Source organism: Pelmatolapia mariae, linkage group LG23 (genome assembly GCF_036321145.2).
Source record: "Pelmatolapia mariae isolate MD_Pm_ZW linkage group LG23, Pm_UMD_F_2, whole genome shotgun sequence".
Classification (NCBI taxonomy): Eukaryota; Metazoa; Chordata; class Actinopteri; order Cichliformes; family Cichlidae; genus Pelmatolapia; species Pelmatolapia mariae.
Genome location: NC_086246.1, coordinates 46,354,495 through 46,410,041, shown reverse-complemented (window position 1 = coordinate 46,410,041; position 55,547 = coordinate 46,354,495). Strand labels below are relative to the sequence as shown.

At 39.4% G+C, this 55,547-nt stretch overlaps 1 protein-coding gene across 1 annotated transcript; it reads left to right on the top strand.

Moving 5' to 3' along the window:
* Window positions 1–602: 602 nt before the first annotated feature.
* Window positions 603–51,587, top strand: polrmt (polymerase (RNA) mitochondrial (DNA directed)). Its single transcript, XM_063467270.1, has 21 exons — window positions 603–770; window positions 3,525–3,623; window positions 3,760–4,616; window positions 4,970–5,103; window positions 11,164–11,350; window positions 13,150–13,299; window positions 14,996–15,163; window positions 15,567–15,737; window positions 17,443–17,682; window positions 20,615–21,400; window positions 21,830–21,952; window positions 23,940–24,062; window positions 25,174–25,353; window positions 26,428–26,514; window positions 28,628–28,741; window positions 37,904–37,956; window positions 43,859–43,957; window positions 44,332–44,404; window positions 46,996–47,087; window positions 48,083–48,156; window positions 50,762–51,587. Exons 1-21 carry the CDS (start codon window positions 629–631, stop codon window positions 50,809–50,811), a joined length of 4,002 nt encoding a protein of 1,333 aa, XP_063323340.1. The 5' UTR covers window positions 603–628; the 3' UTR covers window positions 50,812–51,587.
* Window positions 51,588–55,547: the final 3,960 nt, after the last annotated feature.

The window sequence follows — 55,547 nt, the reverse complement described above, 5'->3', positions numbered from 1 at the left end:
AGCAACATGTGTTTGAGAGGAGGATGATGGTCAGTCAGCTAGATGCTGGGATCTTGACTTGCTTTAGATCATGGACAACTGCAGGCAAAAGCTTTTAAGATATTTCTTGTTCAATAGCGAACAGTCTCTCTTATATACAAGCCAGTGGTTTGAGATGCACAGTCCAAAAGTAAAGTTCTACTGCTATCTTGTACATGTATACCAACATGCCAGAAAAGTCACTCCTTTATGTTGACTGTAGGCAGTGTACATTTATCTTTGTATGGGCCTCTTTGCTCCACTGTTTGACAGTCAAAAGAGTCATGGTATCAGAACTCAACCGGCTAGTACTATAAAAAGTCCATCTATTAATCGTTAAACAGAAAGAAAAAAGTATAAATTTGAATAAAATTTTAAAATTCTAAAATATTCAAGGGAGAAATAAATGAATACACATCACCTGGGAAGAAGTTGTTGTTGTCTAATTAGTGTTGGTCATTCAAATACGTTAAACAAAAACGCTTAACTCGATTAGTCTGCACTCGACTCATCGAGCCTTTAACAGCGAATATCGCTCCTTGCGATTAGCTTGGTCTCATTTAAGATGGCTGCCTAGTGTTCTGAAGTAACGCGGTTATTACATGTCAACATGTCTCTTCTTAGAGTTTGTGCCTTTGCCAAACTTCTGAGTCGTCGGAGTTTAATTGAAAAGTGCGCTGTCCGCGTGTCTTTTGCGGACTGCTGTCAGCTGTGTGCGTCGGTGAGAGGTGGCACAGTTAGATGGATATCAGGTGAGAAAACAACAGTGTAACTGCAATGTGAGGCGCACATTTGGCGACTTTCTTTTGGGACTCTTTGTTGTATATCATTGCCTTTGTATGCTGACTGAACGCAGGGATTCCCTGTCGGATTTCGTGTTAGTAATTCAGATATTGCTGGTGATGTGTGGGCTCAGTCGGAAGCTTGGCAGTGCTTTGCTCTCCTCGTCCTTGAGGAAAACGTTGAACCTACTCCTCTGTGCAGTAATGGTAAAACTAAAGTAAACGAAATTTTAAGGTTTCACATATCAGGATATAATTATAAAGCATTTGATCCGTACCAGGTCTTAAAATGAGGTAAATGAAACTTGAAATGAGGCGCAACACATGACACACCACACGTGTCATTATTTATTTAACAGAAATCGAGCCAAAAGCAGCTTGTAGAACCTCTATTAGCAGCAGTAACTTGAAGCAATGTTTTTTATCCGACTTTACCAGCCTGTCACATCGTTGTAGAAGAATACTGCCCCCCTGTTCTTTGCAGCATTGCTTCAGTTCATTTGTGCTTTAAGATTTAGCATGCCATCTGAACAATCTAGGTACTGATATAGAGCTCTTTGTTTTTTTGTAATTTCTCTGAGAATTGCAGAGAGTGGAGTAGGATCAGTTCCTTTTAAGATCATTGCTGATTTCTCTCCTCATTGTCTTGGTGTCAGCACACACCTGACAGCCAAAACCTCTGTTTTCACGGAGGTGCTCACACTTGCTCATGATCAGTTAATAAGGTGCATTTAATTAATAGCAGCTGGCTGCTAGTTACCTTTTTAAATCCAATGGAAGCAAAGGTGTACGTAGATTTTCAACACACTGCTTCTGCATCTTGGCTTAGTTTCTGATAAATAAATAATGACACAGTGTAACGTGGCATTTGTTGTTGTTCATATGAGATTGTGTGTGCCTAATTGTAAGAGCTGGTAAGTGTCAGATGATTATTTATTACATCCTGATATGTAAAACCATAGAACTGAAAAAGCAAATACTTTCTTTATACCGTGTTTGCATGTGGAGGTAAAATACAGCCAGGGTCAATTCAATTCAATATTGCCAGGATTTTTGACGTTTTGACACGAGGGAATGGGGGCTGGTGGGAAGGTGGCGGGTTGGGGTATGACAAATTTCAACTTTCATCTCCTTCAGATTATCCCTTTAGCTAATTGGTCCGATCGGCTCTGCCATCCTGGCAGTCTGGCTCGGCCGACTGTTTATGAAGGAGTTTCACCACTGGGACAGCTTCTCTCAGGCTGACTCCTGTGAACCATGGTGCATAGAGAGCACTGGTAACACGGTGACATTGCTGACATTACGCTCCAGCTTTTCTGACTCAGGCGGTGCCTATGGGCACTGTGCAGCCTCCAAATGTGGTCACTACGGATCCAGGCCCGTCCGGTTCGGAGGGTGTTCACGAAGGGCAATCTGTGAGAGGTCTCTGATGCAGCACTCTCCAGCAATTGCACATAAACTATCTGGGGCCTCTGGCAATGTTTCTCGCTTTTGGGCGCTTCCTACCATTTCTACATATACATCACGTTCTTGTGAGGACAGACAATGCCATACCAGCCATGCCATACCAATACCAGCGTTTTATTTTCATGGGCAGGGCCTCATAAGGGCACGTCTATCACTAAGCAGCGGCTCTCACAATGGATTGTGTAGGTGATTGCTCTTGGGTACGTTTGGGGCAGCAGGCACCAGAGGGCCTGGAGGCTCACTCCACTTGTGGTCTGGCAGCGTTCGGGGCCCTTTTCAGAGAGGTGTCAATTCGGAACATATGAGCAGCAGCAAGCTGATCTTCACCTCTCACATCTTTCCGGTTTTACAGGCTTGATGTTTCCAGTGTAGCCTAAGCAGTGCTAGGCACTGGGTCCTCACTTTGGATAGTTGAGCTACTGGCTATTGCTGTGATTGCTTGAGATAAGCTTGTCTGGCAATACAGGAGTCTTCATTTCCCATAGTGAGACATGGAAACAAATGCTAGGAATGAAAACTTTAGGTTACTTGGGTAACCCCAGTTCTCAGAGTAACATGAGTGAGATGTCTCACCAGACAGCGTTTCTTGCTGGGGCAAAGTGAGAAGAGGTGCTTATCTTGAATAACGGCTACATAATAGTGAAAGCAATTTAAGGGCTCACGGTTCTATTCGACCTGGTCGTTGCACAGCCAATCAGGATTGGCAGAATAGAACAGAATAGAATAGCCCTTTATTGTCATTGTATATGTACAACAACATTGTGGGTCAACTGTGTGGAATAAAATATAAATAGTAGACTGCAGGAATAAAAAAGCAAATGGGAGAAATATATAAAATTAAGAGTGATATATACAAAACAAGAGAAATATATACAAAAATAAGAGAAAGGCACGCATTAGAGAACAAGTTGTAAAGTGGTTGGAAGTAGTGCAAAGAAAAGACTTGGTCTGAATTGAGTCTGTGTGTGAGTGGCCTAAGTGATGGGGGTTACTCAGACCATGGCTCAGATTAGTGAGGTGGGTGGGCAGGGGTGAGATGTGAGATAAATGCTTCTGAGGAATACGCAGGAAGGCATATTCCATAGTTAGACATCTCACTGATGCTGCTCTGAGAACCAGGGTTACACAAGTAACCTAAATGTTTGCATTGTAGTTGTCTGTATCCTTAAACAATAAACAAAATTCCTTCAAAAGTGAAAAGCCAGGCCTAAGATCCTAAATAATATCTCATCATTTGTTTGTTTGTTTGTTTTATAGGAACATCTTTGCAGCTTCAAAACATAAATGTTTCATCTAGAATTCCAAAGACCGATGAAGCAAAGAAACGCGCACTGGAACAGTTTCAGCTGTTAGACGGTATGTCACTGCAGATGGCAGTTATAGATCTTTGTGTTGTTTGTGATATGTTATTATAGTATTTTACAGGCTAATGTAGACTGTGGTGCTTTCTGTATTACTCCTTTAGTAAATTTTTTGTAATGTTCCCTCTCAGTGCTTGAGGCCAGAATCCAGCAACTGCAATCTGACGTCGTTCTAGATGTCCAACATGCAAAGGTGCAGTTTATGAAAGCGCCTTCTCATGGAAGAGGTACTTCATCTGGTAAGGGCCACAGAAGCACACCCCAGGAGAAAACTGATATTCCTAAATCTGGACAGACTGGCGATAAAGGCTCCTTTAAATCTCAGCCCCGCCGCTGGATAGAAAAACTAACTCAAGAGAAGAAGAACAAACTTAAAAAACAGCAGCACCTCCAGCAAAAAATGCAAATATGTGTCAAAGAGAAACTACCAACAACATCATCTAAAGGTACCAAAAGCAGCTTGATGTCCACCGGTACAACACATAAAACAATATCTACTGGAGTTAAAAAGAGCAGAGGTCATTCAAAACTGTCAGATGAAATACGAGCTGCAGTTTCTTCGACAGCTACAGCAGCTGCTGCCACTGCCATGGCAGGAGCAGCCACCGTGCCACAAAAAGCATCTAAAAAGAAACGAAAAGACTCTAAAACACGTGCTCTTGAAAAAGAGGGAACTGAACTGACTGGTACTGACCCTCAGGGCACAGCCGAGGAGCTGGCTGAGGTGGAGGAGCTGGAGAAGAGACTCAATCAACAAGTAAGCCATTGGACATTGTCAAGTAAACCAGAGTGCATGCATGAGGGCAGTGTGGGAAATGCGTGTCAGGACATCAGTCTTAGCATCTGCTCATACTTGGAGGCCTGTATATTTGCCGGGGACATCGAGCGGGCACATCATTTCCTGCTCAGTCAGCACAGAGTTATGAGTCGACGAAAACATCTCAACACAGGCGTTTACAACATCATGATGAGGGTGTGGGCCAAAAAGGTGAGTTCAGAAATAAAATTCAGGAGATGAGCAAAGCAGCTAAAGGAAATTCAGACATGACTTTTATTGCTTGTGCTTTTTTAAGTTTAATGCGTCAAAATATGTTCTGTGACAAAGATCCATGGGCCCACTGGTACTTAATTCTTTAGGGCCCTTTTCAAATATCTGTGGTCAAACATGCAGTTGAACATGCTCTTATTCTCTCTGCCCTTTAATAATGATCTGAAGAAACTAAACTAAGCCTCATCATTGGTCACTAATTCTGTTGACTTTAATTTTCACTTGTTTGCTTGGTATGATGGACTCAGGATAATTAGGCTCACTGCTCTCCCTTATATCTCTTTCATTTGTAGGGTACATTAAATCAGATTGGCCGCATGTTTATTCTTTTAGAAGAGGCTGGTCTGAAGCCAAATCTTGGTTCCTACTTTGCTGCTTTGGAGTGTATGGGTCGCAACCCAAACTGCTCCCCAAAGGTTGTTTCAAGGTATGTTGCAAAGATACACACGCACAGGGATCATAAAGAGGTGTGTTTATACCAACGTGTTTCACATTGCATCACATGTATTTCAGCATATGTGACATTTCAGAAGAGAGCTGACACTGTGCTGCTGTGGGATGGAGGTCTCGTAGCAACATAAAGATTTACCAGCAGGGGTCATAATCAGCTCAGGCTTTTTACTTTTGGGTGAAATTTCTGTCAGAGTGCATTCTGCTGATGTGATAGTAACATACTTGCTCATTTTAAGAGCATCAATTGAATGTTTTTTGTGTAGTGTTTAAGGAATCATTTTCCTTTAGCCTGCAGGGCTGAAAAAATTTGATTTCTAGCTGCATGTCCTATATTCTCTTAATATGTTTTTACAAAGGTGAGCTCCTTAATACCATGCACATCTAAGAACTGTGGTCTGTTATTGTTTTATAATTTTTTTTTGTAGTTTGGTCATCTTTTGTGTCACCGGAGAACAAAGGAATGCTTTATTTTGATAAAACTGTGTATTAAGCTGACACCTACCAGTATTCCTTCTACTTGCACTAATCACTTTTGTGGTTTCCATGGCAATCCAGCATGGCATTATTATAATTTCCTCAACTTTTTGTCAGTTGTAAATCTCTCTATTAATTAGTGCTGCTCTCACAAGGTCGCTTGAATTTGTTTTGGTTGTGGCAGCATTTTGACACAGTCTTAATGAGACTGGGTGAGGACTAATTAAATTTCTACAAGGCAGCTGAACCATACAGATAGTAACTGTAGTGTAGTTAATTTCTTCTTGGATTTTGCAAATGTATTAATCAAGGACAATCTTGACAGTGTGTAGCCCAGTTCCATCTCAGCAATAACTGGGTCATCCTGACAGATCGCTACAAGCTGGGTTTGGATGCTATTTAAAATATAAATAAAACCAATATGCAATTATTTGCAAATAATTTAAAACCTCTAACCCTAAAAAAATGTATTTTTTCAAAAATGCATGCCTTTTAAAAATTTTATGCAGCTAAATGCTAATATTGGAGGACACATCAGGACTTCAGGGAGGTCAGCTTAGCACCCGGACTCTTTTACTGCGGAGCCCTGGTGGAATATATTGATATTAGCCTGCAACCAGCCTTTCTTTAAAATGTCCTCTTGATGTCAGCATATGTCGCTTCTTCACAGATGTGCCTTATGCACTACTGCACACCTCTATACATTATCAAAGGTGGCTTTTGAAGGGTATGCTAATAACGAACCTGAGAATTGCTCTTTGTAGCAAAGAGAAAGTGGAATCCATGATTTCAAATAACATTTTATAATTTTGATTCATTACACTGTAGGAAGTTATTCCACTTCATCTTAAAAAAGTTTGGACCAAAAGTCAGCTGTTTTAACTACATTTGTGGATCCCGCTAAAAACTTTTTTCACTTAAGTGTTTCTGAGCCCATTCAATTTTTTTAAAATTAGATTTTATCTTTTAAATTGTGTCAATTTTAGCTGCTTTGAATCTTTTCAAAATATTTTACCTGGTAGATTATAAATGCACCATTTGTTTTCACAAGATTATTAAATTGTAGATTTTTAAGCAGTAATCCCCTGTTTAATTTTTCCTTTGTCATTCCTATCCCAAATATTTTAAAAGATGCTGCTGGCATCCCATTCAAAATGTCTGTATAAGTTTGAATAAGCAAGTTCCAACCTTTCATCATGTCTTTGTTATGTTCAAATAAAAATGTGGTTTCTAAAACACTTTAAAAAACTTTCTGGAAAGAGTTATATTAATTTAATTTCTTAATTGCATGAAACTCAGAAAATATAAACTTGCTAAGCAAAGCTCACAGTTTCAGGAGAAGACAATTTTTTGTCACAGCACCAGTGCCTGTTTGATAGCAACTAGGAGAAAATGCAGGCAGCTGGCCCGCTGCCGAGGCAGAGGCGGGGCTCATATTTAATTTTATTTTTTCCTTTCTGATAAACCTAACATTAGTCTTATAGCAGATGAAAAACTACAGAGCACAGGGGTTGTGTTTTTTTATTATCTCTCTTTTATAATATGCAGCCTCTGTTTGAACACAGCTACATAAATGCTGCGTCCTTGATGAGAATGCTGTCTGACTACAGAAGTTATTCTGACAGCAGCTGAGAAACATGGATGATAAATGAATACAGGTATCATTCCTTATACAGAAAAGATTGACTTTTAAAATGTCCTGCTCAAACTTCCTCTTAAGGCTTTTAAGAATTTTCCAAGGTCATTCTGTTCCAACCATGCAAACTTTGTTTTGTTTTGTTTTTGCCTGTCCCGTTCTGCACTGTAGCGATCAGAATTATTGTCTAAAGGCCAAGAAAAATGCCCAGAAAATTATTTTCCCAGGTGGATCATTACAGCTTTGTCATCCTGGTCCACTTGATTGATCTTTATTATTTATTTATTTTTTTTACTTTTAAGTTATTACAGTGGTAACAGACAGGACCGAGGGATAGGAAAGACAAGTACAGTTGGGAAAAAGCTCAAGAAAAGGAGAGGGAAAGAAAAACAGGGGGAAGAGAGACAGAGAGAAAAGAAACAAAAAATCTGCTTGATCACCTGCTGGGAAAAAAGAACAAGCAAAAAGAGAACAACACAGTAGGGAAACCACAGCAACAACCAACATAAGCATAACTAACAGTAAATAATGAATATTGAATGTTACTGAGCAGCACGCAAGACCGACAACCCTCATGTCACTTCTGGCTGTAATCAGTACTTTTCCAGATTTCATCTGCTTAGTCATGTCACGTGCTTTTGCTGAAAACGTGTACAGAACAGCACGGACACTTCAGTCTTTGACTCTGAGGACATCACCTTAGGCAGTGTGCTCCAATGGCGATACAGGTGGCAGGGCATTAGGGTTGGCGGTGGGTATCTGCTTGGTCCATCGATCACTGTAAGCTGATGCTCATATGACATTGTTGTTCAGCAGTGCTGCCCTCCCGCTCTGTCTCTGGCTAAGCAGCTTCTTCTTTCCCTTACCTTATTCATTATCTTTTCACTACTTTTTGTTGTTGTCATTAAATCCCTGTTTTCCCTATGCCCTCCCTCCCTTTTTTTAATAGTCCAACTGCTATACTCTTCTAATACTGAAATCCCCAAAGTCTCTCCTGCAGCATCCTTGCCCTCAGTGTAACAGTGTGCTTCTTCTGTCTTTTTCTCACATGCACAGCAACATTCTGAAACACACACTCTCATCCCTTTATATTTTCCCTTTATAAGTCCTGTATCCTCCAGAGCGCTATATTCCCTAAGGTGCAGCAGAGCGGTCACAGGGCTGATTGTGCTCTATCTTTCAACCTCTCTGCCCTCTTTGTTCCTTTGGACCACATTGCCAGCACCCAGACTAATCCTGTCTTTGTTCAGGGCTCTCTCATTTACCCAGGACAAAATTGCATCTTGCATCACAAGAGACTCTGAGGCATGAATGAAAATGCTTTTTTTTCTTCTTTTTTTTTTTTTACCTCTTTGGCCTCCTTTAAAATATTTCTATACTTTTGAGTAATATTACAGTCCCTCTTTTGTTTGTTAATCAGTGACATTCAGAACCCCGCGCACTTCTGATGAGCCTCAATAGGTGGAAACTGCTGAGCCAGGGTTTGCTCCAGTTGCTAATTAACGTGCTGTTATTTATAATTGTCTTGAGTAAAAGGTGTGCTGGGTGAAGTAGAGCTCTGTTATCCTTGTTGTCAGTGACAAATAGGTTTTCCTCACTCCTCTCTTGGCTTAGTCATGTAGTTCTGTTGTTAACTTCAAGGGAGCACTGGTGCCAAACATGCTACTTGCATTTTATATGTACATTATTTTTAATAATATTATCACTTTTTGTCTAGCTAATAGTATCTCAAAGATGCTGCATGCACAGGACTAATAGTCTGTTACTTTGTTTTTTATTTGTACAGTTTATAGTAGCTGTGTTTCTCCTGAATCCAAGGCTTAAAATACTTTATAATATGTATTTCATAGTTTGCATATGCAGATTCTGAATTAAATATTACATCTAATAGGACTGCATATCCATAATAATTTACTCAGACCTTTTAACCCCTGAGTCGCACTAGTCATAAAGGAATAAAGCTGCAGCAGACGGAAAATATTAATTCACAGACCTTTTTAGGCATCGTATATCAAACTGAGTTATGGACTACTCATTACATTACACTTCTCATTTATATTCCAACAACACTGGAGTTGTCTGCATTCTGTAGTCCAGTCATGGAGTCTGCGCTCTCTCTAGGAGATTCTGTTAAATAAACATTTCACTGGTGTCATCAGTGGCCATCTGCCTCTTGATTAAACTCATATTTTTGAGACTGACAGAAGGCCTGTCAATGCAAATACTTCAATTGATATTCTGCAACTCTTGATCAGGGCAGAAGAAACATATACTATGATCCCAGAGAGAGTTTTTTTTTTTATTAATCAAGGAGCCAGGAAGTTATATAATTAAGTTATCCTCTTCCCACATCAGCAGGCAGGTCAGATGATATAAACTCGACTTGTGATCATACTCTGTGGTCTGATCCATCATAATAACCATAATCTCCTTTGAAAATGAAAATCTACCTCTTGTGTCCTCTTAGTGGCATTCCAGCTAGCTTTGTGAGTGCTCCCTGGCTAATCTGTTGGAATGAAGAGGTGCTAATACCTTCTGCGACGAGTTTGAGGAACATTTTTTAAATATACAGTACTATGCTTTGCTTCCAGCACATTCATTTGGCAAGTGAAAGGTCATTGGTGTGATTCCAGCCAGAGACACAAATCCCCGTTGGTGTTGCGTCAGGAAGGGCCTTTGATGTAAAAGTTAACATGCAGAGCTACCCACTGTGATGACTCTTTGTGGGACGGGAGAAGCCTATACTGTACTGTGCAAGGTCTTGAGCTACCCATCATTTCTTGATGTTTTAGTTCCACAGAGCCAGACGTTCTGCTAATTTAATTTAATTTCATAGTTTCTTTTTTTCCACTTTGTTGTATCAGCCTGTCACAAAAACATTATGTTTCCTTTTTGTTAGTCGAATCTATGAAAAATGCCAAAGACAGCACAGTTTGGCAGATGTAAAATAGCATTTTTGAACCAACGAGGTTAGTTAAGAGCTATTGACCAAAAACTTGTATGTCAGCATGGTGTGCAGTGTGTCCTTAAAAAAATTGAGGAAACTAAACAGTTAAAAAGCCTAATTACAGCTGATGAACAGTATCAGAAAGTCAAAATTCAGCAAAGACCTGACACTGGACCTGAGTTGATCCATTTAAAGAAACAAAAACCTTTATTTGTCACATACAATCATACAGAGTAGAACATGTAGTGAAATGCTTGTGTCCGAGCCGCGCCATACCAGGGCTTGGTTTTAGCATGGGGGGGGTCTAACCAGGACCCTTACTGGATACCAGGTGGGAATCGAACTTGCAACTCCCACTCTGTTTGCTGAAGCCTCATCAGAAATGGGTGAATGGGTGGCTGTGAAGAAGCCCTTTTTAAAGAGGGAAATTGGGGAGAAAAGGATGAGGAATGTTAAAATTGGTCATACTGAAGAACATTCAAGCTCAGTAGAATTGTAAAAACTCTGTTTTGGCTTATATGCTGTATTTTATTTTTTTTCTATGTTTGCACATTTTGATAAATCGCTGCCCCTATTTCCCATTGGCCTAACAAACTATAAAGAAATCAGAGATGGCTTGAGATTTTCCACCTGCCGTTAAAGCATTACAAAACTTTCCAATCTTTTGTGGCATCTGTGATAACTTTTTGGCTTCATCATATTTAAAATATGCTTATATTCTTCACACTTCAAAAAAATCTTCTCATTTTAACACATATTGTGTAGTACATACTATCTTTGTAGTATTTTCAAATTAAAACAGGGTTTAAATTAATTGCAAATGATTGCATTCTAGCTTTTTTACATTTTTTTTTTATACTGTCACAGCTTGTCCCACTGACTAGTATCTTTAGCTCTACTGATGTTACATAAGTAAAACCCTGTTTTAAGAGATAATATACATGTGGCACACAGACTGTACGTTTCTGCATTTCCAGGTGTCTAAGCCAGATGGAGGAGGATGGCCTCTCTGTGGATGATCTGTTCAACCAATGTGTTTTCCGGCAAGATGAGAGGGACATGCTGCTAAAAGCCATACGCATCGTAAAGCCAGAGTATCAGCCCAGGCTCAACATGCACACAAGCCAGTGTTCTTCATTGCTGGTTCAAGACTTCTACACAGAGGTATTACAGAGTTGTTTTTTTTCTTATCAGCGAACTTATTTACTGACAAGCTGGCACATGGGAAAATTAGATGCCCATCTTTTCTGCTGATGTCAAGATAGTGGAAGTTAAATAATTAATCCACATATGCACGTGTTCATCTGGTCTTTGATCTTGCCATTATCTTAAACTGAAATCGTTGGAAATCATGGTGACCGCTGCATTTTTTTTATGGTCGGATGACAGAATCCGCGTCTTCGTATTAATTAACCATTAGCATTTACTTTAGTTGGCGTTCACAAAAATCTTTAAAAGCATTACGTAAAGAATTTATTTAGAAACTGAATGTGACTTAACACAGATAGGAATTATTTTTAAGGCTCACTGTTTTGCATGTTTCGCCAGTCAAACCGTCAGAGCTGGGGAAGCTGTCACAAGGCTCCAGCTTGACTACGAAAGATTTGATTGTCACCCCTTCACAGCCAGACAGGCACTGTTCTATTTATAGTGAGCCACGTCTGCTTTCTAATGGGTCCTCTGCTTTAGTTGCCTCTCCTCCTCTCACCTCTCCTCCTCCTTCCCACCTCCCTACTCCTCGTGATTCTCACACAATTCGTTAACAGCTTTTCGTACCATTGTAGTATTTTTAGCCTCAGTCCATGCAGCATATTCACTTTTAGACCTCTCAGTCTTATTGTTAGTGTGTGTGTGTGTGTGTGTGTGTGTGTGTGTGTGTGTGTGTGTGTGTTTAATAGAGGGATGGTAGCAAGGTCAGCAGGTCTTATGCTATGAGTGTAAATGTGGGACTGTGCCACTTCATGATATGCCAAAAAGGTCAAATGTGACCGGATCTTTCCTGCTGGCTTTTAATGCATTTATAAAGGTAGTTTGTAATTTATCTGACTCTGGCTTTTTTTGGCAGGTCGTAGGGGCTTAAAGGCTGTTCAAATAACTGGCCCATTTGATAACAGAGTGGCACAATGAATGATCTCTCAAGGGTTTTCACTCAGTTTGAGCAGCAGAAGCACAGACTAATTAAAATACTGTTTGTTGCTGTGAGAAGAGATTTTGATTAAAGCTTCAGATCGTACAAAATGCAGTTTGATCTAGTTTCTACTTGTCATTGGAGAGTGTATTATTCTCTCATTTAATTATCTGTTTCATTGGGAAAGTGTCCTATATTTGCATACTTTTTTTTAAAACCATGCTTTTAATATTGCTTATCTTGCTGTATTAAATACAGCTCACTTTTCCTGCTCAGACTTATTCCAAAAAGTACATTATGATCATGGAGTGGCCTCACCAGTCTCCAGACCGCAGTACAAAATCTGTGGTGCTAAGCGGCAACCAAGAAACCTAAAAAATTTAGAGAGTTCTTGTAAAGAGGAGTGGGCCGACCTGGTGACGAAGGTTTCTCCACCAAGTACTAAGTACTGTTTTCTTTGGGGATCAAATACTTATTTCACAGAATGAGATGCAAATATATGGATATTTATATCTTTTATGTATTTTTTTTTGTTCTGGATTTTTGGTTTATATTCTGTCTCTCTCCGTTCAGATAAAACCACTATAAAAATTAGTAACCAATACCATTGAGCCATTACCTAAAGAGCTATTCGCCACAGGTGAAGCTCCGAGTTTTAAATGGAAGCAGAATTAGATAGGTGGCTATGTTGGTGGCTGGACAGGTGCCTGGGTTGAGTTGAGTTTGTTGCATTAGGGTTTTCGGTTTTGAAGGTTAGGCTCAGGGCAAGAAAGATCTGCACTGTACAAGATATCGTTTGTGTCTGTCTGATGTTTGGTTACATGTTATGTTTTAGAGGGCGGACCACATCTACCCAAAATTGGACTTCACACAGGAGGATCTCCAGGAGCGTTTTAAACGTCAGCTCTGTGTGGAACAGGCCTGCACGATCACCATAGACTCTGTGGAAGCTGCCAAGCCCGTCACTGAAAACATGGCGAAAATGGTAAATCAACCGACTCAGTTCCCCTTTTCGTCTTCAGCTTGTCCTTTATGTTGACTGTTTTTTGTATACATATAAAGTGCTCTGATGCTCATGAGATTGGATTGTGTAATGAAAAGGATTCAGCTATTAATGACACATGGTTAGTTGTTTTGTTTTAGAACCCACAGCTGTCTTAAATGACACATGATCAGGTCAGTGGTACGATTGTTAATGTTAGGCGATATGTCCAAATGAACTTGACTGCAGTCTTCATGTTCCACACATTTTTTGTGGCGTTGCCTTTGCTCTGTTAATATTAGTTATGGGTAATTAATTATTATAATTTGGGATAGATTGCATGCAGTTAATATGATCTAAACTCAATGCAAACATTATGTATTTTGTTGCCCACACCCACAGTAGTGTTCTCATTCGTGAGCATGTGGTGGTATATGTCTTTTAAAGAAAGATACGTTTCACAGTAACTTTTTCCTTCTCTTTCTTTGGTTGTTGGAATGAAAAAAAAGTTTCATTTTTGCTGGAAGAACATTGCATTCTTGTTGTTTTGTGCTGACAGTTTATCTTTTTGAACCACAAAAAAACCTACAGATCTCCAGCAAAACACAGCATACTGGCACCCAGTGTAATATTCAGACTGTAGAGGATGTGTATCGTCTTGGCAGTAATCTGCTTTTTTTGGTATAATTATGATAATATTTATAATGTTTTACTGAGATATAATTATTTTTCTCTGATGTAATTTTTAAAACGATATGCATGCAGCCTTGACAGGTTAGATGAAGAAACATTGTATTCCTGTGGTGTGCCTTTTTACGAACTCTGGCATTTACAGTCTTGGCTGGGCCGTCTGTCTCTGCAGATGGGCTATGTGGGAAGCAAGCAGGCAGAGAGTCCCTGGTGGTCGGGAAGCATTTACAGACAGGCAGGGCAGAATAATAATGTATTGTAATGGAGGCCGCTGGGGAGAATGCAGAGTCACCCCTCTATTCACAATCCAGACTGGGTCTCTGTTTCAGTCAAACTAAAGAGAAAACATTAACACATGCACATGCAGTCATTTAACTTGAGTGCAAGTAATGTAAGAGTCAAATGTTGCTCAGGTTCATAGCAGCCATACATCTGCTAATTCTTAGTTGGCAGTTGATCAGTTTTGGAGGTGAAAAGGGCCAGCCCGCTCCACGCTTCTCTTCATAAAGCTTTTTTTTATAGGTCCTTGTAGAGTAGTGTGGCTTGGTAATCACTTGAATTAATCGATCATTAATTAGTTTGATGCATTCAAATTGCAATTTCTAACAGGCTAGACTTTGAAAACACAGAGCAGACTCTTCCTTTCTGTTTTAGCCTTAGAAAAACAAGTGCTGACCCAGTTGTGTTTCCTCAGAAGGCTAGTCTCACTTCTCACTGTCATTTGAATATATCTGGGCCAAACAAGCTTAAACAACTAATGAAATTCATGGTCATGTTAGACACAAGGCTTCCGTCCAGTGTGATATGACCATTTCTACTGCATATTTCAAATGATCTTCCATTTGGATCATGTAGTTATCTGATAAAGGCTTCCGGATTGGGGTTTTTTTTGTCTGTTGTTTGATTTTTTTTTTCCCCCTAACAACTTCAACAAATTCACCCTTTATGGTTTTCATGCTATCGTGCACTTTCATGAAATTGATGACATCCCGTTGTGTTGTCCTTTCAGAGAGAGCTGTTGGCAAAGCAGCGGATACAGTGGCAGAAGATCCTTCTTCAGGCCTTAAGGGAGAGCAAAATGATCCTGGCAAAAAGCAACACCAGGGACTACAGACTTAACCTTTATCCGTATCTGTGTCTCCTGGAAGATAAAGAGTATGTTGACATCATGATACAGGTAATACAAGCCACCAAGCCCAGTGATCTGTACTGATGTTCTGTCTTTTGTTTTTTTGTCGTTGCGTTTGTGTAATTTGACACAACCAATATGGGAAAAACCATAGAACACAAATCAAGTAGCTAACAATGGCAATCAAAACATCACATTATAAGAGTTAAGCAGGACATGCTTTCATCAGATATCTTTGCTTCCAGTACAGGGGGAATATGCAGGGTTATGAGAACCAATTCTAGAACACAGTTTGCATTATAATCTTTCCCTCTGATCCCCCCAACCCCCTTTTTTCCCCATTAGACTAATAAGACTTTACAAAAGCCTTGAACAGTCATTTGCTGTTTTTTATTTATTTATATATTGTTTTTTAATGTAAGATATCTTTTAACTGTGTTCCTTTGTCCAGAGTGTTGCCAACTTGCCTCCTAGCGGAGAGTCGCTGAAGATTTTAGCTCGAGATCTCGGCAATAGGATCTTCACCAAGTACTGCGTGCGTCAGAAGCACCAGAATCAGACGGTGGAAAAGCTGGGCAGCATTTATAATGCCTACACAGACCTACTGGCCAAAGATACTAAGGTAAAAAGAAAAAACTCCTCATACTTGTTAGCAAGAGATATGCTTTGCATGCTGTACTGCATGGCAGTTTTTATAAAATCTGCAATATTATGGCTGAAGTATGATGTAGTTACTACTGATCTGAAAGCACAATACAGATTTCTAAAGTCTAATCTTCTGTTTTATCATCCAGTGTGGACTATTGGCTTTCATTTCTCAGCACTGCATTCTTTTTTTATCATATTTTACTTCCCAGAAGCCAGACTGAATTTGTTTTACCAATTAAACTACAATATTTTCATGTTATGAAGCCAAATGTTGTAGACTTCTGTAAACTTGGTTTGCGACCTTGTTCTCGAACTCATTGAAATGCTGTTTACTCCTTTTTAGTAAAATGAAGGACTGTGTTTCCTCAATGGGACTGTACAGGCAGGGTCACTGACTCACTGTTTTGATGGTTCTGGAGCACTCAGGGAAAATGCATATGTCATCAAGACTATAATGAGCAAGAGCTCATTATAGTCCACCAGTTAGTTAGACTCGATGTTAGTTAAGGTGTTTGTTTTATGAAAGGCACTTTATATGCAGCCTTTGTAGTTAAAATGGTGCCTATTAAAATGTTTTTCATTGTTGTTTCGACAGCTAGTGTTACTTTAAATTCTCCCTTGTCAAAGTTCTCACTTTACATATTTATGTGTTCAAGGATCAATTTTGAAGATAAATGTCAGAAACAATAGGCAACGCTGCCTGTTACTGAAGGCTAGTAGTGTTTATGTAGAGTATTTATTATTAAACGTCCACGTAAAATTAAAATTTGGGCACCAGAACTCCTCATATTTGGGGGAGAGGGTGGACTGCTAAGGTATTAGCTGGCATTAGCGGGGTTAGTAAGCTGCAGCAGACAGGCACATTTATGCTAATTAGTAACAAATAAACAAAAAACAAGAATTAGACTTTTCAGAACTAAAGCACAAATTTCTTTTCTGGACTGTAGCACACAGTGAAGCCAGATAATTCAACTAAAGTGCTCCAAAAGGCACCAGAAGCACAAACGTAGTCAAGGGGTCCAATCAGTGATTGCAGTCAGTGGACGTGAGACCTGGCAGGCAGTAATAAGCTACAGCTTCCTGTGTTTGCACATCTAATGATCAAAGCTCTGGGAAAGTCAACCGACCGATGTAGCTTGCATTTATGAGTGCTGACTAGTAGTGATTTAAAACTTTATTTTAAATTCATTTCATTTCACCAGTTTTGGTTTTTTTTTGTCAATTTTTCTTGTATACTTTTGTATTTCAGTTTTCCTCAGTTTTTAAGAGCCTGGTAAAAAGATTTTGATTTTCTCTTCCCTCTGGCGTTCTTTGTTTGAGTCTTCTCCTCTTTTAGCCACTGAATAAGCAGAAATAACAGAACGAGATGAAATAACTCAGGGCCAGTGGAAATTATAATCACTAGCAACTAGATACAGCGGAAACAAGAAATGCAGAGACAGGCATGTGGGGTACCCATTCCATCAGTCGTGGTGGTCTGGAGGGTCCAGGACTTAATACCAAGGATATACGTGCAGACCAAATAAAACCAGCAAATATATAGCTTGGTCATGCTAATTTTCATAAAAGAGAAAATACTAGAAAATGGTTGTAACTCTGAATATTTATGTCTTTGAGGTATTAACAAAATAACACACTTTCCTCACAAAATTAAAACAACCAACCTTTTATACATGCAGGTGTATGACGTCCTTCCAAGGGAGCAGTGGTGGAAGCTGGAGATGGAGCAGAGTTCAGGACCTACGCTGCAAGGGGGCGAGACAAGCTGGCCATACATAGTAACTCTGGAGCTTGGCACGTACATGGTGGATATGATGGTTAAAAATCTTAAAATTAATAGCGACATCCTGAACCCAGCCTATGACAGGAAACTCATCCCCATCCTCTACCACATGTACACCTTTCGCAGCACCCGGCAGGTACAGTGGAAGTTCTCTCCTGGTCTGTTCCACAGAGGTATCGTTGAAGCTCATGATTTGATAACCTAGGGTTGGTGGAGACTCTATTAAAGCATTTTTTAAAAATGAAACAGATTCCTGACTAAACAGGAAGGTTGACACAGATCCTCTTGATTAGGTTCCTTTTTTTGCGTTGCAGACTGAGAAACGTAAAGTAAAGTAAAATTTTATTTATATAGCACCTTTCAAGATAAAAAAAATCACAAAGTGCTTCTCAGAAGCAGAAACGGACATACAACCTCAAACAAACAAAATCAACCAAAAGCAAGTTTAAACAGATAAGTTTTTAACTGCTTTTTAAAACAAACGACTGAGTCCACAGATCTCAAACTCAAAGGGAGCGAGTTCCAGAGTCTGGGAGCCACTGATACAAACGCTCTGTCACCTTTTCTTTTTAACCTTGTATGCTGGACAACCAGCAAGTCGTGGTCACAAGACCTCAGGGACCTGCTGGGGCGATAAGGAAGAAGAACCGTGGCTCAGGGGGTTGGGAAGGGCACCTGTAACCGGAAGGTCGCCGGTTCGATCCCCAGCCTCTCTGTCCTGGTCGTTGTGTCCTTGGGCAAGACACTTTACCCTACCCTACCGCCTACTGGTGTTGGCCAGAGGGGCCGATGGCGCGATATGGCAGCCTCGCTTCTGTCAGTCTGCCCCAGGGCAGCTGTGGCTACAACTGTAGCTTGCCTCCACCAGTGTGTGAATGTGAGCGTGAATGAATAATGTCATTGTAAAGCGCTTTGGGTGCCTTGAAAAGTGCTATATAAATCCAATGCATTATTATTATTATTATTATTAAGAAGATCACTGATGTAAGTTGGGGCTACACCGTGCAGGGCCCTGTAGGTCATGATTATAATCATGAACTTGACAGGGAAACAATGCAGTTGAATCGGCAGAGGAGTGGCATGGGAGTATTTGGGATACTTTGTCAGAAGCCTAGCAGCAGCATTCTGAACACCCTGCAGTCGTTCCAGGGAGGCATTACTTAAGCAAGTAAACAAGGAATTACAATAATCTAAGCGAGATGAAACAAAAGCATGAATAATCATTTCCAATTCGGAGCATGACACAATGGGACTCAGCTTAGCAATATTTTTTAATTGGTAAAAACAAGAGCGAACCAAAGATTTAACGTGTGTCAAGCATCAGAGCTGGGTCAAATGTAACACCAAGGTTCATAATGGAGGTTTTAATATAAGAAGCAAGAGGGCCCAGATTTTTAACCACGAGGGGAACAAATTTCTCAGGAGCAAAGACAATGATTTCAGTTTTCTCAGCATTTAGTTTAAGATAATTATCAGCCATCCAATCTCTAATGGAATCAAAGCAGGACTGGAAGCTTAGAAAAATCAGGTGGCCTAAAAGAGATATATAGCTGAATATCATCTGCGTAACAATGATACGAAATATCCGTAAACGAGCTAAGAAGTTGCAGAAGAGGGAGTAAATACAACAGAAACAGTAGTTTCTGTTGAAGTCCAATACCTTCTGATAATCTGATAAAAGGATGTCTGAGTATTAACCCAGACCAAGAAAAATAGTTTTTCAATTGAGATTTATGGGGAAAAAAATACCAAAGATTAGGGGATCTCCTAGAAACTACGGAAAATTATATGATGGATTAGAAAAACAAAACACAACTGTTGATTATAAGGACTCTCGATCAGTCAAATCAAATTAATTTAGAATTTTTGCTAATTGTGTACAATTAGTCTGATTAAATGATTGACCCAAAAGAGTTTAAGAATAGCAGACTTTTCATTAAAAGAAAGAAGCCATGAAGAAGCAGAAACAAAGGGGAAAAAAACTTAAAAAGCTTGACCTTCACTTTGGACAAGAGAACTGTTCTAAAGCCCGTTACCTTGAACACTTGAGCAACCTCCTATCCAGTGTGACGCTCAAAAGAGTGTGTTTTATAAAACCATTTCCCCACAGTGTGAATTGGCAAAGGGAACAATTGAGTGAGATGAATAGGTCTCAGGCTAATCCCTTTTTTAGTGTCCCCTTAATTGGCTCGCTGATTTACTGCCACAGGACCCTGCAGGAGGGTGAGGCATGTGTTGGGGGGTGAGTACAAAGAGAGAGAGAGAGAGAACTGTGGATTTTTGGGACTTGATGCACTTTGGCAGCGGGGCATACCTATTGCTGAATTTCATTCGTGTGTAATTTTCTGTCTCTCTTTGTTCCATTCTACCTTCTTTTCTCTTATTCTTCCCGTCTCCCTTCTTTCCCTGGGTGGACGTTAGCCCATCAGGGGGGCATCCTAATGATTTTACTGCGCAGCATGAAAGTCTGACTCATTCGTGCAAACCTGAGGTGTTTCTGTCAGGTTACAGTCATTTTTTTCTTCTTTTCCTGTCACTGCGGTAACTCTTTAACATCAAAGCCCTATTCTTGGAAAAACTATCATCCCTTATCCTCTGGCTCTGGAGCGGGGTTGGCATGTAACAAACATAATAACAGTCAAATAAAGATGTTACACTTGGTTTTTTTTTTTTCAAATTTGTGGAGCTACAGTTGCCCATTTTATTGTGATTTTCAGTAATTGTTTAACACAAGTAGTATGAATGGAAGCATTGATATTAATATATATATTTTTTTATCTCAGCTGTTAGTTTTTTTAAGACAAGATTCAGGTTATAAGATGTTCTCACATGTCAGTTATGATTCAAACTTATGATTCAACAGAAGTCGAAGCGTGTTGCTTTTATACCTTTTATTAATCAAATTTGCACTTGATGTTGACCATACCCTGTCATGATTAACCAGGCTTTAGAAATAAGCTGAGGCAGTCCCTTTCATGTTGTTGTAATTGAAACAGCAATCTCTGTTCACTGTGTGTCTGCTCTTTTTTAGCTTGCGACTGATTTTCTTGTGATATTTTACCCGCCAGGTTGGCTTCATCAAGCCCCACCCCATCCTTACTCAGATGCAGCAGGACGCCATGGAGACCAAGTTGACTTTTGACTCCTATGTGATGCCGATGCTGTGCCCTCCAGTGCCCTGGACATCAGTCAAGTTTGGAGCATACCTGCTTACGCCGACGAAGCTGATGCGCACAGTGGACGGGGCGACCCAACACGAAGAGTTGTTGGAGAAATGTCAAAATCTTCATGCCATCTATGACTCTCTCAACCAGCTGGGCAACTGTGCCTGGAAGATCAACAAACCTTTGCTGGACATTATTATCTCCATCTTTAATGATCGTGGAAGCGATAAGCTAGACATCCCACCTCCTTTGTCGGAAGCCCCCAAAATCCCCCACTTTAACCCACAAGACCACACTTATACAGCTAGTGAGAAGGCCCACATGAAAAGACAGGTGATCAATGCCAAAAAGAAATGCAGCGAGATGCACAGCTTGCGTATGGATGCTCTCTATAAACTGTCCATTGCCAACCACATGCGAGACGAGATCTTCTGGTTCCCTCACAACATGGACTTCAGGGGACGTACCTATCCATGTCCTCCATACTTTAATCACCTGGGAAGTGATGTCACACGGGCAATCCTTGTGTTTGCGGAGGGGAAGCTGCTTGGTCCCAAGGGCCTGGACTGGCTAAAGATCCACTTGGTGAATCTTACAGGATTAAAGAAGAGGAGCTCACTACAGGGCCGACTTGAGTATGCCAACACTATCGTGGAGGACATACTGGACTCTGCCGACAACCCTCTAAATGTTAGTACTTGCTGCTCATTCACTGTATAATAAGACGTTCCACGTACCCTCATTACAGTCATAGAAATCTTGGTAATTTGGGGGTTTTAATGAGTTATTTGAACTTGTTTGTGCTGTGGGCAACTTTAATGACTTTATTAAAAAAGAATTGAGTTTTTGGATTTTCTCTAATCCATACAGACTCAAATATATACATACACGCTCACTAATATTTGGTTATTTTCTCTTTATACTTGTTAGTTTGTACGTATATGTATTTCATAAAAGTGGATAATGCAGTTTTTAATTACTGGGACAATGCCAGTGACACACTGGTTTAACTGTCAGTCTAAACATTGAATACTAGAATATGTAAAACTTTTTTTTGTATTCCTATGAAAGGTTTGCATGCAGTATAATGTGCTATGTGCTTGTGACTTTTTCTCTCAGGGTAGAAAGTGGTGGATGAATGCAGATGAGCCATGGCAGGCTCTGGCCTGCTGCATGGAGATAGCCAATGCTGTGAGATCTCCTGATCCAGCACAGTTCATCTCTCATTTTCCTGTTCATCAGGTATGTAACAGACTGAGAGAGTTACGCTTAATGAGTAGCATATCAGTCACGTAAAAGTCCAAATAAAATGTAAAAACCATTTGAATTTTGGAAAGATTGTTAGAGTTACTCATCTTACATGTTCTTATTGTAGTTCAGGTTTATGTCTTTCAAAAGAAAAAAAAGGTTGCATCATTCAGTGGGTCTATTTTAGATGGCAAATCAAAATTAACAAACCGAGACCTCCTGTGCGATGTTCACCGTTTTATGTCATCTGCTATAAACCTGTCAACCTTATCTTGCAAGCCAGAAGCCTTTTTGACATATCCTGCACGAGGATCTGACATTTAAACCAATGCATTTTCTCAACAAAAAAAAGCAACAGAAAAATCATATAAACCATTGTCATTCTTAGTGACATGCTATATTTGTAGAACAGTGTATATACATTAACTGTGGAGCATCTTTTTGTCAAGAATTCCCTGATTTAGACCATTAACCAAAATATGTGGCTGAGTAAAGCCATCTCATCTGCACCGCAGGCCTTTGTTAATAAGGTTCTTATAATGTTGTTATAATGTAATTTTCTAATTTTATTTTCACTTCTCAAAATGTCTCATTTTTGTTGCAAAAGAACATTTTAATCCCATTAGTGATTACAAGCTATTGTCTGTCTCAGATTAATTATACCCAACATTGCTGAAACGCGCACTAATAATAATGGATGAAATGTAAGTAGCAACATTTTCCCATGCCTTCAAAGAATAAGACAAAGAAGCTGAAAAGAGGATTTTTTTTAGACAATTAGACCAAAAGTGAGTGTAATTCACAAAGTATTTAGCACTTCCTCTTTGTAGATGTGTTAAAAAGACAGTATCTCCAAGTACTTCACTTAGGGGGTGATCGTGGCTCAAGAGTTGGCAGTTTGTCTTGTAATTGGAAGGTTGCCGGTTCGAGCCCCGGCTCGGACAGTCTCGGTTGTTGTGTCCTTGGGCAAGACACTTGACCTACTGCCTACTGGTGATGGCCAGAGGGGCCGATGGCGCGATATGGCAGCCTCGCTTCTGTCAGTCTGCCCCAGGGCAGCTGTGGCTACCCTGGGGCAGCTTGCCCCAGTAGCTTGCCTGTAGCTTGCCGCCACCAGTGTGTGAATGTGAGAGTGAATGAATAGTGGAATTGTAAAGCGCGTTGAGTGTCTCGAAAAGTGCTATATATATTATTATTATTATTATTATTATTATTATTATTATTACTTAATTGAGTGGTGAAGTTCAGCTAAACTACTTTAGATAAAATTGAGGCTTAGGGTTTGAATGAAATTAAATGCAGATAAAATTAAGCCTCAGGGCTCAATTTTATTTACTTTAATTCAATTTTACTTATTTTAAATCTGATTGATGTAATTTAGAGTTTACTGCCTTTGATAGATATTGAAATAGATGGATAAATAAAGTTGATTCCCAGGAGTCAAGTTGGGTGAGCTTAGACTTACAGTTGTGAAACTTAAAATGTATTTGCCTCTCCACAACAACACATGCAAGCACCATATTCCAAACACTAGTGTTACATAGGAAACGAGGATCAAAGAAGGATGGACAAGAATGAAGACTTATCTGTCCTGATACCCAGATACATATATCTATGTTGCTTAGCTTGGTGTTTAACAGCTTTAATTATGATAAAGTGAAAAAATGATAAAAATGGATCATTTTATACACTTGTAGGTTACATGTTGGTTTGAATAGTGTGAAAAATTAAGTTTACTCTTTGGAATTAAGTGCAACAAAGCCTCAACCACATAACATATTCCCAACATATCTTCACGTTCATGCAATTCATCCTATTTATTCTTTTTTTGTACTTTATCATTTGTTTATTGGCAGAACGGCAGACCTTTAAACTTTGCTCCTTGGATGACTTGACCCAATCAGTGCGGATCCTTGTGATTCTTTCTCTGCTGTCTGCCTCCACAGTCGTGCTTTAATCGTTTTCTTTACCTCTTCTCCAGGACGGCTCCTGTAATGGTCTCCAGCACTACGCCGCTCTAGGCAGAGATGTTATTGGTGCTACATCAGTCAATCTCATGCCCTGTGATGTGCCCCAGGATGTCTACAGCGGAGTTGCACAACAGGTCCGCTTTGTTACTTTCTTTGAACTGCGCAGACTTACGGTTACACAGATTAATGATGGCACATTTCAGTTGCAAAGCATGTTGCAGATCTTCACCTGTTAGTATTCAGACGGCTCAGTGGATCCCACAGTGAGTGACAGGCTAAGGCACTGAGATTATATTTTAGTTTAGGCCTTGTCTTCAGAAGTGCTTGGTTTCTCTTGCTTTGCATGAAAGTGCAGAGACGAGACTGTCTCATGTCTAAAGTCTTGAATGGTGAAGCATGAGCCTGCGTGCTTTTAGGAGACACAGTTGGAAGATAAGTGTGATGTGCTGACATTTCAGTACTGAAAGAATCAGAAAGAACAGAGCAAAAACATCCATTTCAGAAGTCCACACACAGTGACTGTAATGTTTACCTCAGAGTATTGCATTTATTGTTAGATACCATGATGACATTAGCTGTGATGTAAGAAGCTACATGGATAAATAAATCATGTTGGGGATTACTGTACAATAACCACTGTCATTGGCTGGCTTGTTGACCTTGTCTCCAGGCACAGTTGCTAATCTGTAGGGACCCTGTTAAATTAGTGAATATCTGGACCAAGGTTTCCTATTCTAGTGACCAGTCATTGTTCATGAATTCAGATTCATTTTAAAAAGAAAAATAATTGCCAGGCAATAGTTAAAATTGCACTTCTGCTCCTCTTCTGCTCTCCACATGGACTCTTTGCCTGCGTACAACCAAAGCCTGTTTAAACATGATTGGTCTAAAGAATTTGGACTGCAGCTGGGCTGCAATCAAAAATCGTAAAACCTTCCCTGCAGACTCACAATATTGTTGTTGTTTTATGTTAAACAATAAGTAACACTGGCAAGAGTCACATTACTTAAGACTGCTTTACAACAAGAGCTGAAAAATAGCTTTGCTGATCATTAAATGAGTTTTGTGCTTCTAGTCTCAAAGCTGTGAGGACTCACTTCTGTTATAAGTGAAAGCAGTTGGGACATATTATATTAATGTCACACAGATTTTATCTGTGTTCATTTTTGGGGAAGCTTTAAATTGTCCTCCAAAAGACCTCCTTTTAAATAAAAAAATCATATGTAAATTGTTTACGTGTTCCAGGTGGAGGAGTTACGAGCTCGGGATGCAGAGAGTGGACTGAAGATCGCCCAGGTGCTGGAGGGCTTCATCAGCAGGAAGGTGGTTAAACAGACAGTGATGACTGTGGTGTACGGAGTCACTCGCTATGGCGGACGCCTCCAGATAGAGAAAAGACTGAAGGAGATTGACGAGTTTCCGAAGGTATAGCAACGGTGAAAGAGGGTGGGGAGTGAAAGAGTTCCTTCATACACGCTACGCTATTTTTAGCACGGTATCAGCTCAGCATGACAGAGCGGCCCCTTAACACAGGACCTCCTCTGTGTGAGGGGTTCCTCTCTCACCTTGTGTATATTCTTGCAAACGCTTTAAACTCTAAAGGTTTTGCTATTTTTAAGTAGCTTTTTTTATACTTACTCTTTTATCTTCGGCATGAGTGTAAAGGGTTTAAAGGATTTAATGCACTGCAAATAGCGGGCACATATTGTACAATCATCACATTTAATTCTGCAGCCAAAGGTATTTCAGTCAGTTTGACCTTGATGTAAAGAGTCATACTACACTGTCTCTAAATGAGCTGCATGGAGCCAGAACCGATGCTTTTAATATTTACTTTGATCAGATTTATTTGTGATCACATTGCATGGACGTTTCAGGGAATGCAATCCAACAATAGCTATATTTGATATCCTGCGCACAGCCACTGCGTGTCTATTTTTAGTTATCTGCACTTTGATTTGGTTGGGCCTGAATTCTCCTTTGATGGACACACCCATTCTGTTACATGACACCAAGAAAGGAGAATGGAAGAACTGAATCTTCTCACAGCGCTCCCATAGCTATATAATTCCTTACAACAGTTAGAGTTAATCTCATTGTCTGTGTAGATGGGATCAGCATAACTCTACTGTCTGCTGTCTACTATCTCACAGGCATTCTGCTAAATGACTTCTGGATAATGTTCCTAATTGTTTAAACAGGGAATTAGGGGGAAGTGTAATTGTGAGTGATTACAGTGGGATGGATGGTGAAAAGAGGGCAAGGCCTTCTGTAGAGATCATATCAGTGTATGCAAAAATGCAAAAAATTCCGCAAAAAATTCCACTCTCAAAGCAGATTTGTACCGATACCCTGATTTGTAACACTAATTTGCATCATACATGTAGCCACCATTAGAAGCACAATTAAAAGCTAAAATGCATGTTTTTAATTTTTTAAAATTTAACAAATTAAACAGTTTGACCAACTATGAAAGACTCTTGTGTTGTTTTTTTACAGGAGTTTGTGTGGGATGCATCCCATTACCTGGTGTGTCAGGTGTTCAATGCCTTAAAGGAGATGTTTACAGGGACCAGAGAGATACAGGTGAGCTCATCACACGTATGTTACAACATATGCAAATGATAAAATGGTCTTATCCAACAAATTATCATCAGTCTGTGGTGGCACTTGATTAGAAATATTGTTAAACACATTATTTGGGGAGATATAATGACTTTTTGTCCCAGGGAGTGCTGGTGTCCTTTATTTTCTTTATACTCGGCACCCTGTATGTTCTTTAAAGTTTTGGAGATGAGCGCACTCTTGCTATTCTGGACAATATTGTATTCTCTATAAATATGCAAGTTTCACTTGAATACATCCACACATGCAGTAAAAACACCAAAAAAAATACAAGTATTCACTAAAAACTGCAACTAAAATCAAAGTATTCAAGCTTTTTCTCTGTGTTTATAACGAAGATACCATTTGTTATGGTAACATTTTATTTTAGGTGAGTTTCTTTAAAATGTTTCACAAGAAAAGTCTATTATTTGATACTATTGAAGAAAATAAAAGAGAATATGCCTATAATTAGTGTGTAACCTCTATATTTTTTGTTTTATTTATTTATTTCAGTGTATAGTAGGTTAATTAACAAGCTACAGGCATACATTTCAGCATATGTGACTAATAATTAATCAGTATTTGCTTTGACATACAGACTTTTAAAGACATTTCTGTGCTTCATATACAACTAAACGCAACTCATTATAGTCTTGCAAAGATAAATCTGGAAAAGTTTTAGTCGGCTCTAAATTACGTTGTTTTTAAATGAGGTTTGTTTAAGTTGCTAGGACATTACAAACCTCTAAAGCATGCTCTGCCTACTGATCTACTGCTGCAGGTAGGCTCTTATTTGAATTTTATTAATGGCGTGTTTACTTTACTGTTACCCTGCCAATGGCACCTATTCATCACATAGATTCCATTAATAGATTTAGGACGTGCACCTGGTAGGGGATTGTATATTATCTCTAGAGGCAGAGAGGAGTCTGCCGAACCATTATTACCACCAACCACTGTTTTTGTGTGCGTGTCCTGTGGGAAACATGCAGGGATAGCCCAGTCTGAGATGATAAATACCCTTCCTAACATACCTTGGTGCCGATGTGATGCTAGTGCCAGCGTGAGTGCGTAAGTGTGTGTATCCCCCGCTGCTTTTATAGGTCACATCCACTTGCATTTCACAGGGAAGAGCTGAAGTATGAGGGGAAAGAGAGGCAGCTGATCAATCCTTGACGCTGATATCCCTGACCTCTCCTACGTTCTCTGTACATTTCCCATTTATCCTGTCAACACTGCTGGTCATTACCTTCAAATTGTGCTCCCACTGTTTGTCTACTGTCTGTGCCCACCTCTGTCTGTATGTTTGCCAATCAGTCAGTTTTTCAAGATGTTTTTCTTGTTAATGTCTGACGTCGGTTTCTTTGCTTTTGCGGTTTCTTCATTTTGTGCTTTGATTGTAGGAGGCGAGGTGATGTTTAATGGACCAGCTTCTGGTCAGGTTGCTAACTCCAGTTGCTAGGACATATTTATCTTTCCTACAGCTCAGTGAGTTTGCATTTGTATGTGTGACAAAACCCTTATGGGACATTAATAGGGCTTCCATTTTTGGAGGCAGACTGCTCCAGACACACATGCAAACAGTGCTGTCGGATATTCCAGAGTAAGCGACAACTTCACTGTTCAGCAACAAGTATGCAACAGTTGTTAGTAGGTCCTTAAAGTAGAGCAGCAGAAGTAGAATGAGCAGTAAGTGCATAAATCTTTTGTTGATGCTCTAGGCAATGAAGTGTCTGTTTTTTCCCCTGTTGTTTCAAATGCATCGTAGTGGTTTTTTTTACCGTTTAATTTTGTGAATGCAATAACTTGAGAACAAGGTTCCGTTGGATTTTGGGATTGATACCACAGGTGTGCCTACTTAGAGGCTCAGAGATAGCATTGGTATCTTACTCCTTTGTATAGGAAGCCCTGTCTAGCCGAACCTGAAATCTTCATCAACCTCATTTAACCTGATTTAAATTTAGTTGCACTCTTGTCAGTAACATGCTCTAAACAAACAAGCATGTCACACAGTATGCATTCTTGACTAATATTAAATATTTCCATCACTGTGTCCCTTCATGTTACCTCTGATTGAATCCATTTGTTACAGGACTGGCTGACTGAGAGCGCCAGGCTCATCTCTAAGTCGGGTCACACTGTGGAATGGGTGACACCCCTGGGATTACCCATCATTCAACCGTACCACCGCACACGCAACCAAGTGGTAAGTCTCACCTTAAGACAAACGTGGAAGCTCTTTAACCTCCTCTCTGTCTCTCACCAGTCTATTGCAGTTTTAACATGATTTCTGTTGCTTAAGTAGTAACATTAGTGGCACTTTTCTTTGTGTCTGACAATCAGTGTTGGGTGTAACGCGTTACTAAGTAACGCGTTACTGTATTTAAAATACTTTTCCACTGAAAAAGTAGAGTAACTAATTACTGTTCATTTTTAGGTATTTTAAATACAGTTACTTACAATGTACTTGCGTTACATTGTAAGTAACTAAACTCGCTGAATATCATTATTTAATTTCATTAATTTATCTCCTAAAGGTAAAAATAAACTCTGCCGCTCTAACATCGCTGTAGTGCAGCAGTACGTCATTTCGCGCCAGTTTGCTGCATAGTCGTATTCTACAGCGGAAGACGTCGGACTCGGCTGAAGCCTGTGGCTGTTTTACGAAATGGACATATTCCCGTTTCTGAAACAAGCAGACAAGAACATTACAGCAACATGTAAGCTATGTGCTGGGGAGAAAAAACTATCGGCTGCTGTTAATAGCGCGAGTAATCTACCGAAGCGCCTGACACAGAGCATAGACGAACACTTCTGAGTGATCCTTGTTCATCATCCATGGATAACACCGCGGAAACTCCTGCTAAGCAGCAAAACGTGATTTTACTTCAGCAGCACAGAAAGCGTCTGAAGGTGAGCTTAAAAAATGACTGCAGGCTACATAGCTGGACTGGCCATCGGGCATACCGGGCATTTGCCCGGTGGGCCGATGGTGATCTCCCTCTGTTTCTACTTTAATCATGAAACTGATCAGTGATCAGCTGATCAGCTTTTCTCTCTTGTTTGTTTATCGCTCTGAATCTTACAACAAACGTTTTCATCTGATGTAAAATGTATAGAAATCCATTATTGTACATAGTATTTTTTTAGGGTCCCATCATAATTTCTTCAGAAGTAGCTAAGTACTGTTTATGATGCCAGCATTTTCCCACATTTTCTAGATACTGTACCGGTACTGTGTGTGAAATGCCATCAAAAAGTCAGTTAAGTTTTTCTTTCTCACCTGTCTCTCTGTCTCCTTTCACTTTTTAAAGGTTGCCATGTTAGAAAAAATATTTTGCCCTGCCATGCTGTTTATTGATGTGGCAAATGAATGGTTTATGAAAATATATCTAAATCTGTCATCAGTAATCAGTAATGATCATGTCTCACCTCTAGTCTTCTCTGTCTTACTTTCAGGTTTTCACTATGTGTTGTAGATAGTTCAGGAGGTTAACTCGACCAATACCAGAATAGGGAGGATGGTGTAGGTTTAAGTTTATTAGATTGATACCATTTATACCAACAAGACAGTGTACATCACTGTGACAACAGCGTTTGTTTTCATTCAAAGGCTTTATGGTTTTTCCTATAATACCTGGTGGGCCGGTCTCTAGTCAAAATGCCCGGGCCGATTTTTTTTGTCCCAGTCCAGCCCTGGCAGGCTACATTGTGGAACAGATGCTACCGCTGTGTACTGTAGCGTGTCCGTCTTTAAAAAAATTTATTTATTATTTAAAGAGTTTAATTTCTATTGTTTGTCCACTCAAGGTTTATGTGGATTTTAAGAAGTATTTAGTTAAATACTTATGTAGTACTTAAGTTACTTTTCTGACACAGTAATTAGATAAGTATTTTAAATACAATATTGACTAAGTAATTAGTAATAGTAATTAATTACTTTTTTAAAGTAACTTACCCAACACTGCTGACAATACCTGTTATCTCCGTTGGTTTTGTATGTTAATCTGTTTCTTACTTGATGACTGTGTATCGCTTCTCTTCATGGTCATTTCGACAGCTGAGCCAATTACATGCCAATCTTCATTTCACTATGTTTTGAGAAATTCACTACCTGACCTTTATGTTGTTTTCTTGTATCTTGGCTTGTTTGTCTTACTTCTCTTTATCTCAGCTTTCGCTGCTTTCGCCATACATCTACAATTGACCTTTTCATAGCACATACTTTACACAACTTTTGACACGAGTTAGAGAACAAAGTGTTAACTGTTCTCTGACATACCAAGCATTTATTGAAACCTTCTGTCCTATTTTGTTTGTCACATGGAAGTTTGGATACATCATTGTATTTTTGCTCTGACTAATATTTCATTGATGTATAAAGGTCTTTAGGTTAGTTGGACTTTATGGAATTTCAAATGAACCTGGTTTGTCATTGGCTTAACACATGAGCTGAATAAGCATTTACACGTATTTATAGTAAGTACCCTGTACTAAAGGTACCCTGGCTTTTAACCGGTTTTGAACAACCTGGATTTTGTTAGCACTTGTTTTGTTTGTTTAGAGAAGCAGGCCATCATAATGCTGCTGATAGAATATTGTAATTGTTGTGAGCAGACAAACTTTAATGGAGCTCCCCAGAATCTCTATGGAGATCCTGGCGGTATCATATACAGAGAACATATCTGTGGCTTTTATATAATCAACAACACTCACATATGCGGTGTACTTATAGGTGTTGTGTTGTTGATTATATAAAAACCGCTGTGACCTCTAATATTCCTGTTTATGAATCAAGTGAAAGGTGGAGACAGACATGTAGTGTGTGCCAAGTACAATCAGAGAGCTAGCTGTGGGCTTGCCCAGCATGCAGCCTACTCTTTTAGTATGACATCAAGCATAAGGTTAGCTTAGAAAGGGAGTGACACCTCATGAGCAGGTGCAAGAGAGCGAGGGTGACAGATGGTTTAGTCCCCTGAGGGTGCATCTCTTTCTCTCTGTTGGTGTAGTAGGACACGTTCCCCTGATTTGATCTGCTTCTTTTAGTGTCCAACAGGGACAATGGAAATGATTAGCTGTGCCTCTTTTCAAGGCCTAAATGAATGAAGAGATAACTTTATGGCTGATTGAGGTCTTAGCTTATGTTTCACAGATAGCTTTCTTCACCCCCTACAATAACTCACTAATCCAGTTGCATCACTGAGCAACAAAAATGAAACTAACTTGCAGAAAGGTCACCTTTTCTCTGCATAGCTGGATTAAATTCAATCTCCCAGTCTCCTCTCTGCCTCTTAAATCCAAGGCCACTGTGTTTTTGAGGGTCATTAGTAATTAGACTCTAGATAGAGTGGAAAGATGAAGTATAATGCACAATGAGAAAACCAATAACTGGGGAGACAGTAGCTACAGTGGCATAACATCAGTAGAGTGCGTGTGTGTGTGTGTGTGCATGCATGTGTGCACATTGCTTCATTTCTGTTGGTTTTCCCTGTGCATACGGAGTTGGGATACAAATGCTGACCTTTGTAATCAAGGATTTTCCATGGCTGATGGAAGGTGAGGAAATTGGAGTAGGATAGAGTAGCTGAATGAAGCATGAACATACATCAGGGAGGCAGCCTAACAGGATTGGGAGATACTAATCGGATCATAGGTCACTCTGGTTCAGATACCCTGTTTATTTTTATTCCCTCTCCCCAACACAGCTACAGTGAAATCTTACTCTCTGCGGATGGTGACACAAGGGAATCATCAGCTGGATTGGCTGGATTTGACTGGATTTTGAGTTTATAGGGTGACTAAAAGCTTGTGATCTAATGTCCCCTATGCGGAAAGAATCAGTTACTTTGGTTTTTGGTGGTGAATGCTGATGGGCACTGTGCATAATTTCTTTTTTTTGTACAGTACTAAAGAGTAAAGTACAGTGGTGGTGGCCTATAGCAATACGGAAATAGTGCAGTGCTAATACATAACTAAATGTAATGGGTTACAAACCCTCGGAGCTAATTCCTTTGAATAAAAGTTTTAACAAATCAGTCATGGATGGATTATGAGACAGTGGGCCCCGAGCGCAGAGATGTGAAAGGTTCCCCACTCCCTGATATGAGAGTGAGATACATGCACATTGGTGGTCGTTTTTTATGGCTTTCTGTTTGTTTGGTTGTTTGCAAGCCTTTGCCATCTTTTGGCTCGCCTTAAGTTTTTTTTTTTTTTCTGTATGCCTTTGTTGTTCTTTATCAAAGATAGATATAACTACTGATTTACTCGCCAGATTTCTATGAGCTTGGTATGTGTTCTCACTTCTACCTCTCTGTTCTCACTTGTCTAGTAATGAAAAGATGGTAGGCTGTGTCTGTGAAGCTTGTTTTTCTTTTGGATATAAGCACGTTTTCTCAAGAGTTGAAAAACATGGGGTCTGCACAGAGGAAGTTGGCTTTTCATTCAGATTCTGGAGAACTATCTCTAAATGTCGATGTGATGCCCTCCATACCTCCTCATGCTTTGGAACTGAAGAAACGCTGTTCCCAGGAGAAGCAAGATGTTTCATTGAATGTGCAGAATCTTGTGGCATTTTGGGGTGAAATAATAAATGCAGTTTGAGTATCAAAGACACCCCCAAGAGGTAGGCAGGAAAAAAAAAGTTTGTAAGGAAGAAGATTTGGAAAAGGTCAGTGAAAGTGTTGCTTAGGGGGGCGGTGTGAGATTGTGAGTCTCCAGCTGTTTTCATCTGTCTTCTGGAGGAGAATGGAGAAGGGAGAGGTCCAGAGGATACACAACAGCAGAGAAAGGTGGAGTGTTAAATGTAGGATAAAACCGGTTCCACTCCAAAAAATAAGGTGTGTGTTATAAACCATCATGTGATGAATAGGAATACCCCTCTTGGCTTTTATGTAGTTACTGATGGCTTTTGTATCCGTGACCATCTGCACCACAACCCTGACGTGATTTAGACTACAGGAGCTTATTCCCCACAGACACACAGCAGGACTGGCCGAGATCTCATTAATCACATCCAGGGTTTCAGTCGGGTCCTGTACACAAATCAGACACATATACATTAAAATGAAGGTTATGGCTTTTGGTAGTGACCTCATTAACAGCGTGGCAGTCCATTACTCACATCGATGGTAACCTCCATTTCTTTCCCTCTCGCCACATCCATGTCACAGTTTCTCCTTTCCTTTCCTTAAACATGTTCCCTTACAAGTCCCCCTAAAGTGATGATTGATGATGTGGCAATCATTGCAGAAAGTAAAGGGATGCAGTGCACATCTGTTCCAAAAGCCTTCATTCATAATCGTGTGATTCTGTCATTCGTTACTCAGCATCCTTAAATGCAGTAGAGCCACTAACTGAAACATAATAAACCACGTCACCTTTCCACCAGACCCTAGAGAGATTATCATATGACATGTTTGCTTTGCAGGAGGTAATTATAGACTCATGGAAAAAACACAGCTGAATGGGGAATAGTTAAAAGAGAGATGCGCACCCCTGTGAGTCCTCAGTGCTCACTGAGAAGAGAAGCAAGCTGCATCAGATAATGGAGTTGTCCATTAACACTTGACTTGCGGTTATTTAAGTCTCCTAAGGGTGTCATAATGGCAGTGGTCATGCTGTGGTTCTTTTAGAAGTCATTTGTGCAAGCTCATTATCAAGAGCCTGGGATGCTGTGCGGTTGTGATTCAACCTTGTGCGTTAACTAGAAGTTAACTAGTAGTTCAATCCCGAGTTCCTCTGGGGCGTCAAAGTTCCAAATGCATCCATCAGAGATGGGTGTGATATTTAGTCTTTAAAGGCTTAAAATAAAGCACTATGCAGATGTGTATGAATGTGGCTTGGTAGAAAAGGACTTGTTGTGTCTCACATCCTTTAAAAACATCTGAGGAGACCAGCTGTAGTTTTTGAAAGTAAAATGTTCCCCCATTTTTCAGCTGCGTAACAGTTTAGGGCTTTCTTAGTATTAGCACACTATGGGTCAGATTTACTAAGATTCTGTTCCAATAAGAAACCCACTTTTGCCTATGAAAAGCTTCTGTCAGGATTTACTAAAGACTTTGCAGTATCAATTTTGCAACAAGCATTTTTGTGGCTGGTTATTTACAGCACACAATTTACTGCAGGTTGGGGAAAAAATATTTGAAAGATGAACAAGTGCATCCTGGATGTAAGCCCTTTGCCTATTCACTGAGTCCTCACCATCATCCTCACATATTTTTGGCCCTCAGTATTACTGTTTTTTGGTTAAACGAAGGAGAACTTCTATGAATTGAACTAAACTTAACATAGCATGAAAGGGAATGAGGAGGAGAATCCCAAAACAAGACACCTACAAGGATGTGTGTTGTTTCACAGACAGCCAGGTTACTTTTTACCACCAGGAGAGAGATCTGTACACAGACATAGACAATTTCTCTGTCTTTTCTCAGCAGTGTGCACACACACAGCAACTTTTCATGTTTCTTTTTTCTGTAGTTTGTCTATTGAAGCCATTATGTACTATACTGAAATGCCACTTTTAATGAGTGAATGAAAATAGGGGCGATCTGTGCATTTATGCATGTGGCATGGTAATAGTATCTTCATTAACACACCAAGGGCTCAGGATCTGACTATAAATAATGTGCTCTTCTACATATTGTCCAGGTCAGCTGTTACAAACAGCTTTCAGGTTTATATGATGGAAAAGTTTGTAATAATGTATCTATCCTTTAGATAAACACCACACTCAGCCCCCAGCAATTTCCAACACAAGAGTTTGTCTGTAAAAGCTTATTGATTGTCCTTCAGCTGCTTCTCATTCATCTGAGTTTTCAGAGAGAAATACATGTAGAATACCTACACTTACTCTGTATTATTTTAATTATTAGGCTATTCTTTACCTAATCAGGTCTGCTTATTTTTGGCTCACTAATTTGTAATGCTCTTGATGGAATTCTGGTGGTTGTTGAAATTAACTGACCGTGTCCTTGTTTATAAATTAGCATATTGTTAGTAGATGAGCCACAGAACTTTCCACTCTCATCGGGATGCTTTTTTTTGCAATTGCAGCATCATGCTAATTTTTCATATTACAGTGTTCAATGTTTCAATGTCCAGGTACTCCAGTTTTTGTATCTGAACCCTTACTTCATACCACGGTGTTGTGGTAAGTGTAGAATCTGGTTTAGCATAGTGTTGGTTAGGGCTGTTCGATATAACGATATATATCGGATGACGATATAAAAACGTCTATCGTTTAATTTTACGCTATGTTTCGTGGTGTCGCAAAATAAACCGTTTACGGCAATATTTTTTCAGCGTTTTGATGGTCAGTGTAGTGGCTATATTAATTTCTTAAAGTTCTCTCTTTCTCTTATATTTTATATAACCACACTACGGACGGACAAGCGCCTGTTTTTATGCGTTGTGGTTAGCAACAACGACGGTAACAGCATCGCGTGTTCACTTGTTTATGTTCCACATAAACCTTTCACAATAAAGCTCAAGATCCTGTTGAGACTTTTCAAAATAAACTGAATCACGTGAAAGAGCAGATTATTTACGGATGAGAAGTGAGAAAGAGCCGCCAGGTGTTAAAAAATAAACCTTAGACTAAAACGTTAGAACAGGCTTTTCCCCGCAGCACGCCGTGTAATAAATACTCACAAAGAAAACGGTGGCCGTTACAACTTATGTCTAAAAATTTATAGTTTCATGCATCGGTTAAAACACTCGACTCCAGGTACATGACGCGCAGCTGGAAACACTTCCCGCAAGACGAGCTGCCCGAGATTCACAGAATTTACAGAAAATGTTACATTTTTGTGATTTATATCGTTATCGGGACGATAGAATTCTTATATCGCACAGCCCTAGTGTTGGTGACAAAAGCAAGGCCTTGCCTGAAAAAGACACACAGATCATAGCTTTTGTGCTCAAGGAACTTTATATGTTATTATTATTATATAAAACTCATGTCTTGAAATGCTATTTTTACACCCAGTTTATACTAGCCTGATGCCAGTTAACGTAATTAGTTGTAACTGATGTGCAGATCACTGGAGTCACATTTTACATAGTGTGTTTCCACCACTTTGAAAAAGTTATCTTATGAAGAGTAAAACGGATGAAACGAATGACCCAATCCAGAAACACATTTTGACAAAACAGATTTTACAGTGAGTCAAAAACAGCCGGTGACTGATAGAAGCATCCATCTAATGGACACCTAAGCCACCCAAACTGAAAGACTCATCACTCAGCCATCATGCTGCTCAACATGGATTTGATGATTATTATTTGCCTGTTTGTGATGCAGTCCCATGTGTTGACCTAAAAAGCAAGGAAATGGATGCAAATTTGTTTTAATGAGAGCTCATTAATTATTGGGAACAAACAAACAAACTCAGACACGTTTTCCATTCAATCATAATGCTGTGAGTTCAACTTGTTCTGAACAGTGAAAATGATATGCGACGACATTAAAAGCACTTGGATTACTCTTAGTACAGATAAATGTGTTTCACTCTGAAGGTAATAAATGGCATCAACCAGCATCAACGCTCCATTCCAACAGTGAAAAGAATAAAATGTGTTCGTGCAGCATAACAGACATAAATACACTTTAACATTAGTTTAGGCTCAGTGCAAGGCAAGCACACTCATCAGTGTGGCTGCCTGTTCCTAGAAGTATCTCTTTCTTGATAGTACCCTTCATTCCCACCCAGGCATGGTTCCAAGGGTCAAGGAAAGACTGACCTGATATATATGTTTGGCAGAGCTAAATGGATGGACTGCAATCTTACAGGGACCAAGTCTCCTCTCTATTAGCAATAACTATGACTAAAAGCCTGAGTAATGCTGCATTTCATTTATCCTTCCTTTTAATTTGGTTCGCTAGTTATTTATTAGGTTTAAGTGGATAATAGCCATGCGGAAGCCACTTCTTGGTGGCTCATATTAAAATCTAAACTCAATAAAATCCTAACTGTAGACAAAAACCACCGATATTTTAATTTAATTCTTCTTGGTGGAGTATCTGTACCGCCCGACTCCATGTATTCATTGATCTAAATAAGCAGTTGATGTAAGAACTGAAACTATTCTATGTGTTATTAAACCTGTTTTGGTGGTGAATAATGACATTTCCAGCCTATAATCAGGTCAGGGTGTTGGGCGTCTACTATAAACAATTTTAGTTCAGAGAGGGATGATCATTAGCCCTTTACCTTGTTTTGTTTATTTTTTTCTCAGTTTTTGAAATGTCCATTAAAAAACTAGATGTAAATGAGAGCCTGACCAATACAGGATGAACATCTTGTGCAGAATTCCAGTATCATTTAAGAGTTTGACTTGATGTCTCTGTCTTTTCTTTTTGTCTCTCCAGCTGAAGAGTACCATGCAGCTCATAAACCTCAAGATAAGCCACGACACTAAAGAGTAAGTTCTCCTGTTTCTGTCAGTTTCTCCTCTTGCGTTTTTAACCCTGACCCACAGCATATGTAAAGTGACCCCATTGACGTTTTCAGCTGAAAGGTCCATTATTGACCTAGAACAAGGACACAATGCGGGTAATTACTTCAGGCTCTTTCTGTCTTTCTTTCTTTCTTTTTTGGTTGCCTTTGACTTTTGTAGTCACAAATTTTAGAAATGTACCTTCACACTAGTTGACAAATCTCTTGTTAGCTTTTAGAGGTGAAGAAATGTGGAAATTAGAGCTCCTTTGAGGCAGTTAGCTTGCACTTCAAGGCACTTCAGCCACACTGTCTCCTGTAGCTGTTTTCACTAATTGCATACTCAGACTTTGAAATATCTTTGCATTTGTCATAAAGTAGAAAATGGCATCAGAGGTTTTTAGGAACCTCTTTGAAAGCATAGTTTGAAAGCACACTGTCTGTTTCAATTATAAGTGGAACTGAGATCGAAATGAGTTGAAAAATAAGTTCAGGCACTTTCCATAAAGCCTCATTTATAGATCTAGTAATGAAAGTCAAATAACTGGCTCAATACCTTATTAACTTGAGGAAGATGGGATTATGCAATAAGAAGAGGCTGCACAGGCTACAAAATCTGTCAGTCAAGATAAGAAAGCATTAACATGTGAGAAATGGGGAAATATATTCCACTTATTTTTCTATAATAAGAGGCACTTTCTACAGTAGTGTGCAAAGGTTCTTAACCCTTTAAAGCCGGTCGGAGCGGACACGCTCCATTTTGCGTAACTATTTTTAAATCCCGGTAGCACTGCAACCACGTAAGCTAGCGCAATTTTTTTTTTTTGCATATGAAACTGGAGGAGTTGTACTTACATCTTATGCCATCAGCTTGTCCTAGGTCACACTTTCTTTCCACATATAGCTTTGCAAAAACTGCATAAAAAGCACTTGCAGCAACAAAAACATAATATTCCAGAAACACGCTTTGCTGATCCGATCAGCTGTTCATAACACTTCCTATGTCCATCAGCGTGAACTATCGCATGTCCGCCATGACCTGCCCGAAACCGGAAAAGACGTCATTTTGCGGAAATGTAGTTTTTTACCATCGGCGCCTCATGAGCCTATACTGGTGTTTTTAAAAGTTATGTTTGACTTTATGACTTTCTGTGTCGTTTCTGGGATGCTTAGGACTCATGTTGCACTGCTGGAAATAGTTTATTTTGATGCATATGCTGTTATTTTGCAAATTTGCATTATAATATTTATTTTCGTTTTTCCTGCAGTATATGAAAATTGGTGTATTTCAAAAATAAAACTATGAAGACACTTAAAATAAATTTCCTGTGGTGGGAAACTAGTTTGTGCAACTTTTTTGTATTTACAGTTTTGAGGGAAAAGCCTCTTAAATTTCTCTAACTAGAAATATATGTTAAAAAAACAAAAACGATTTTAAATTTTTTTGTAGTTTATTGCACTTTTTTGCAATTTATGTAATTACTATGCACTTAATGCATACATATTATTAAAATTTGGGCTATAATGGTTGTATTGATGTATATCAACTTGAAATGCTCCCAAACATGGCACTACAGCATGTAAAAATATAATATAAGCTCTGGCGGACTTGGTTCTATGGTAGGTCTTAAAGGGTTAACCACACCTAATTTCTTTATATTGTTCTAAGAAAATGGGAAGCGGGTACAGCAGTTGTTTGAAATATGTTCAGAGATACATGGAAATCCAGTATATAAGGAAAAAACAGAGTTTGCACAATTTGAAAATCAATATTTGGCACTAGCACCTTTATTCTCCAGCACAGCTTGAACTCCCTTAGGTAAACATGTATTTTCTTCTTAAAGGTATGCTTTTACTTTAATTGGCAGTGTGTATATGATAGTTACCCTGCTGAAAAATCAAATGTTGCCAATCAGAAGCTTTCCAGATGGTATTGTGTGGTGGATCAGTAATCATAATTTCGTCAGATTTGGCAACAACCCCAACACAATTGGCTGTAAAGCTCCAAAACACAACAAGACCTGCATAGTGTTTTACTCAATGTTGCACCTCTCTCATGCTCTCCTTTGTAAATATTGATAGTGATTTGAACAAAAAAAATTAACATTTTAGTTCATTACTCCATAAGACCTGTCGTGGTCAGTCTGACTTTACAATGAATAAAATATTCCTCTGAAAATGGTCAGGCAGCCAATACCCAAAGAAAGCCTAGAGAAGTTTTGCTCAATACCACTATAAAAAAGTTACAAGTCTCTCTTTTTGGATGCAAAATGGAAAGAACCTAAAACTTTTGCATAGTACTCTTTTGCATATACTCTATCTACATTAAAGATTGCGTGATACAGCCTGAAAAAATGCTTTTTAAAATTTACTTAAGGGTTAAATTAGAGGTATACAATTGTCATACAGCAAAATAACTGTCTTCATGACTAGAATTTCAATGTCTTCCTGATTTAATAGTTCTTAAATGTAAATTTACTTCACTCCTTTAAAGCCAAACATTCATCTTCTGGTACTGATGAATTGACCAAGAGAGGTTGAGCTATAACATGCCAATGAATTCAACATGTTGAAAGATGAATTATCACTAAATTTCTTTTTGCCATCTACAAAACTGCAAAGAACTAGAAATGTGTGGATAGAGAGGTTAAAGAAAAGACAGAGAGGTGAGCAGAGAACAAAAGGAGACAGAGTGAGAGACAGCAATGGAGTCTAGGAATGACAGAGTGAGAGCACTGGAGACACAGATGACAAAGACTGACAGCCATCCTCCTCAGTCTGACATCTACAGTACACCACAGATCCAGTCCTTTGAATATCAAAACAGGGCAAGGGTTAGAAGAAGTCAGAGGGAGGAAAGAGTTCAGTCCGAAACTTGAGATTTGCTGTCAGCGGAAGCAAGCTGACATTCTGAGCCAGACTCCACACAACCATTGTGATTTTCTTTGGCCTTTCACTCCACACACACAGACACACAGAACCACACATATTTACGTGATCTCCTTAAGGTAAACTGATTCAGCAGTGTAGTTTTTAAAAAGGCGCAGTAGTAAGGGAGTGCTGCTGGCTTTTAAAATCTCAGTTTTCTTGCTTTTTTCTTTTAAAAAAAAGCAAGAAAATATAGTCTTTTTGATGCAAGCCCTATAAGAGTTGCTTGTTTGCTCTGTAGAAAGAGCAGTTTCACCTCAGAGAGTGTGGGTTGCTAACCCTCAGAGTACTCCCTGTCTACCGTTACATTCTGTTAGGCTTATGGGATTTAAATCTGACATTTTTGTTTTTTGTGTATGTGTGCTTGTCAGGAAAAAGAAAAAAATAATTCTGTGCACTGATACGCAAGCAAGCTTGCAAACAAATGTCCAGAAATCTTGATTTTGCTGAGCTTAAAGCTCAAACAGCAGAACTGAAAGCACTTGGTAATAGTCTACATTTCCAAGCCAAAAGAAAAATGGACAGACGGAAAAGAAGACTGACAGAGACAGTCATGGTTTAAGCCTGTGTGTTTGATTTAGCTTTGGCTCAGGCTGTCTGTGCTCTTTCTGCATTCCCATTAGAATGTTGTCATCTGTGGCAGCCCAGAGGATTTGAATGGCACAGGCACAGGGTAATGGGAACACAGGGGATGCAGATTGGCAGGATGTTTTTTAACCACCAATTTCATCATCAGAATCACCAGCAGTGCATTTGTATTACTTCTGTAAGCATAAAGCAGGCTGCGCCCCGGAGATCACATAGCACAAAATAAATATTGATGTTTAAATCCGTCCACACAGCAGGGCTTTATTCCACAGTGTGACTTTTTATAGCTCAATTATGACTAATAATGTTAATGATGCATCCATTAACAGTAATAAATTCATGTGTGCTTTTCCTCCTACATTGATTTTTATTAGCTGGAATTAATTGTCCATAATCAAATAAAGTTTATTAGACTTCTCGACCTATAAAAAAAAATATGTGTACAATTAAAGACATGTTCAAATAAAACACAGTTCTTAAGCTCCAATCTGTGCGTGTGTCTGGCGAAAAAGATAATATGACTTTTTCATTGATAAGGTTTTCTGAAGAAATAATCTCAGTAACTATAAAGTTAATGGAAGTTAAGCCTGGCGTAAAGACAACACAGCCTTCATCTTTCTGTACCGTGGCAGGTTTTTATTTGTCACTCATTCAGTATGAATGTGGATAGATTTTGTCAACATGTGAACTACAGTCATGCTAGAAATAGTAACCAGCTTCTCAGATGTGTAGTTCAAAATAGAGGTCCAACATTGGTCATTAGTACTAATGTAATAAAGACCAGTGAACACTCTTGGATCAGAATGTCAACTTGTTAATGGGCATTATGGCTTCCTTATCTTTCAGCCTCTGATCTAACAGTCTTCTAACAGTCCATAATGGTTAGCACAAGGTGCCATTATAATGTACAGTGACTCCCCCTATAAATCTATCAGCCATATGTGATTTCATTCTGGTAGACCTCCCCTTAATGGCTGTCTCATCGAACAGCACTGCATTACTTTAAGCACAGCTGTCATTTGTAGTCTCCATCTGACCACATGCTGGATTTTCTTCAGTGTGCCAGCTCAAAACTGTTTTAAGTGAATTTCATTTTGGGGACAAGGACATGTATTGTAGATCAAAGACTTTGTAGTTGGGCCTGAAAAACTCCTCTGTCTTTACAGTGCGCTGCATTAAAGTGTACCGTGTCATACCATGACATCTCCACCAAATATTCTCCCTCAAACCTCTGAACGCCCAACATTTCCCCACATATCCGCACAATGTGCACACAAGGATTAGACACATGCATATAGACTGTGCACCTTATACTTTTATAGATATCTAAGTATAAAAGACGCTGTTGTAAACAACGTTTCAGTGTGTGTCATATTTGGTGAACTGCAGCAAGCTGCATGCCTCCACATTCATACAACAGCAGGATCATTGTTGCTCTCTAAAGTGAGTTTCACATTTACACACCTGAAGCAACAGCAGTCACTTCAATAATGATCCTTGACACACAGACAGCATGTGTCAACATTCAAGTTAAATATAGAGTGTACTCTCTTTATCAGAAGAAAGTATAAAACAGGTTGTTTTTTTTACAGTGGGAAAGTTGGTCTTTATTGATATAGTGTACATTAAATTCTTGTTTACCAGAAGCTTATACTAGTATAGAATGTAAATGACTATTACACCGACACCGACCTATATTCGACCTACATGGCTACCCATGTGTACCCATTTACTTTATCCATAGTTAAGTAGGTATGTGATAAGGCCACAGTGTATTAGTTGGCTGGGACATTTGGCACTTAATATGTCAGACAGTTAAAGATGTTACAGTAGAGCTCTGGGCGGACACTCTGACCCTGTGACTGTTGGAAAAAACAAAAAGGCTTGCTCCAGGTCATGCTCCTGACTTGAGTATTGCCTCCAGGCTTGAGCATGAAGGACTATTCCATGGAAGACTCCACTTTTGTCTCTGAGCTGTAGCCAGGGTCTCCGCTTACTCCACACCAGAGAAATCCTTAACATGAAGTTTTATGCAGAGTTTGGGGTCTGCACAAATTTCCCGTGTTACTTCGCAGATGTGTGCATGCAAGTGATTGGAACGTATCTTCAATGAAGCAAAGCTCACATAGTTTCTGAAGTAACCTGAGGTGCACAAGGAGACGCTATTGATGGGGATAGTGGAAAGATTTAAATGAGGTTTTATTTTTACAAAGACTTAAACATAAACAAAAATGAAAGATTGGTACCTGTCTCACTCTGGGAATTAGCACGGTTCATAATGAGGCCATTTCAAGCTTGTGTACAGGAACAATTAGAGAAAATAAATATATAAGGTATTATATGTCTGCGCTTTGTTCTCTGTCTTTTCACAGGAGACCAGACACAGTTAAACAGAAGAATGCTTTTCCACCAAACTTCATTCACTCTCTGGACTCCACACACATGATGCTGACATCTCTCCACTGCTATAGGTAACGTGTCAAAAGCCTGAAATAAAAGATTCTTTACGTCTTTTGTTGGTGTTACAGAATCATTTTTATAGAGTCAGATATTGGCACTCTCTGTATTTGCATGATCCCAATTTGGCTTTGAAAAAGTGCAGTCTCATATTAAGTCCATTCATCACCTCAAATAGGCATTCTGTTAATTCATTCCCTCTTCATGACACTATAATTGGCTTTGAATGAATAACTGCTGTTGACTTGCTAGGTTTCTAATAAAGTCCTGTGCACTTACCTTTTATAGTAACACTGTCTACTCTTTCTTTTGTCCTTTTTCTGTGATGTAATTGCTGCACGTGACCTGTCATAATGCCTTTGTTTCCTCTCTTCTTGTCCTCTCTCAGTTCTGGTCTGACTTTTGTCTCAGTTCATGACTGTTTCTGGACACATGCGCTCACTGTGGACACCATGAACAAGGTAACGTATTAAAGCAGTCAGTTTTTTGCTCCCGCCTGTGCAGATTACTTCATTTTTTCACAGCTGTTTCCAGCATGTTTTGATCATGTATATTCAGGGTTTTGTGCTTGCCTTCTTTTGCTGATTAATTAAAGTTAAAAAATGACACGGCTGATTATGTCTTGCTTTCTTTAGTCAAAGCTGAGCAGTGTTTTTGTGTTTCTGAAATCACTGAGACCTGAGCTTCTTTTAGCATTTCTACAGCCGAAGCAGGTGATAAAAATATTTTGTGCAGCACCTATGACTAGTGCTTCAGTTTTGGGAGAACAGCTTGGTGATGCCAGTGAAACAAACTTCTTTTGTCACTGCTTTGTACATATACAGGCTGCAGGTAGCACCAGCAGACAGGCTGATGTGCTGAATAAATGACTGCCTGCCCCCGCCAGCTGAAACACAGTCGTCAGGCCCAGACTGAGACACAGCATTGAATAAAATGGATCAAATTACCATAAGGCCCCAATTTTCTGTAGATGTAGCTTCAGAGCAGTCGGGGTTTTATGTCTTCACCCAGTCTCAGAGGAGTTAGAACCAATGAAGCAGTTCCCTCTCACTATATTTATTCCCTTGCATATTCTCCGTCTCATCTGTGTGAGTGTACGCCTTCCTCATTACACAGGTAATTGAACACAGCGGTAGACGGGGGGTATTAAATATCTTGGTCAACACCTAAGCACACGAAGTAGATCCTTGTTTTAATGGCAACTGATTCTTCCTTCACCTGCCAATTTCTCTGGACTGCGCATCCTATTAAAAGGGCACGGATCCTATCAGTGCTGGGTGAGGTGTGGAGTACACCTCTGATTCACTGTGAAATGCACCCACAGATAACAATAATTAAAAGTTTAAGGAAACTGATTTAAACAACATAATTGATAAAGGTAACTCATAAAGGAAAGAAACTTTAGTTCTAGCTCTTCTGATATGCTCAGACATATAAACTTTAAAAAGGTGGTGTGGATTTTTTTTAACAAGACGTGGGGGAGAAATAGTCTGATAGTAAAACCGTATGTTACTGTATATTTACAGTACTGTGCAAAAGTCTTGACCCACCCTTCGTTTCTTTATATATGGTGAGGAAAATTGTTACAGCACTTAATATGCAAACATACATGCAAATACAGTTTAGAAAGCAAAAAAAAGTTTTTACAATCCTAAAAAGCTTGAAAGTCAATATTTGATATTGACTTTAATATATTTTGTTCTGATGATGAGTTAAACTATGAACTTTCAAATTTGGATTCATGACTCTATCAGATGTGTTGTCGCTGATTTTCAGTCCAGTTCTTGTGTAATTTGGCATACATCAGCCTTTTCTCCCCATGTCCCTTCCTTTAGAATGGCTTCTTGACAGCCACCCTTCCCCTGAGATCATTTCAGATTAGCTTTCACTGAACAGTAGAGAAGATAGATAAACTGAAGGTCTAGGCCTGATCTAGGTTTAGGCCTGACACATGTTTTGGTTTGGTTTTTGTCCTCCACTTTGTTTTCTACTTTCTGGTTTTCTTGGATATCTTTTTAAGGATGCATGGTGCAGTGTGCTGCGATATTAGCTTTCAGCTAACTGCTCTTTGGGAATCACCATGTTGGTGCAAAACTACAACTTTATGCTGTCATGGTTGTCAAATTGTGTTATCTTTGGAAATTTTCACAGGTTCAAGCAAAGAAATGGCAGCAAATGATGTGTTTTTGTGACAGGCTGCTCGTAACAAACTGGCTACATTTTTATGTGTAACAACATAACACAGGTTCATCCCTTGAGTTTAGGTGCCTTTTTTATGTTGAAATGATTCATAGGTCAGAGTTAAGGTGCAGCACACAAACAAAACAAATTCCTCTAAAAAAGGTTCCGGCACAATGACTGAACTGAAAATGAGTCCAAAGGAAACTCAAAGACCATTTTTTTAAAGAAAATTACAGAGTTTGGCTTCTTGGCAACAAAATCTAATGAAATGACGAGTGGCTCAAGACTTTTGCACAGTACTATATCAGCATTTACAGAAGGGTGCAAAAGTTTTTGGGTCTCTGATAAGCAGTTTGACGTGCCTTTAGAGATTCCGTGTGATATTGTGCTGGATGATCTATGATCTTCTCATGAATGACTATTAATTAGCTATTAAATTAAGTTACCTCGAGCCAGCAAATGTGTATCATGGGGTTCTTTCAAGTTATGGAAAAGAATTTGATTTTAATTAGACTTGTGTGATATCCAGACCTGCATAAATATGGAAATACTAATGCAATACTATTACAACACAGCTCATCTTTTCCTGTTATCTTCTAACTTTAATAAATTCTATCCACCCTACCTTATCTTTCACTACATTTGACAAAAAACGGTTTTGAAGCAGAAATGGAGAAAACATACAGCCAAGGCAAAGTTGTTTAAGCTCTTGGAGCTGGTCCATTTGCCAGATTTGGTTGCATCCCTTGATTTTTTTCTTCTTCTGTGCTCCATTCATTGTTTAGTTGGTCAGCAAGCCAGAGTCAAACGGTCAAACGTTTAAACCGAACTAACTCAAAGTGCACTTCTCTCTGCCTCGTCTTCCTGCCAGGTTTGTCGGGAACAGTTTGTCGCCCTGCACAGCCAGCCAATCCTTCAAGAGCTGTCCAACTTCCTGCTTTACAAATACTGCACAGGAGTCCTGTGAGTTTACACCCACACGGAGGAGCACTTTTGACTGGGCTCATACACACAGATCCCAGGAGCGCTACTGTGGTTGCTCAGGCAGCAAAATATTTGTCATACAGTATCAACATTTCAGTGAAATATTATGTAATAGCTACTAGTTCATATTTTCATACTTAGTTGCACCTATCTGCGGTCTGTCCCTCTTGTTCTTACATAACAAGCCATCATTCTCACGAGTCTGTGTTTATGCTATATTGTATTACCTTTAATGAGATCTTTATGATATTTGTGATATGTGCCACCACAGATTGAACATATTCAGCTACTACATGTGCACAGGTTATAAAACAGAAGGTAGACAAACATAAGAGGGCTTTATAGCCACTAATCTCAGGGCTTTGTGTCCTTGTAAAGCCCTGAGATTTTCTACAGTTTCTACATGACATTAGATACAACATGATTCTCTCTCCCCATGTCCGTCTTACTATCCTCCCCCTCCACTTGCACAGAACCTTCTTTGTCTCTCTTACCATTATTACTGCCTAGTTTCACGAACACATTTTTCATTCTAGGATGTGTCAGAGTGTCAGATAAGAGGAAATGTGGAACTACAAAGACATTTTGGGTTTCTTTATTCATCAAAATGTTGAAGTAATTTTTGTCTAGTATCAAAAAATAACCCTGCTCACCTGTGCACAAATGTATTTTGCTGTGTAGAGTTTTTATGCAGAGTATAAAGTTGCTCTCACATTGATCTGCAGAATGACAAAACTGCACAGACAAAGAAAGCGGACTTTACAGTGGTGGGAATGAGACCTTCTTCCCAGTAGTTGCATTTTTAAACCAAAAAACATATTTATATATTCAATTAGTTTTATTTTTGTTAATAAGGAAGACAGAACAGATAACTGCGTTTGTAGGAGGGCTGAAAATCCTTTGACTTTGTACTCCTATAGAGACAAAAGCACTTTTTCTCTGAGTTAACTTTATTACTCTCCTCTTTGTGGCAGGACTGAAGCCAAGAGCAAAAAGTACCAGGAGTATAGAAGGCTGATGATGCTGCTGGCCAAAGTGCCCCAGACAGGTCAGTTTGAATGAGGCTGTGTGGCTCCCAAACACCTGGGCTTGATGGAGTGAAACAAGGACAAGGTACAGGGTGATGGGGTTTGTTCCTAATTGGGCAGAAGAGAACTTGTACAGGTATACCTTAAAGCTCTTTTTGAGGTTAGCAGAAGGGCAATACTGATGGACTGTATGAACTGGATCCATCCACAATTCTGCATTTTCCTTCTTGCTTTATAATTCTGATTAGTGTTGAATATTGTCCATACATATCAGACTTGGTCAAATAGCCTGATTTGGTCCCAGAGTATTCTACATTTTCAAAAACTAAATAAGTAAAAGCTAATAAGCTTGTGTCATTGTGTTTCGTAACCTGCATGGCCACCTACAGGTCCAGCTTCCTCACTTTACCTTTTGATGTAATTTGCGTTTTTATCCATTGTTCTCCTAAATGGATGTGGTGCACAGAGGCAGTCTCTCTCTCTGTCTCTCTGTCAGGTGGATGCAGGCTTTTCTGTTATGTAACCTCTTGCTCCATCTCCATTTGTACACTTATGATCTGCTTGGCACTGACAGCTGGGTTGTACCAATTGATTGCTGTTAATTGTGTCCCTCCTCTGCATAATCAGCTTATGTGGCTGAGACCGGTCAGGTGTGCACCTCGGGCGTCTGTTTTCCCGAATGTCCGCAGTTTTCATTTCAATAGAAGGCCCCACTGAATGTGGAGTATAATCTTTACTATAAAGGATCCGAAACGTATGATTCTCAGGTTTCAGCGTGCGTGTAATGAAGAGCATCAGTTGATGAGGTGTATCTACAACTATAAATTTAGGGTTTTAAAAAAGGCTGGAGAGAGAACTCAATAACCTGTGAATGTTTTACCAGCTGGAGTCTGAGTTTGGGAATAACTGATTGGCCGTCTGTGAGAATAATGATGGCTGTCAGCTATTCTGTTTGTGTGCTGGACTTGGAGTTAAGAATACAATTCAATGAATCGGTTGTGGGTGCAGTATCTTATTATCAGTCTCACAGAGCCAATAATTTAAGAAAAAACATAATAAAGACAATAAATTATTATACATAGTTTATGGGGCAGCTTGGATGCCTGCTAAGAGGGCAGCAAGTATCCAAACATGAATGAAGGAACAAAAAACTGTATTGATATCTATGTTAGTTAGTTAGTATATTAACTTGATGTCAGCATGTTCCAGCTATAATAAGCCTTTTCACTCTTCACTTTTTGTGTCCTTTGCTCAATAATTTATACAGCAGCTCCTGCTGGTGTACCTAACTGTCAGAGAGGCAGAGAGCACACAAGGCTAAGCACAGAGTGCAGGACAGGACCTCATTCAGACCTAAAATTAGCATTCATGTGGTAATGGAAAATTTACTTGTGCCCTCCAATTTGAAAATTAAAGTTTCACTTAAAAAACCCACTTAAAAGAATAATTTTCTCCACTTCTTCTGTGGCATAAAGGTTGTAGTTGGTCTTTTAGAACAGTTTGCTCAGATTTATTCAATTTTGGATGAATCATAGATTATTTTTAATAATTTGGATTATGCAATGTATTATGCAGTAACTTAAAAATAAAAATAAAAACCTTATGTGATTTAAATTTGGCCAATCTGCTCTTCAAGATCATCTTGGTTGCTCACTGGAAGGAAGTGACCGCACTTGCTCTCGTCGCGTGCACTAGCCGTTTTCACCATGGTCCTCAAACTCGTACAGATAGCAAATATAAATGTTCTCATTCAAACAGACCCAAATTCGCAATGGTGAATCAGATTCTGGGATGCGAGTTGACTCTGTGACTGTCAGTGCAGAGTTATGCTGTAACATCCTGAGGCATCAGGGGGAAGACATTTAGTGGAAACAACCAAAACTGTGGTGAGTGCCAGCATGCCACTGAGAGCATGAACAGAGCACACTTAAAAAGGGTTGTGTTTTGTGGGCACACCAACATAATGTTCACTCATGCCTCCTCCTTGACTTCATAGCACTTCCTGAAAATGAAAATCAAGTTCAAGTTATGACACCCTAGAGGATCCAGCAGACAGTGCAAAGGCACAAGTACAAAGAGGCATAATGGACCTTGAATGGAGTGAGCTAAAAATGGTACCTATTCTAAAAACGACTCAGACTTTTACAAGAAGTTGGTCTTCATATATATATGCTCGATCCTGAACCTTTTGATTGCACCTAATATTTTGGTTTATTACCAAATGCTATGCTGTGATGCTAAACTTTTCCCTTATCATGCAAATATAACAGCAGCTTTACTTTAGCTAATTGTTGCTGTTCTTCATACATTTATTTTAATTCTCAATCCAAAAGTAGCTCACAAATGTTCCTTTAATAAAGTAAACAGCTCACACTGCCCTTAATGCGTTCCCGTGGAAACTAGCTCTGTGAGAATGATTCAATTGGAGGAGATGGTGCTCATGTCTGCACTTTTTTAAATAATATAAGAAATCAGTGTTACACAGCGTTTTGGGGGGGGTTTTTTCACCAAATGCAGCAATACTATGTGGTACTTTTTTATGTGTTTTTATGTAGGTCATATAATTTGTATAACTACTGTCCGGTGACTAAATGTGCTCTGACACATTGCGTCCTGCCTCTCCAGGTGATTTTGATCTCCAGCGGGTGAAAGAATCTACTTATTTCTTCAGCTGAGAGCTTCGTGAGAGCGAACCAGTAGAAGGAGATGAGTGGAATTGACAGAGTGCAGCAGGGAAGCTGCAGGCTCCAGGGTCCCTACCGGCTTTGTCTTCCACAGACATGAGGACATTGATCCAGCCGCACCCTGCCTGCCTCCTGGTCCTCAGCCTGGCTGGAGCTGTTGGAGGCGTACACAGCGAACTCGCCTTATTGACTAACTTCTAGACTGATGGGAAAATGGTGGGATACTCATCCAAGTGAAAAATGAGGGAATAAGCATTGGATGGAAATGCTAAGACTTCAATCACGGAAAAGTACCTCTCTTAGTAGACTCTACCTGGCCATATTCAGGTTTGTGTGAGTGTGCGAGTGTGGGTGGGAGTGAGTGAGTGTGTTCATTCGCTATACTGAATATAATGTGAACTGTGCCAGTCTGTTCATCACTCTAATATTTTTGCTACTCGAGCAAAAAAAATTCTACCTACAGTCTGTTATTGTGGATGATTGCTTGTGTGTGTGCGTGTCTGCTGGTATCATGATGTAAAGATTTCCACTGAGCACTGACCTGCCTCTGCAGCCCCTACCTCTGAATGGCAGGGTGGCGTCTGAAACATTTTGTCTTCTTCAGAAGACGTTTAAAGAAGAGACATTTGAAAGATGTGTTTTACTGTAAAATGAGTGTAAAGGACACAGAAACCAAGATATGGCCGGACGAGTCAGGGTCTCTGAGATGGAGCCATAATATTCTCACCTTCTTGGAGTAACTAAACACTTGACGGTTGCAATAAAATAAACATGCTTCTTAAAATGTCTCCTTACTTATTCAAAGCTTCAGTCAAACATTTGGTATTCTTAGTGTGCTTAAACAGGATGAATCGGACTGCCTGTTATTTAATCGTATCTGCATATTTCAGTGCTATTGTTTAGACTGTTAGATGAAGGCCTCCTTTTAGATGTACCACAAACGGTTTGCAGGCTTCACTAATCAACTCAGATCTTATTTTTCTGGGCCAGTGCCACATCTAGAAATAAAAATAGCAGAAGTGCTATCTGATCATTGCTGGAAATGTTACAGCAGTTTCAGACAAAAGGTGCCATTGATGTTCAAAGGCAAATGTAGGCTCAGCCAAACAAAGCTGGCTGAGTGGCAGTGTAATGAAATGGAAATGATCTTTGAGGGGGCATAAGTAGTGTGTGCTGATTGCACTGCAGGTTTTTTAGCATGTAATTTGTATGTCAGCGTACACACAGAGATTCTCTTAATTTCATAGTAAGGCTATAAAATGTATTTTTGGTGGGGTTTTTGGGGATGACAATTAATGCTGAGTACTATAAGAAAAGTTAGTTAAACATTTGTCTTTTAAATATATGTGTGAATTTGTGTGTGAATGGGTGAATGACTGAATGTAGTGTTAAGCGCTTTGGGGTCCTTAGGGACTAAGTAAAGCGCTATACAAATACAGGCCATTTACCATATTATTAGAAATTATTCTCAAACTGGTGGGTGCAGAGCCACTGTAGGTGAGGTGTATCAAATAATCAGTAAAACTAAGCTGAATATGATTTTTCAGGGCAAATATGAGTTTGATGGTTGTATGTGCTAAACCTCATTTACTAAAATTCATAAGAAAAAGTTTGAAAACCCCTGGTATGACCAGGGCAAAAAAAGGTTTTCATTTTGAGAAATGAGCATGTTTGCTGTCTTGTAAATGGCGTTAAGGTAAGCTAACCTGGTGCTGTTAGTTTTTTTTATAGCCAGCACACCTTTAGAATAAAAGTAAAATCTACAGTACTGTGCAAAAGTGTTGAGCCACGCCTCAGATGTTTAGATTTTGCATCCAAGTCACCAGACTTTCTGTAACTTTTTAAAGTGGTATGAGAAAAACTTCTCAGGGTCTTTAAAAGTTTTACTTTGGACACTGGTTGCTTTTTAACTTATTTTCAGTCCAGTCCTTAAGTTACTTAAGTAAGAGTAATTTGAATGTTATTTCTATAGCACCTTTCAAGATATATGTCAGAAAGTGCTTCTCAGCAAAATACCAGAACAGAAAATTGAGTTAAGCTCTGAGATCTGATGCTCAGATGTAGAGTTCCAGAGTCTGGGGGCCACTGTTGTAAACGCTCTGTCTCCTTTAGTTTTAGTTATGATTCACAATCAGTAGACCCTGATCACATCACCTCAGAGAAATCTAAGGACGTAAGGATGTAAAAGTTCACTGTTGTAAGCTGGTGCTTGTCCATGAAGAGCACTGAAAGTCAAAACTTAACATCAATGACTCATTCAAGCATAAAAACACCCCAAACTCAAAGAATAAAGCAGTGTAATCTGGCAATTTACCAGTTGTAAAATGGATCCTTGGGTACTGTTACTAGTAGTTTCTCACAAAAACACATCACTAATTCTCATTTATTTAGTTCAACCTATGAGAAATGCCAAAATTAACAGTTTGGCAGGTATAGAATCGTATTTTGGGTGATTCCCAAAGAGCTATTAGATGAAAACTTGGCATATCTCAGCACGTTGTGCATTGTGTCCTTAAAAAAAAGAGTAAACTGGACAATGTTAGTTTTTCACACCTTAAATTTCATTTTGTCTATCTACAGCATATGAACAGTATCTGAAAGTCATGTCTTTCAGAAATAGGAAAAAATGTCAGCAAAGACCTGACACAGAACCTGAGAGATCCATCTGGACGTGCAGCTGATCCATCTACTGTTCACTGAAGCCTCATCAACAGGATTCAGGCACAGTGCAAGAGTGGCTGTCAAGAAGTCATTCTTAAGGAAGAGAAATGGGGAGAAAAGGCTGAGCTATGCCAAAGAACTGGACTGAAAGTCAGCGACAACACGTCTGTCAGTGTATAAGAAGGTAAGGACAGATGCACAACAGTGAGTGCCGCAGCCATCTGTAAAACAATGTGGCTGCTCTGTCGTGGTTTTGGCATTTCACTCAGTGGCGTTAGAGATCTCGTCAGAATTGATGGAATTACACTTCAGTACCATCTGAAAAAGAGTGATTTGCACCGATTTTATTTTTCATTTCCTCATGCTTTTATTGCACTTACAGTGCACTGATCCCAAACACACTGCCAATGCAGTAAAAGCATAACTAATAAGAAAAACACACGACGGAACACTGTCGATCATGGACTGGCCTCCCCACAGACCTCAACATCAGTGAAGTAGAATGTAAACATGCTGACAGATAATGGAGTGAAAGGCAGCCAGCATCCAAAGAAGAGCTTCAAGAAGTGCCGTTCAAGAAGCTTGGAGAACTATTCCTGGTTACTACTTCAAGAAATGACAAGAAAGCTTCCTAAGAGAGTTCAGGCTACATTGAAGATATTATGTTGAAGGTGGTCATACAAAATGTTGGCTTTCAAGCTTGTACAAACTTTAGCTTATGTTCAGTATTTCCAAGTATTTTTGCACACGTATTCAATGAACTGCTTCAAGACTTTTACACAATTCTGTGATTCTGATTTAACTGTCATGTTTTTTATTGATTAATAAAGAAAGCTATGATTTTGACTTTAATCTTAACCTGATGCACACCAAGCAAAGGTCTCTATTCAGCAGACATTAGCCCAGAGCTGCCTCTCCTTTCCTTTGATTTTTTTTTCCAACTGGGCTTCAAGGACGGAGCTCTCTCCTGTAAAGTGCTCTTAGGATCACACATACTTAATACGTATCATGTTTCACAACACGACTGCCTGAAAAAAGTGTTACTTGACCTGAGCTCAGCACCAACGAGTGGTCATGAATGAGCGCCGCATACCAGATGCCTGCGTGGGATGTCTGACTATAGTATAAGCTTTAAAATTATTACTCTACAACATTAAAAATGGTAGAACCTGTTAGCAAGTTACTGTAGAGGGGGGGAGGTCAAGGAACAGACATCTGTTTTTGTTGGGAGGAGGTGTGCTGTTTGCCAGAACTGTGGATGACTTTGGCTAAGGGAGTGCACAGGATATTGAAGATGATATTACAGCTGACGTGTAGCTTGATGGACCTGTCGCGTTGTCTCTGAGGTGATTCCCTGGATGTTTGCTGTTAGATCCTTTGAGCTTCACTGGTCAAACCTGCACTAATGGAGCAAGGCTTGAAGCAAGAAATAGTCAGGTAGCTTCCATTACAAGCCATAAGCCTGCATAAGAGAATATATGTATTACAAGCAGATGTTGGGGCAGATGTTTGACAAACCCTTCACGTGAAGGCCTCTCTAGAGAGATTAAAAGGTAGAGCATAATCTTTAAGATTGCACAAATGTTCTTTTAATGTACATGAAACAAGAGTCTTTAAGCGCCTTATTTTATAGTCACTTTTTAATAATCAAACCTCTGCTAGCAAGTCTCAGAACCTCCATCTAATACAAATCTGGTTTGTTATAATGCTTTAACCAGATGCTGAATGCATAGGATGCTTATTTCATTCATTTACATAAAGGTGTAAATCACTGTATTCTGTTTTTAATTATATTTTAGGCGGTATCACAAATGTTATGGAAACGGGAAGGGTATTTGTAAGGAGTCACTGAGGTCTGCTTTCCGTTGGCAGTCCAGCTACAGTAGATGTGAGTTAAGTGGGGACTGGCTACATTAGAGCTGTGATAAAGTGAGGGCCTATGTGGGGTGTTCCCCTGTCTCACACTCTAAGCATTCTGGCATAGTCTCCAACCCACCATGGCCAGAAATAGAATTAAGATATATGCATAGACGCAATAATAAATTAATTAATCAAAAAATCTTAAA

What these genes read in the sequence shown, in the direction of transcription:
- polrmt (XM_063467270.1), top strand. Translation starts at nt 629, where the DNA reads ATGTCTCTTCTTAGAGTTTGTGCCTTTGCCAAACTTCTGAGTCGTCGG. An exon ending in CACAGTTAGATGGATATCAG is followed by an intron (nt 771 to 3,524) that starts GTGAGAAAACAA and finishes TTTGTTTTATAG; the next exon opens with GAACATCTTTGCAGCTTCAA. An exon ending in AGATTGACGAGTTTCCGAAG is followed by an intron (nt 25,354 to 26,427) that starts GTATAGCAACGG and finishes GTTTTTTTACAG; the next exon opens with GAGTTTGTGTGGGATGCATC.